The sequence below is a fragment of the Schistocerca piceifrons genome, chromosome 1 (assembly GCF_021461385.2).
Source record: "Schistocerca piceifrons isolate TAMUIC-IGC-003096 chromosome 1, iqSchPice1.1, whole genome shotgun sequence".
Classification (NCBI taxonomy): domain Eukaryota; kingdom Metazoa; phylum Arthropoda; class Insecta; order Orthoptera; family Acrididae; genus Schistocerca; species Schistocerca piceifrons.
In genome coordinates this window covers 1,099,621,409-1,099,693,497 of record NC_060138.1, presented here as the reverse complement: position 1 = coordinate 1,099,693,497, position 72,089 = coordinate 1,099,621,409, and the positions used below count along the sequence as shown (strand labels likewise).

Sequence of the window (72,089 nt, the reverse complement as noted above, 5' to 3'; positions counted from 1 at the left end):
ACAACATTTAAAACATCAGGGAATAGCCTCAATGGCACTAGAGGGTAACAATTGTAGAGGAAGACAGAGATTAGATACACCCAGTAAATAGCTGAGAACTTAGGTTGCAAAAGGTTGGCACAGGAGAGGAATTTGTGGTGGGTTGCATCAAACCAATAAAAGACCCAGAAAAAAGAAACCACCACACATTAAGAAATGTACTGAAACAGAGGCACATAGAGTGTTGGAATGTGACAAATTTCATTATTGTTAGAAGAGCTTGATAAATTTCTTGATATTCTCTGTTAGCAGTGCTGTGAATCCAAAGGATCTTCTTCGGTTATAGAAGTGGCGAACACAATTTTACAAGTCTGTGATGTCACATATTTGTTCAGAGGAATCATGAGGCTCCTCAGGTTTGATTTCATGTCATCACAGTTGAAGCAATTAAAAAATAACAAGTTTGCTCTCATGTCACGTGTACAGAAGAGATTCACAACTGTCAAAGCATGTACATTCCATGTCCATATATTTGTGTCCATGAACAACTGTTCCTGTCCAATTGTCCACACTGGTCCACTCTGCTCATGGCTTCAAAGTACGGGCAGGTATACTACAGGACATTCGACAGAGATTCAAAATATATGCTAATTGATTTTCCATATCTTGATAAAGATGGAACTCGTCCACATGGTAGACATCTTGGTGACTTCATAGTGAAAAAGCTTGTAGGTTCATATCTAATTAAAGGAAGAAATGTTGTGTGTGACAACTTCATCTCAATTTTACCAGCACAACATCTGAAAACAAAAAGACAAGCTTGCTTGGTACAGTATAGAAAATTAGAAGGGAAATGCCTCAGTGCATGAAGAAAGCTCGCAAGGGCTTATGCGAAAAAGTAGCTTCGAAAACCAATAATATGAACCTTACAATGTATCAAGGAAAGCCAGAAAAGAAACTGGAACTGACAAAGTCAAAGCCTGAAATAGTTACATGCTACAAGGAAGCTGAGTACGGAGCAGATGTGGTTAATCAGATGGTTTTCTTGAATGCACTGAAAGTTGGTGGAATAAGACAGCCTACTTATACTTTTTATAATAATCTAGATTTAGCTTCAACAGTGCTTGGATAATCATCAGATGTAGGTGGAAGTTGCCGCCGATGCCAGGTGCGAAAACTTTGCAAATCATGGAAAAGTGTGCCTTTTGCGACAAAACAATTTGCAAGAAAAGTGATGTTACAGTTTCCTACACCTACGATGGCTGCAGAACTAAAGACAATGATGATTTGTAGGTATCTAAATGGAACATATTTCATTACACAGACTATACTGTTCAAAGTGTTGAACTATAGTAAACTACGGTAAGACAAGATCATCTATTTTCTATTCTTGCTTATGTGTGGCAAAAATCATTTTGTACTGAAAACTTTTTCACTTGGTTGCATTTCTATAAAACTACAAGATTTCTTCTTCAAATTATGAATAATTTTCAAGAATTTGCATGTCTCAGTAGATCTGCACAAAAATTAAAAAAATACTCAGTTTTCATTTTGTTACAAGAGAATCTTTTAAAATAAATTGCATCTACCATGACAATTCAATGTTTAGAATAAAACAAAGTAACAGACCATCGAAGTGACTACTCATTACAGAAAAACTTAACCTCTAAAATAGAGAGATTACAGACAAGCTGTAAACACATCGATGATGGTTTTAGGGTTTATGAAAATTTCAGTAGTTCTAGTGGTAGCCTAATATCCTCTTTGTCTGATCTTCCAGTCTTCGATATTTTGTAAAGCATTTTTTAATTCCCTTTAGAGTCCTAGTTTTTTTGTGAAAGCTTCTCAACTCTTATCACTCTCTTCCTTCAGAATTCTCCAAATAATTCCATATCTCAATATTTTTCCTCAAGATCAGTAAGGTTTTAGTTTCAATTTTTCAACATTCTTATCTCTTTTTACTGTATTTCAATCTTTAACAGCTGCTTTTATTTTTTTTCATTTCACCAGCCAGTTTTCTTCTCATTTACTCTTCCTCTTGTTTTGCCTCACACTTCTGACACAGATCTGTGTTAGGTATTAAAGAATCTATCAAGATTTGAGTATGGGAATGATTAGCCGGCCATGATAGTGGCTACATCCTCGGTAATGACTGGGAACCTGTAATTACTCTGATTAAGAAGAGGAAGGAGGTATCCCACAATGGACTAACTTAGAGAGTAAGTGGGAGAACAGCTGTGTTGCCACCAGCACATATATCTGAGTGCAAACTGACGGCGGAGCAACATGTCTGTGAAGGGAGATGGTAGGTACAGACAGCACAGCGAAAGCATTCCCTCACATTTCTTTTGTTTATAGGCCCTACAGTATAGTTCTATGTATCTGCACAGGGATTACCATCAGATTTATTACATGATGTGGTTTTACTGTATTTAGCTTTTTCATTTTTGTACTGAAATGAGTGTTAAACTTTGAGTGAACACAGACATCATGGTGTGCCACAACCAATATTTTGCATTCACATTCATTAGATTCACTAACTAAAAACAATATTTTCACCTTCAGATATTTGCTGCAGTTTAGTCTGACACTACAATTTACCTTTGGGAGGGGGACACTATCCCATTCTAGCCAATTTCTGTTATAAAAATACTCTGCAAATAACTATTGTTCCAACATAAGTAATTCAACTAAAATCAATGAAATCACAGAGGCCAAAAATCAGCAGAACGTAATGGCATGGAAAGATATCACTGTAACCGGTTCAGCAATGATGTAATCTGGAATGTAGTTGATATGTTCCACTAATATCAACACTATCCTCATCATAGACGTTTTATGAAAATGTTGCCTGCCCATACAACAGATGATAATTCTGTGGAGGGACTTCTGTTTGTGGTGTGTCTATCATGACACAATATTATTTATTTATCAGATGAACCACCTTTGTTATGTGGTACCACTGCATGATATGCACATCATATGAAAAAACTGTACATATCATCTAAAAAAATACTTACTTGCATTCTGTTGACACATTACAACATGTCTGCTACAGCTGCCGTCAGACTGTTTTCAGACTACCTGTACAACAGGCAGCATGTAATTGCACCGCAATCATCAGAGATTTATTACACGACACGGTTTTACTGTATTCAGCATACACGATTCGCAGTGGGTAACAAAGTCTGGTCTTGAAACAAATGAAAGGTACGAACAACGCACCATGAAACTCAATACAGATTCCTACTCTTTCTGGTTTCAATGTATTTTATTTGATGTAGTCTTCTGCTGTATTACTTTTAGTAATAAATTACTACAATAAAGACATTTTTCTGATACTAACATAAATATGTTACAACACACATAAGTACATAACTGCAAAAATACTTTCGAATAGACTATGCATATAGTAATTGATACATCATACATAGAAAATAAACCAGGAGTCATCAGACAGAGTTCGCTACATTCATAATTACGGTGCAACACTTTGTTGGAAAAGCTTAACGAAGCTTTCGGTTTGATTTAGGCAGTTTCTTGGCAATATTTGGAAACAGGCTACATACCATCACGATATTGCCAGTAATATAACCTAGTAAGGCTCCAACACAACAAGGAATTGGCCATTCTTGCCAAGGCCGGTCCCAATCTAATGGAATAACAAATGCCCCAAGCCAAGCTCCAAGCAGTGTGAACTGTAAGTTTCTTAGCAAAAGCTGTCCAACAGCGTCACCTGCTGGATGAACACCAAACAATAAATTCACAGCTGCTTGTGACTCTAGGTGCAGACAAGATGGAAATATTGTCAACACCGTTAGCAATGAGCTAAACATAAAAGTCTCTTCATGTTTATTGAACAATTCAGCACCAAATAAGATTGCTATGGAAAAGTATACTGTAAGCATAACAGTAACAATTACAATACAGTTGAACACTTCTTTCAGACTTGTTTTTGTCACTGGCTTTTTACGCTGACCAGTAAAGTACTTGTCTTCGTATCTACCAGAAAAGACATCTTTTTTTGAAACATGGAAAATGCCAATGACGTATTTCGTGCATTCAAGGACCGCAATTAAACCTATTACAGGATAAAAAGTTAGTTTTCCTATGGAATAAACGTAGTTCGTTAAGAACAATGCACTTACTAAAATAACAAAATACACAGATGTGCAGCTCGCATAAAACGCCGCTAATCTGCATGTACTTGGGTCATCTAAAATAGAATTTGTCTTTATGTTCATTGGGTATTTCGATGGCATCCTCAACAAATATTGTGATTAAGATTCGTTGTCATTTACAATTACTATGTCAGTAGCAGTCATCACTGTTTCTGCCGTAAGACACCGCATAACCTCACTCCACTCATCACACTCCTTTCCTCCTAATACAAGTCACAACACACTTCTGTGATGTAAACACATAAAGCAAAGCTCTCTTTAGATAACCAAAGGTGTTTCATAACGCACGAAGAGAGCACAGCATGGAGGTAAGAATTCTTACGGGTCTAACGTAACTGTCGCGACACTTAAGTTTCCATTTTGTTCCTATTGCGCCAACAGCATGCCAAGCGCCCAGTAAGTTAAACTCTTGAAATCGGCGCGATCGTGAAAGGGAAAGCGAATAGTAGTTGTTTATTTTGGTTTGTACAATGGCTTTTACAAATGGGATCGTAGCGTAGCGCAGTAGATTGCAGTAACAACAAGAAGAAGATACCACGGCTGTCTTTTTTTAGGCTTCATAAGGACTTTGAGAGATGTACACCATCGTGTTACTAAACTGTATCGTCAGGATTCGCTTGCAAACTATATGTATATTGCTGATTAATTGTTTCGTTTTAGGAGCAGAAAATGGCTAGTGAATAGCAGACGAGAAGATCTTATGAAAAAAGACAATGTTTACCCTTATAATACCGGTAATGTTCTATTTTGTCCGCTACACGTCGAACAAAACCAGTTCATAAATGAAGACAATAGTGAACTAGTGCGGAATGCAGTTAACCACATCGATTGGTATTCCAAATAAGCCACCTCAACTGACGATGAAGAGGAAATTGACACAACGTTTCGACAATCCGTCTAAAGCTGTAAAACACTCCTATAGTACAGAAGCAGTCAGTTCAACTCTCCATAAATCAGTGCCCGATTCATCTGAATCGTCAACACCGACCTGCTTTGACGAGGTGGTAAAATTAAGCGCAGTTATTCGTGTCTAGAACAAAGCGTGTGGAGTATCAGAATGTGCAGATCGCTAGACTTTGTACAAAACTGTTACGGGACATGTAAAGTGCCTATCATTTTAAGTACAGACAGCAACAAAAACTGTACCAGAAGGATCGAGTGAAGAAGGAAAAACAATTTTTGAAGGTTCCACCTTTTGAAGCAGAAGATACAGCATTTCTCTGATACTGATAAAATAGTGCATATGTCATTGGATAAAAAGTCTCTTATGGCAAATTTACCATATCAGAGCAGTTCTGACAATGTTATTGGCTTTGAGGACTTGGGTTTGACACACAGTATATTTCTCCCACTATTTGGCAGTTGCTATCTCAATTAGAATAATACAAAGATGAAGGTCTTACTTGCGGTAACACGCGTCAATGACTAAAACACAGTAGGCCTATGGAATGACAAATAGGGCCCCGATCGCTTTTGCATGTAAAGGTACATGTCTGTGCTTCTTATGTGTGAATCCATGTGTTTATATTCCATTGATATCAAAGTGGTAAGCTGCAGTTCTCTCCAATGTCACAAGTGTTTCTCCAGGAATGTGTTGTAACTTGCCACTGGATTCATGATTTTTATCCCTACTTGCGCGTAATTAAGAATAATTTTTAGAAACATTTATGTCTTCTGACATCACAAAAACTCTTGGAGGGAAAACAATGAATGAAATATTTCGTAAATCACGTAGGAAACGGATAAAACAAACATCATGCTCACGACGCATCTGAAGTTCTCGTTTCTCACCGCTTGGAGCGCTAGTGTCGCTCCAGCTGTCAAACGGTAACAGCTTTTACAGCCATGGAGGTAACAATAATTATTCCACCTCCATGTTCACTGCAGTGAGTGTCGTGACTGTTATGTTAAGACCAATGATCTCTATCTTAAGTATGGAGATCACTGTGTTAAACTGTGAAATGGCCATGACGTCGCAAGCTATATCGGTATCACAGTCTAGAGTGATCGAAGCTGCAGGAGCTGTGTATCGACTTTGCTGATCGTTCAGTTTGGGATCTCTTCCTCTTGGATGTCACACTTCATGCCAGTGGGGATGTATTACGCGTTAAGAGGAGGTTACAAAATAACCTCTTGCCGCGCTCTCACGCGTTTGAGGTCGTCTGGCCTGGCGAGGAATGACGTTACTGGACAGCTACTGTTTTGTTCCTGCTGGGCACGTTGTTCTTTGAGGTGCCGTGTCCACGCTTACTTGAGATTAGTTCGTGGTCTGTGGTGTATTGCGGTACAAAGTCATATTTTTTGAAATCTCGTGAGTCGTTCACATTATTTTCCGAGTGGAATGAGCAGAAACACGTCGTATTGTGCTGTTGCTAAGTGCAGTAACTGGGCATAGAACCGAGTTCATTCTTTACCATGGATTTCCGAAAAACTTAACTCCTATATGAATGGATGTCTATCTGTATACGAGAGAAAAGGGTTAATATTAAAAATGCAAGAATATGTGTCCAAACATTTTCGTCCACAGGATTACAAATGCGACAGGCAAAATGAGTTATTGAGATTACCTACAGAAAAGTTGGAGAAATCAGATGCAGTTCCATCTCAAAAAGTACCCAGTGCGTATTAAAATTAACGCAGTGCTGTGACATCAGAGAAAGAATACGACACAGTAACATTACACAGTGCAGAAGAGGGCTCTCAATACATTGAAAATTTTGTCTCCCAAGAAAACAAAACTGGACAAGATACTTAACAAATAAATTCCCTCTTATCGTATCGTTATAAGCAAGAGAAAGAAATTAAGGATTTGAAGAAGGAACTGGTTATGTGAGAAGCAGGACCGCATTTCTGGTGGAACAAAATGCAGCTGTGGAGAAAGCTAAGAAATGTGGAGTATCTTCCAAAATATCTGTCCCTAACAGTAAGAGGTGGAAAGGACATTAAGACTATACCGTCTCAGTATCAAAGTGTAATGAGTGGTGTTTCATATGATGTATGCCAACATTACCTTACAAATATCTTGTGGCCGCCATTCTTCAAGGGATTTGTTGCAGTGGAGCTGCTATGCAGTGCCACTAGCCTGTGACGTGAGACTTCTTCGTCTTTTGCGATGGGAGGATACTGAAAGAGAACTCTGACCCATTCAAGTTACCAAAAGGGACATAGTCTTTATTGTGCTACCTCTTCTGTATTATAAGCGTAATGTTTCCACTGCACAACTTCATTTACTTTTGAGGGTGAAATAGATGTCTCTTACCTGGTGGCTCAACATAGATCGCAATATGTATTCATGCACTGACTTGACGTTACCGAATGACAGTTTTTACATAATTTGCAATTGTTCTGATGTTGACATCGTTGCCTGCGCCCTTTCTCCTATGACTTCCAAGGGTCGGCTGTACAATGTCCTGTTAGCAGCCGGTTAATCTCTGTTCCCGAAATAGCGCGAAAAACGTGTTTTACGAACCCGTAATAAACTGGGGATAACTTAAATGGCGATGTTTGGCCGATTAGAGAGCTTAACTGGGGAATAAGAGTTCAAGATGGGAGGAATCGTGACAGATACAGTTGCAGACAGCAATGATGAGATTTTGTTTGAATTTATGTCCAGCTTTTGCTTATCAAAGGGAGCCATACTTCGTCTTTTCCAATCTTGTACGTGAGAAGCTGTAGTATATGACAGACAGGTGAGACAGTTTCTCTGTTTTGTAAAATAATACTGTTCTGTCGTGTTATTTATGTAAATCAGCCACATTAAAATGGTCTTATTTATCTGGCGTGTGTTTCATTTGCTGCAGCAGTGAAAAGGACTGTTTCATTTTATTTAGCAGTGCCTTAATAGACTTTACCACATCCAAGAACTACACCAGTTATGGGTACTATTGTATTAACAGATGTCTCACGTTTAGACAAAAACATTGATTTTTCGTGTAGCAAAACGTTTTGATAAAACGGAGTGTTCTAATTTCATTCAGTCACATTACTTCAATAGCAGGCAGAAAATGTTGTTCCACTCTGTTTTCTGTTAAGAATGATCCTTTTTGTAAACATCACAGCAGTGTCAGGACAACTTTCGACATTTATTGAAAATATTAGGATTACAGGCCCATTAAAACAAACATTGACTTCCACCTACCACAATTCACTCAAGCCTGTGAACTATCTGTGCTTGTTGTTGTTGTGGTCTTCAGTCCTGAGACTGGTTTGATGCAGCTCTCCATGCTACTCTATCCTGTGCAAGCTTTTTCATCTCCCAGTACCTATTGCAACCTACATCCTTCTGAATCTGCTTAGTGTATTCATCTCTTGGTCTCCCTCTACGATTTTTACCCTCCACACTGCCCTCCAATACTAAATTGGTGATCCCTTGATGCCTCAGAACATGTCCAACCAACCGATCCCTTCTTCTGGTCAAGTTGTGCCACAAACTTCTCTTCTCCTCAATCCTATTCAATACTTCCTCATTAGTTATGTGGTCTACCCATCTAATCTTCAGCATTCTTCTGTAGCACCACATTTCGAAAGCTTCTATTCTCTTCTTGTCCAAACTATTTATCGTCCATGTTTCACTTCCATACATGGCTACACTCCATACAAATACTTTCAGAAATGACTTCCTGACACTTAAATCAATACTGGATGTTAACAAATTTCTCTTCTTCAGAAACGCTTTCCTTGCCATTGCCAGCCTACATTTTATATCCTCTCTACTTCGACCATCATCAGTTATTTTGCTCCCCAAATAGCAAAACTCCTTTACTACTTTAAGTGCCTCATTTCCTAATCTAATTCCCTCAGCATCACCCGACTTAATTAGACTACATTCCATTATCCTTGTTTTGCTTTTGTTGATGTTCATCTTATATCCTCCTTTCAAGACACTGTCCATTCCATTCAACTGCTCTTCCAAGTCCTTTGCTGTCTCTGACAGAATTACAATGTCATCGGCGAACCTCAAAGTTTTTATTTCTTCTCCATGAATTTTAATACCTACCCCGAATTTTTCTTTTGTTTCCTTTACTGCTTGCTCAATATACAGATTGAACAACATCGGGGAGAGGCTACAACCCTGTCTTACTCCCTTCCCAACCACTGCTTCCCTTTCATGTCCCTCGACTCTTATAACTGCCATCTGGTTTCTGTACAAATTGTAAATAGCCTTTCGCTCCCTGTATTTTACCCCTGCCACCTTCAGAATTTGAAAGAGAGTATTCCAGTCAACATTGTCAAAAGCTTTCTCTAAGTCTACAAATGCTAGAAACGTAGGTTTGCCTTTTCTTAATCTTTCTTCTAAGATAAGTCGTAAGGTCAGTATTGCCTCACGTGTTCCAGTGTTTCTACGGAATCCAAACTGATCTTCCCCGAGGTTGGCTTCTACTAGTTTTTCCATTCGTCTGTAAAGAATTCGTGTTAGTATTTTGCAGCTGTGGCTTATTAAACTGATTGTTCGGTAATTTTCACATCTGTCAACACCTGCTTTCTTTGGGATTGGAATTATTATATTCTTCTTGAAGTCTGAGGGTATTTCGCCTGTTTCATACATCTTGCTCACCAGATGGTAGAGTTTTGTCAGGACTGGCTCTCCCACGGCCGTCAGTAGTTCCAATGGAATATTGTCTACTCCGGGGGCCTTGTTTCGACTCAGGTCTTTCAGTGCTCTGTCAAACTCTTCACGCAGTATCGTATCTCCCATTTCATCTTCATCTACATCCTCTTCCATTTCCATAATATTGTCCTCAAGTACATCGCCCTTGTATAGACCCTCTATATACTCCTTCCACCTTTCTGCTTTCCCTTCTTTGCTTAGAACTGGGTTTCCATCTGAGCTCTTGATATTCATACAAGTCGTTCTCTTATCTCCAAAGGTCTCTTTAATTTTCCTGTAGGCGGTATCTATCTTACCCCTAGTGAGATAGGCCTCTACATCCTTACATTTGTCCTCTAGCCATCCCTGTTTAGCCATTTTGCACTTCCTGTCGATCTCGTTTTTGAGACGTTTGTATTCCTTTTTGCCTGTTTCACTTACCGCATTTTTATATTTTCTCCTTTCATCAATTAAATTCAATATTTCTTCTGTTACCCAAGGATTTCTACTAGCCCTCGTCTTTTTACCTACTTGATCCTCTGCTGCCTTCACTACTTCATCCCTCAAAGCTACCCATTCTTCTTCTACTGTATTTATTTCCCCTATTCCTGTCAATTGCTCCCTTATGCTCTCCCTGAATCTCTGTACAACCTCTGGTTCTTTCAGTTTATCCAGGTCCCATCTCCTTAAATTCCCACCTTTTTGCAGTTTCTTCAGTTTTAATCTACAGGTCATAACCAATAGATTGTGGTCAGAGTCCACATCTGCCCCTGGAAATGTCTTACAATTTAAAACCTGGTTCCTAAATCTCTGTCTTACCATTATATAATCTATCTGATACCTTTTAGTATCTCCAGGGTTCTTCCATGTATACAACCTTCTTTCATGATTCTTAAACCAAGTGTTAGTTATGATTATGTTGTGCTCTGTGCAAAATTCTACCAGGCGGCTTCCTCTTTCATTTCTGTCCCCCAATCCATATTCACCTACTATGTTTCCTTCTCTCCCTTTTCCTACACTCGAATTCCAGTCACCCATGACTATTAAATTTTCGTCTCCCTTCACAATCTGAATAATTTCTTTTATTTCATCATACATTTCTTCAATTTCTTCGTCATCTGCAGAGCTAGTTGGCATATAAACTTGTACTACTGTAGTAGGTGTGGGCTTCGTATCTATCTTGGCCACAATAATGCGTTCACTATGCTGTTTGTAGTAGCTTACCCGCATTCCTATTTTCCTATTCATTATTAAACCTACTCCTGCATTACCCCTATTTGATTTTGTGTTTATAACCCTGTAGTCACCTGACCAGAAGTCTTGTTCCTCCTGCCACCGAACTTCACTAATTCCCACTATATCTAACTTCAACCTATCCATTTCCCTTTTTAAATTTTCTAACCTACCTGCCCGATTAAGGGATCTGACATTCCACGCTCCGATCCGTAGAACGCCAGTTTTCTTTCTCCTGATAACGACATCCTCTTGAGTAGTCCCCGCCCGGAGATCCGAATGGGGGACTATTTTACCTCCGGAATATTTTACCCAAGAGGACGCCATCATCATGTAATCATACAGTAAAGCTGCATGCCCTCGGGAAAAATTACGGCTGTAGTTTCCCCTTGCTTTCAGCCGTTCGCAGTACCAGCACAGCAAGGCCGTTTTGGTTATTGTTACAAGGCCAGATCAGTCAATCATCCAGACTGTTGCCCTTGCAACTACTGAAAAGGCTGCTGCCCCTCCTCAGGAACCACACGTTTGTCTGGCCTCTCAACAGATACCCCTCCGTTGTGGTTGCACCTACGGTACGGCTATCTGTATCGCTGAGGCACGCAAGCCTCCCCACCATCGGCAAGGTCCATGGTTCATGGGGGGTATCTGTGCTTACTCAAGCTTAATTACACTCTTTGACTGCTACTGACGAGTTTACTCGTCATGCTGCCTGCCTCTCCCTGGGTGCTAATGAGGAGTTCAGTCGCAGCTGCTGGTATCCCCCTGAGCACTGTTGATGAGCTAAGTCGCATCCACTTGCCGTCCCCTGAGCGCTGATGACAAAAACTCACACACGCCACTACCTCAATGCTGATGACGAGATAAGTCACACAGCGCACTTCCTGCCCCACGTCTCGGTAACCTTTCGCAGTTCTGACCGCTGGCTTGTCGTCCGATTCCCTGCCCGTTGTGAGCCTAGGATTCGCACTACAGTTTCCTGTTCATCGGAATTTACTTCAGTGTTCTTCGTTTCTTGTATTTTACAAAGAAAATGGCAAGAAGTCGTTTGTGCACTGAGGAAGAAATCATAGAGATTTTTACGAGGAGCGACAGAGGGGACGAACTACTTGATTTTGATGAAAGTGATAGCTCTTCGACAGAAGGGGAAAGCTGCAGTTACAAACAGTTCATATCAGCAGTGGTGTCAATGCAGGCCCATGTTTCAACGAGAGATGTTACTTGTTCTGAATCTTAAGACGCATAAAGTGATAGTGAAACGCTTATGAAGATCTCAGGTCTTAGCGATAAATTTGACTGGAAAGAAAATAATTTTCTGCCAGTTTATCACGCATTTCATGATACGATATCAGTACAAGTGTATCAAATGCGGAATGAGCCAAGTATTCGATCAATTTTCACGTTATTTTTTACAGAGGAACTGATGAAATATGTATCTGTGAAAACGAATCGCTTTTATTTATTCACCAAGGAGAATATTCCAGAAAAGGTTTTATTTATTCACCAAGGAGAATACTCCAGAATCAGTGTATTCTAGAATATCAAAGTGTAAATATACTGGATATGAAGAAATACATTGTTTCATAGCTGTTTGTCTTCTCATGCATTTGCGAATACTGACCAGATATTTTCTTCTAAATACTCCAATTTTAGTGAACTGATTTGAAGAGACCGCTTTTTGTTACTTATGAGAATGTTACATTTCAGTGAAAACTCTGCCAATACTGCAGGAGACAGATTATTCAAAATTAGAAACATCGCTGATAAAGTTGGTACAGCTTTCCATTTTGCATTTAATCCACATCAGAAACTCTACATTGATGAAGGTTTGTTATTATTCAAAGGACACTAATCTTTCAGACAATTCATTCCATCAAAATGGAGTTGATTCGAAATAAAAACATTTTTGTTATGTGATTTTAAGACTATGTCTTATATTTCATTGTCTATACAGAGACATCAACAGAAACTTAGTTCCACAATTTGGGGAAAAGTGGTGACAGTCACTACACTACCAAAGCTCTATTTAAATCTTGAACATACCCTCTACCTCAATAATTGGTACTCAAGCCCAGACTTACTTTCCTGGCTTTATTGTCATGTGATGAATATGTGTTGTTCTTTCCATAAGCACAAACACAACATGCCGAAACTTCAGATGAGATTGAAATGAGGATATATTCAATTTATGTGTACTAATACAATGCTTAGGCAACGGCCTTGCCACAGTAGATACACCGATTCCCATCAGACCACCAAAATTAAGGGCTGTCAGGCGTGGCTGGCACTTGGATGGATGACCATCCAGGCTAACATGCACTGTTTCCAATTTTTGGGGTGCACTCAGCCTCCTGATGCCAACTGGGGAGCTACTCAACCGAATAGTAATGGCTACAATCAAAGAAAACCACCATAACGACCAAGAGAATGGTGTGCTGACCACACGCCCCTCCAATCTGCATCCTCAACAAAGGATGAGCCGGCGGTCGAATGGTCCCGATGGGTCACTTGTGGCCTGAAGATGGAGTGCTTGCTTTTCAATACAATGCTAGCTATAAAGTGGTGTGATAAAATAGAAGTGTGTATGTCGACCACATGTAACGCCACAGAAATGATTGACATGGGAAAGACTGACAGGAATACTGGAGAAAAAATTAAGAAACCACAAAGCATTGAAGAGTGTAAGTTGAAAATGGGAGCAGTTGACCATTCTGATATGCTGCTTAGCTCTGTTGGATGTGTATGGAAAACAATAAAGTGGTATGAGAAGTTCTTTTTCCAGGTTCTCGATTTGTGTGTTTCAAACGCTCATGTCCTACAAAGGTCACTACCGCATTGTAAAATGCCGATAGCAGAGCTTCATCTGTCGCTGGTAAGGGAACTTACGGAAACGTATGTATCAGAGCGCAGAAAAGCTGGCAGGGGAAGGTGTTCTGATGATAATCCTCTAAGGTCTGTGGGAAGGCATTTTCAAAACATTATAACAAGCGAGCATTCAAAGAAAACTATGCTAAGACGTAGTTTCATTGTTTGCTGGAAATAGAAAGTGCATTGAGAAAGCAGATATGAATGTAAACTTGGGCTAGGTTCCACTGTGTGTAGTACCCTATTTAGAAATTTACCACACAAAAACGAATTACTAATAGCAGCACAGAATTAATATGACAATGCTGTCGGAAAAAACCTCAAAAACGAAAAAAAATATAAAAAGTAAAACACTTTACACAGTGTATCCATTACAGGTAAAGACTCTGACTGCGGATGACTAAGCACTAATTTTGTTGTATTCTCAGAAACAAATAGTAGGCCATGTGAAATTTCCAAACCATCACGAAACGAATCAAAGTGAAGTAAAATTGTTCTTACTGTTGCTCACAGTAAATTCTGATGTTGTAGTGCGATATGAATGATGATGATCTGTATGTCGCTTTCTCCTATAAACGACCTAATACGACTTTCTGAACAACAAAAACAGCGTACAGTAATCTGTAATCTATGTATTCGTTCTTGAGATAGTACTATGAGGAAACAATAGAGAAATGTTTTTAAAGGGTGTGCAAGAAAGGAGAGTAAACTATTGAGGTGAATCTAACGAATCACGTCACTTTATGCATAATTTAAAAAAAGTGTGTAAAAAAATTACAAGCAAGATATAATTCTTAATGTTGGACAATAGTTTTAACAGTTCACTTTGATTCTGTATTAATTCATCTGCAGAGAAACTATGTGGTGAGAGCATTTATTCTGTATCAGCTGTGATAGGGTACAGTGCTTTGTACGGAGTTGTAGTCGCTCCAGGAATGTTGAGCACAGGGTGGATGGGGTAGCGAGGGCTGCTCTGGCCATAGCGGTGGCTCGAGGACCAGGAACTTAAAGCAGTTAGCCAGATTATGCCGTGGGCCGCAGTGCCTCAGAGCGCCAAGCAGATAGTGGACCTCTACCAGTCAAAGTGTTAACACAGTAGGATTAACAGGAAAGTCAGGATTTAAGGAAATGGTGATGCCTCCTCAGCAATGGAACATATCTGTTGTGTTTCTCACTTATCAATATTATCCATATAATCCCATCCATATTTATCACAAAGTAATAGCTGTATATGTGTTACAGGAGCAAATCAGAAATCTAGATTATAAATCTACATAGTTGTAGCACATCGAAGAAGTACCTGGGATGCTATGTTTTTATCTTTCCTTGAATATCAAATTATTTCCAGTGTCCTCATTTATTTCTAATTGAAGCTAGCTGAAGGAAGCTTAAACTGAAAAATACTATATTGCAGATCTGTGAAGTACCATTTTTCTGAAATCGATTGTTTATTATGACTGTTTAATGTAATGAAAAGTTTGATAGTATTCTAATGTCCAGATTTCACTCAGCCACATCTATAGCAGAAAATGTTGTTCACCCTTATATCCCATTGGGACAAAAACTTTACATCTTTCAGTAAATGGCCGGCCGAAGTGGCCGTGCAGTTCTAGGCGCTACAGTCTGGAGCCATGCGACCGCTACGGTCGCAGGTTCGAATCCTGCCTCGGGCATGGATGTGTGTGATGTCCTTAGGTTAGTTAGGTTTAATTAGTTCTAAGTTCAAGGCGACTGATGATCTCCGAAGTTAAGTCACATAGTGCTCAGAGCCATTTGAACCACTTTTTTTTAGTAAATGCTTCAGAGCAAAGTAATTATACACCACCTAGAATTATTCCTATAAACATATAAATTATTTGTGCTTACTCAAGCTAGGTTTAACATATAAGATTAAGAGGAAAATAAGTCTTTTTAAGGAAGCTATAGGCTATGGTTGTTGTGTTTATCAGTTATTAGTATTATGCACATAACTACATCCATATTTATCATAAAGAAATTATGCTCTGTGCGTCATAAGAGCATCTTTATTTCTCATTCAGCTAACAGGGAATCTTTAGTTATTGAATCTACATCATCACAACAGTGGAGAGAGTGGTTAGCAAGTTATGTTTTTATATTTCTCTTGAATAGTCCAACAAGTTGTCTCACATCATTCTCTTTCTTTATTTCGGAAATGACCCTGTTCCTCCAATGAGGCAGCTACTACTGACACTCAAATATTTTGCCTCTGATTATTTTTTTCTGTCCCTTGGAGAGTTCACTGGTACTGAAACGGGGGCAGCCAGCAGGATTATTAAAAGGACGTCTCTGACAGTGGACAACATATACAAGAGACAGTTTTGTTAATTATTTCAGTTCTCTAGTGTAATTTAGTAAAAATAAAAAACACAGGCGTATGTAATAATATACTTTTATTCTGTAATCATTTGCTTAATTTGTATTTTCTGATCCTAATTTTGAACTTTATGCTCTTTTTTTAAACTAATACATTTCTTATCCCCTTCTCTGGTTCTTGACATGCAACTATTGAAGCAGCACCATCTGCAACTCTGCTAATTATTCCACATTTGAGAACAGGTATTTTTATTTTGAAATCAAAACTGACGGTTTAAGCTGAAATGACTGTAGAAAACGAAGAACACAGTGAAGGTGTCATGCCTCCAGTTACTTCCCCTTTCCTCCCAGATTACATGAAGCTACTAAAGATAACTGCAAATGCCAAATTATGAATGAAATAGTTACTGTTCATAAAATATTTAGGATGTGAACCGATAGCAAATTTCAGTCTGTGTATGTACCATATGTACATTTCTACCTCAAGATTATAAAGAAGATTATCGTTGTTTATTGTAAATGTTGGGATCTTATTCTTCATATATATGCTTAATATAATTATTAATAATCACATCACATCATAGAATATATATATCCAATAACTGAAAAAGAGGATGCACAGTGTTCAGTAATTTAGCAAAGGTACTTCCTGTAGAGACCCCTAGATACTGTAATTAATTAACTACCCTTCTCAACATAAATACAACAGCAAGATAGCCAGTAACACCTCTCCGGATTGTTAGTCAAATCAATCTCAATGACGCCTGTGTCGTCACAGTTGGAGACTCTAGAGAGACCAACTACACTCCTGGAAATGGAAAAAAGAACACATTGACACCGGTGTGTCAGACCCACCATACTTGCTCCGGACACTGCGAGAGGGCTGTACAAGCAATGATCAGATGCACAGCACAGCGGACATACCAGGAACCGCGGTGTTGGCCGTCGAATGGCGCTAGCTGCGCAGCATTTGTGCACCGCCGCCGTCAGTGTCAGCCAGTTTGCCGTGGCATACGGAGCTCCATCGCAGTCTTTAACACTGGTAGCATTCCGCGACAGCATGGACGTGAACCGTATGTGCAGTTGACGGACTTTGAGCGAGGGCGTATAGTGGGCATGCGGGAGGCCGGGTGGACGTACCGCCGAATTGCTCAACACGTGGGGCGTGAGGTCTCCACAGTACATCGATGTTGTCGCCAGTGGTCGGCGGAAGGTGCACGTGCCCGTCGACCTGGGACCGGACCGCAGCGACGCACGGATGCACGCCAAGACCGTAGGATCCTACGCATTGCCGTAGGGGACCGCACCGCCACTTCCCAGCAAGTTAGGGACACTGTTGCTCCTGGGGTATCGGCGAGGACCATTCGCAACCGTCTCCATGAAGCTGGGCTACGGTCCCGCACACCGTTAGGCCGTCTTCCGCTCACGCCCCAACATCGTGCAGCCCGCCTCCAGTGGCGTCGCGACAGGCGTGAATGGAGGGACGAATGGAGACGTGTCGTCTTCAGCGATGAGAGTCGCTTCTGCCTTGGTGCCAATGATGGTCGTATGCGTGTTTGGCGCCGTGCAGGTGAGCGCCACAATCAGGACTGCATACGACCGAGGCACACAGGGCCAACACCCGGCATCATGGTGTGGGGAGCGATCTCCTACACTGGCCGTACACCACTGGTGATCGTCGAGGGGACACTGAATAGTGCACGGTACATCCAAACCGTCATCGAACCCATCGTTCTACCATTCCTAGACCGGCAAGGGAACTTGCTGTTCCAACAGGACAATGCACGTCCGCATGTATCCCGTGCCACCCAACGTGCTCTAGAAGGTGTAAGTCAACTACCCTGGCCAGCAAGATCTCCGGATCTGTCCCCCATTGAGCATGTTTGGGACTGGATGAAGCGTCGTCCCACGCGGTCTGCACGTCCAGCACGAACGCTGGTCCAACTGAGGCGCCAGGTGGAAATGGCATGGCAAGCCGTTCCACAGGACTACATCCAGCATCTCTACGATCGTCTCCATGGGAGAATAGCAGCCTGCATTGCTGCGAAAGGCGGATATACACTGTACTAGTGCCGACATTGTGCATGCTCTGTTGCCTGTGTCTATGTGCCTGTGGTTCTGTCAGTGTGATCATGTGATGTATCTGACCCCAGGATTGTGTCAATAAAGTTTCCCCTTCCTGGGACAATGAATTCACGGTGTTCTTATTTCAATTTCCAGGAGTGTATTTTACAAAGGAGACCGCATTTCACAGTTGCTTCTATATTATGTTCCTACTAGGACCTTGGCGTCCTTCCCTTGACAACTTTATAAAACAGTAAATTTAGTTGTACATGTAAGTATCTTACAAATTTAGTTAAATGTTTTGCGCTAATGTTTTCACTGAATGAGACCACGGAAGTTTCCGTTTTCTACTACACTCTTGACCTCGTTTACAGTATCAACCAGCCTCAAAATATTCTCAAACGAAAAATTTTGCGATTTGAAATGCTTTTTCTCTCACTTTAGATACGCTTTTTCTACATCTGACGACTAAAGTAAATATTAAATGACGTACTCGAACCCAATGTGCTCTTAAATTGTTGTCAACTTAGCTGGACAGGAACGCTATTCCGGGAATGACTAACCTGTGAATAAAATTGTGTCGTACAATGCGCACTCCAAGTTTGTCCGTATAGCGCCCTGTATGTTTCGAATGTCACTACATCCCTAGTATAGACGAATTCTTTTCGTACTTGTCGTGCATTATTTATATATGTTGTAGAGACATTTTAACAGTATCCATTTGATACTGGAAATAAACCAGCTACACAACTTTTAAGGGCAAGTGATATTGCATTCTTCTTATTATGATAGGTGTCACAGTTCAGATGCACTTGATTTTTGGTAGTTTTCGGTATTACAGAGCCTGACATTCATTTTCGCAGTGATAGTCTTGCAAATCTACTTGACAGTACGCTAGTACTTTTGCAAGTGTCCCAAAAACACCGAATTTGCCACACATTAGCGATTATATCCCTGCTAAATCGTCCTTTTTTCTGCTATTTCTGCTTATTTATTTTCTCGTTTTTGCGGCCTAAAGCACAATTTTTCTTACTGGTGGCACTTCGAAGTGTTTAATTAACGCATTTTACGTACTTGCTCCCAGTTTATTAAATAAATAGTAGACTGAGGAAGAAGGGGGGAAAAGGCCATCGGAGAATAAATGTTCTGTAAAGCAAATACAGTTGGTCATGTAACAGTCAACCCATATAACACCATTAAGGGAAATGGAAAGTGACACAAATGAAAGAGTTTGGGGACATGTTTACTAATATTTTACACTTCTTAATCAAATGGTGAAGAAAATAAATTTAAGGCCAAATACACCAAAGAAGATGAATGTGTACTTTGATTAGCTACACTATTGTGTTTTTTGATTTGTGCAGAAAATGTATTTAAGCTGAATGCAGAAATTGGTAGTAGGTGCTGTGGAAAATTAAAAATAGCTGGTATAGCATCTACCTTCAGACACACACATCCAAATTTTCCTCTGTCTAAACATTCCTCTTCAAAGTGTTTTGAACATACTTTGGAATATTTTGTGGGGACAAAATTACTCCTCCTTATTTTCTGGAGCCATATCTTTATTCGTTGTTCATCCTTCAGGAAACTAAAATATAAATCACACATAAACATCCTCCATGTCCTGGACACACTTAACATGGTCTCCTACTGCAACTTTATAGTAAACAAAAAGGTTTGGACACACACATTATACGAAGACACTTACAGACTCCCACTCTATTGAATTTATCAGTCTCCCGTCTTTCAAATCTATATACATAATCGACAAGTCACTGATAAATGCATGGAGGATAATATTTGCTGAAACAACTAACCATTCCCTTTCCTGTTCCACTAGCAAATTTACGAGAGGAAGCGATTGTTCGTAAGCTTTTGTACGAGCCGTAATATCTATTACATAGTCATAAAAACGTAGGAAAATAGGTCTACAGAATCAAGCCTTAATTACAATGCGTCTCAAAATTTTTAAACATAGTACCCATGAAAAGCTACTATCCCTCCTTTCACAAATTTTCCTTTGCATCCGTAGCAACAACAGTAATTCACCATCGCTATTACACTATCAACAAATGGCAGAAACACAAGAAAAACTCTTGGTATTATAAACTTCAAACTCTGCAGCAAGCACACACGGACAGCGAAGCCCCGAAAACACGTGACAATCCTGGTTCAATGTTGACAACATGCGCAGAACACAGTGCTCACTCCAGAGATATTTACTCCATCGATTTAACCATGGAGGTAAGAATAAGGGGAGATGGTGCTACGTATCCCAGCCGTACTACGTTTTGAAGCCGTGGGGGCGTGGCTCGCTGCCATGACACTCTGACCAAAACATTGTCAGTGTGCTATAGCGCTGCGTGTATTACAGTCACTAATTGCACCATATACGCATGTAACGCCATCAGATTGGTTGTTTCAAAGTTTTTGTTTAAAATAAAATCTTGTAAAGGCGAAATTCCGCATTTCTTCTGTTTAAAAATAGTTTTTAATGTAATATTACGAACAGCTAGCCTTCAATGTAAACGATACAATGTTGTTAATTCAGTAATAAACGTGTATCACAAACTAAATAATAGAAACTGAAAACTAAGTTAGCTATACCCTCCCTCCACAGCCCCATAAATACGTCTTGTTTGTAATACGTACTGGGACATTTCAGTTACGCTACACTACTGGGAAACACTCTTCATTACCACCAATATTTACTGAAATGTGGTACATAGAATGGAAAATCTACACAGTGTCCTGTTTAAGCCAGTTAATGTAGTGTTAGCTTTTAATTTGGTATATGATGAAGACAAAGTGAGTTACTCAACACTTCGATTATCGACGATACGTACGTATTATACTGAAACGTGAACTTGAAAACTAAGAATTTAATTCTTTGAATTAACATACCTTTTGCAAATGTTTTGGGTGTGTAGGGAAAACTGATGGTACAGCATTTTCTCGGAGCCTTACTGTTGAAACGGAATTTCGGTCTATGTCCTCTTCTCGGAAATGCTGAGAACATATAGTGCTCCATTTAGACGCACACCAATTCTTCCTCCTCACAGCATTCTCCCACAGAGCTTTCCGATTTTCATTTTTAGGAAATCTACAGGAGAAAAATACGCTATAGTACAAGTACCGATGTAGCACACGTTCATTCACAATGAAGTTGTAAAATCACACTTAACGAGACAACTTACACATGAAATGTTATTCCCTTCGATTTCGCATCACAATCAGAAAGATTCGTACATCCGAACACCACACAATCCTTCCAAAAGTGAGCGACAAGCCTATGCACACAAGCTTACAGCAGCAATGTTTTGGTGGGATTGAGATGGCTACCCTCGGCTTCACATAGCTTCACAGCTGTGACGTCACGGCGTCTCCCTCTATTCTTACCTCCATGGATTTAACCCAAGATTGTATAATAATTACCGCAAAAGTGTCGCCATGCTAACGTCACACACAATATCGATGACAGCGTGATCGACTGTCGACTTTCGTTAGCATTCGATCCATACCTCTCACAAGTTTTCGTGTGCCCTTACCGGAGATTTACAAAAACATGTCATTCTTGGGATGATATATTATAATTATTGTTATAATAAAAAGTCACATAATGTTTTATCGACGGTTAATGCCTTCATACAAGAGTGCTCTCTTAGGAATGAGTTATTATCGTCAGTAATTTACAAATTATGAATGAAACACACTTCTTTTATAATATGCAGTTTACTCTTTCAGTTAATGGACCAATCAAAATTTATCACAAACACATCAGCATTATCATCAAATGTTACTCAATAACGCATCGACGATAGAAGTCTTCAAGATAGAATATGGTAACCAAAACCAGAGTTAAACATCGCTTGGTTAAGTGCTAGTTTAACTAATAACATCGTAGTTTCTGTAGTCAAAAGTTGTTGGGTCGCTTCCCTTTGCATGTATTTTTTTTGTCAGCGTTGTCAACACGTTCTGTTACTTTCTTATGAATATAATACAAGTATGTTCTGCAACAGTGGATGTCATTTAAATTCAGTCAGATCTGTGGAAGAAGGATAAAAGAAATATTTAGCGATTTCCTAGTATGTAGTCAGGTAAGAACCTAAGCGAATACCTTAAATTGCTGCGACAGAAGTGAGCAATCGTGAAATTCATATTCTGCCTTCTCCCTAATATTTGGCTCTTTATATTTCTATATGTCCCGCCTTTCGAGTGCATGGTTAGTCAGAAACCTAAGAGGACAGTTTACATTGCTGCGAATGAAACAAGGAGCATTAACATTCATATTCTTTCTTGTCACAAACGTTTCACTATTTATTTATGAATGTTTGGCGTTATTCGAGCGCGTGATTAATAGCTGATTATGCGGTCGTCGATATTATGTGTTACATCAAAAAGCCTTCATGTTTTCGGGAAATGTGAAATGAGCATTACTCCCACAGAAAATAAATTGATTATATTCTGTGATGAAACATTATAATCGTAAACACAAATAAATAAAAGTGTTATTAAGAGGAAGATATTGTGAATGCTTTTTGTCATCTGTGGTAACTTTAAAATAATTTGTGTACACATTTTGAATTATATCTTTGTCTTATAGTGAGTTGTTGCAGTTTATTAAGTACTAATTTGTATTCTTAGATACTTCAGGTATTTTGGAAGTATTATTTTTCATTTTGAACAATTTTTACTTTTTGTTGTTCCTTTCTAGGTATGGATTTATCCGTTTCGATGAACAAGGGCGACTTCAGTGAGGCATTAAGTGTAGATATGTTTAAGACTCGTTTCTTGCAACTGTGTGGCTTAATAGTTGATTATGTTCGTTGTTGTGAGTGCAGTGGACAGTTGTGACTGATTAGTGTTTCAGCACATAATACGCAGCTTTAAACATGTGGAGGTGCAGCAAGTATAAATTATTTCGTTTGATTCAAAGAGGATCCTGGTTTGAGAAGTCACAGCTGAACATGAGAGATATCATAAAGATCACACACTATTGATACTTGAGATATCCTGTGTGGATGTGTGTTCATGAATGTTGTAGGAGTGATTTTACTGTCCTTGACTGGCACTCTTTCTGTTGGGACATCTAAGGGAAATATTTATATTGCAGGAGGTCTTTGTGGGAGGGGAGAGTGGGGTGGCAGGGTGCCATTTCCAAAATCAATGAGTCTGCTTTCAGAACAATGAAGTATAAAGGGTGAATTCTGCAGTGGGATTTGGGCTACGGGGGGGACCTATAGTTTGAGGTACAGAGTATTCTGATGTAGCTCCCCAGTTGGTTGATAATTGAACAAAGAAAGTTGTGGTTGAATTAATTGAGGAGCATGTGGTCGAAGTATCTATAGTGATTTCGGACAGGTTTTTGTGTTTGGGAAGAGGGACTTTCAACACATTTTTGTCAATCGCAACACTGAGCTCAGAAGTTCGACTACTGAGGCTTGAGTGAACAGTATAGAGAGTTATTGGGGGCTGCAGAATCTGTTGTAGGGTGTGGGAAATGTCGCATTTCAACTTTACAGATCCATTTTGATAAATATTCTTGGAGGTGGAGTGGGCAGATGTATCCACTAAAACGTGTTAGCTAAATTTGTGTCAGGGTGGGGGCTGTTAAATGATAATTACGGAAAATTATGGCTTTTGGTGAGAATGGTTAAGGTATTGGTGTTTTGGGTTTTTTCGTATTTTTCCTTTCATTTTGTTTTGAGTGCTTTGGGGTGTTTGTCTTTGTATGTATGTGTTAATTTTCATGTATTTGTATGTTGGGACGTTGTGTTTCTTGTGTGCATGTGGTTACATGATTTTTCTTGGTGTCTTGCAAGGCCAGCTTTTGTTTTTCTCTAGAGAAGTCTGTGTATGGAGTGTTGAGTATCTTATTTTTTTCTTTTTACATTTATTTTATTCTCATTTCATATTGTCATTCATTGTGTTTGGTTTTCGTTCTTGTTTACTGTTAATGTAATAAGTATTTCACGAATGCTACTGTCAGGGATGATGTGACACAGGGATGACGTGACAGATTCTAATGTCCTCATCAAGCGTATAATGGTATGTGTCTTGTAACACAAAACTTTCGAAAGTTAAATCATGATTGTTTTGCAGATAAATAATTCTATGGATATATTTTCAGAGTTCCTGCCAATACCTTATGAAAACTATGGAGACATCCATAAACTTTAAACAGTTTTGTGGTCAAAATGCAAGAAAATTCTATTCCAGTCTACTGCATAACGAACCAAAATTCAAGAAGAACAAACAGAAGCTTCCAGTGCTAAACAATACAAGTAAAGGACAAAAGCTCACCAAAAAGTGAGGGATTTAACAAGTTCTTTTGGTTGTAATGCTGTACCTGATTTGCATGGATTGTCTTTCTTATCAAATAATTCCAATTATAATTTATTTCTAATGTACATTGTTTACAGTTGCTAAATGTGGCATCATAATTATATTGATTACACTCGATTGGAGTGTTTTATATATCTTTTTCTATTCTTGAAAGTTTAAATCTCCTCTCTTGAGAAATGTACAAAATGTGATTTACCCCATTCAAAGAGCCAAATAACAAAACAGAATGGGAATAAGTCCTAGCTTGCTTTGCTACATACTGGAGAAGAGGATGCTAGTTTTAGCGAAAGCATGAAAAGCATCATACATAACATGGACGTTGAGTATTTTATTGAGGTATGTAGTTTGTGCAAGATGTATGTTAGTATTTTTGCCTTTTCTACTACAGCTCACATCATGTAAGTGGCGCTTCTGCGCATAGAGGCAGAGCAGCAAAGGGATGAGAACTGCGTATGCGCAACAGCAGAGAGTGAGCAATCGAAGTCCACGTAGCCGAACTGCATTGCTACAGACAGCAGTTAAGCTCATTTGCCAATGGTACATCATCTTATACCTTCACATCTATGAGGGGAATAGTAAATATTAAGACCACTTTCGTTAGTAGACTTGAGAGAAATATTAATTCATGTTTTGACGACATTGCACCCACTACACAACAGATTTACTCCACATGACATTGGGAGGCTTGAATATCTGACACAGCTTCGTGAAGACGTGAAGTACAATTTTTCTCAACATGACAATTGTCTAACGACAAGATCATTAAAACTGCTTGCAACAATTATCATTTATTGCGGTTTGAACTGCATTATAAGTAAAAATTTAATACACATCAAAATTAACATGAAGCACAAACCGAAATCATTATATTTGCTTGACAACTGCTTCTACTCAGTAGAATTTTTAAAAATGTGTATAAGGTGTGTGGTGTGTGTGTTGATGTGTTTGACTGTAGTTAAGTGTAATCACTTCACATAGAAAAGAATTAGTTGTAGAAAAGACTAATGAAAAGATTATTGTAAAAATGGTCAATAAGTTATCATATTTTTCACGGTTAACGGGCATTATGAGTGTAAACTAACTCTTTCGACATTACAGAGAGAGACCGAATTTGTAATCCACTGAACAAGCAAACAACCATAATTTGCGAATAACTCCAGGGAATAATGGCCGAGAGCATCGAAAACGATTGGTAACTCGACAGGTAACAGTTACTGTCATCTAATTTGTGCCTTGCAAATGGCAGAGGTTTATACGTGGAAGTATCAGACTTTTGGCGAATTTATCCAGCTGCATACACGCATGTTATTAGAGCATGAAATAGTGGGAGAAGCTTAACTTCTCCTTGGGCAATATGTTGAACATTATAGCCTGCATAATTCAAAGGATACAGAGCCGTAATCAAAAAGGCTAGGAAGTTCTCATTATGTTGACAAACACATTTTTAAAACCATGAGTCTTTAAAGCTAAGAAATATTATTATTTTGTTCCAGAGTTTACCTCGCAATACCACCGTGACTTCTATTTGAATCTGTTTCTAAACAACCTGATTGTAAATTTACGATGATAGGTTCAAGGCCTATATCCATCATCACTTCCCTGTCAATTATTCTTTCTAAAACTTCTCAGCATGCTGCACAGACTGTGCCTACACTACAGGTGGAATGTTGTCTATTGCCTCATGCACAAGCTTGAATGTGTTTTTTCCTCCTTCATAGCCTTATACTTTGCCCAAATTAATTCTATAGGGTTACATTGATAGTGAACATGGGTAAACGCAAAACTGTGATACTCCATTCATGTGCAAGTTTGTATGTTCTGTCATGTGACTTGTATAAATTAACGAGCAGCAGGAAGTCGGCACGAGTCTGGTTTATACTGTGCTTAATATTTTTATTTTTAAGCCAAGGAGAAATACTCACTTTTCTGGTGTTTATACTTGGCGTTTTCTCTGCTACACTTGAATTATAACTGGGAATGGCCGACTTCGTAGCAGGGTATTGTGGGGCGGCAGGTGGAATAATTGTTAATGTTCCTATTACTCATTTAATGCTGTTTTTGCCGTTCTCAACACTGGCTTTCCAACTACAATATTGGCAACCAGAAAGTGATTAGCAAAACATGAAGCCTGTAATTAGAATTCCTAGTGCCCACTTCATCTGAGAAATACATTTACAGCTACAACTTATAGCTCTGAGGAATTAGGAGATTGTCTGGGATTCATAATCAAAAACCATTCTCTCTAAAATGTTCACTATATTCTGAAGGTCACAGACCAAAAGAATCCACACAATCCAACTACCAGAGCAGTTCAGAGTCTAATGCGCTGATGCAACTATAACTGTTCAAAATAAATGTTTAAGTGTATGCTCGCCATAATTTGATGATAATGTTCATCAAACGCCACACTAATAATGGTAGAATGTCTGTCGTGCGGCGGCACGTAAAAATACGACATACGCAAACTAAAGATAGATCATTAACGTCATCCCAAATTAACACTTCACTCGAAAACGATTTCATGGTTACGTGTATCGTGAGTAACTTATTACTGCATTCGAGGCCGTTTATATCAACGATACCGACGCGACGCGACTCCCGGCACAGGTGGTGCGCTAATCTGCGTCTGGAGAGAACTGGGGCCTTCCCTTTTTTCGCGCAGCGTTCTTACATATAAAGCCGTGGTGCGGACGACTAAGGGAACTCCTGATGAAATCTGCTCTCCCGACTAGCCGCTGGGCTAGTAATGCACCACTTTAAGTTATCGAATAAATCATTGCTTCCTTTGCTGATGGCCGATGAAGCTTTCAATTTAATTGTGCAATCAGCACAGCGTGGCTAAGTCAAATATTTTGGGCGAGAGAATTAATTTAATTACCCTACACGCAGTAGACGAGCTCTGAACTTGCTCTTTGGAGATACGCTATAACTGTAGTTTTATAGTTATTCTGTTGAAACTTCTCACATTTTTATGATTATAGCGGATCTCCCTTCTACTTAATTTTAAACATCCTAGCTTTATTTATTCGCCTACTTAATCTATCTTGCTTCCTTAATTTCTAAGACAAAAACCAGAAAATCATGAATTTCAACTAAAATTTTAATTTTTGAGATCCAGAATACTGTTTCTACTAAATTATTATGCAAAAGGAATCTAAATATAAATTTTTAAGTTTCTAGCTCTTTTCTGTTGCGCCAACGATTTTTACAGAAAAACAATCAAATTTCGAAAATGATTAAAGTTATTGAACTGATATTCAACACATATTTAGTATTACTCCTGACATGCTAGAAACGTTTCAGGTTATTTACTTGATTTTTAAAGTATTGCGCAACATTTATGACGTCAGAGCTAGTTACAGCGGACTGGCTGGCACACAATGGAAAGAGTGATGTGAATTTTATAAGGCGTGAGTAGGCTGCTTCCCTACAGTATGACAAGAATTGTGAATCAAGTCACGAAACTGATAGCATTCGTTTTCTAATGGTAGTCACTGCTGTTTTTCTTACACGTAAATACAAGTTTACTCTCAGAAACAATACCAGACGAAGAGTCAGCATGCAGAATAATTATCCGAGAACCTATCAGTATGATAACTGTAAAATCGCCAGTACCATCACTCATTTTCCAGAAGATCTTCCTGGAATGATTCTAATCGACTCATATTTCATCGAGGCAATACACAGCTGAACTCAATCCTCCTCTTGTGTCGTGAATCCTTATCTGGGATGTAGTTTGTGCTGCGACTATGTGACTTCTTTGAACTAAAAACTTCTTCTTAACACATAAGGAACGAACATATTTTAGTACTTACCATTGAAACTAATTTTCTTCTGCATAACTGTAACACGTTTTTGTGATGTCAGGCATTCATCATTCACATGAAGCACTTTAAAACATTGTTGTTAAAACCATCTATTTGTGTTGCAGGTTCCTGCGATTTCGATGCTTTCCATACGACACGAAACTAACTTTCTTTATGGTTCCTACAGTTCTGACGCTTTCGTTTACAATTCTCTTTTGAGATCTCTTGCCAACACCACGCGGTTCTTGAGTATGTTCTTGTGTCTTCAAATGTCAACAATAGGCCACAAACTTTCAAATTCATGTTTGAAAAAGTTATAAATGCGGTAAATAATCCTCCTCGCCTGCTTGTGAAGCATTTCGTATTTATTGCCATCGCCTAGCTCCTTTTTTAACATTTACAGATACACATTCACGCCTATACTACCACAAGAAGAAAAAGAATAAAAAAAATTGACAGTTGAATGAATAATTGGGCTGTCGCGAAGTACGGCAACAGTGGAGCATGTAGGAGCGAGATTCCCGCTGTCTAGCTTATCTCGCTGCTGCCCGCTCGAAAAGAGAATGCATGTCATTGACTGCCAGTGGCTAGTGGAGGGGAATGCGCAGAATAACTGAAAATTGGGCTGCCTTCCAACATGACGCGGACTTTACTATCAGCTGAAGAATGGGTTACTAATACTAGAGAAGGCGAAAACAGCGACATACGTAAATTAGGTATCCTGCACTTCACTTGACTTAGAGTGAAGCGCCAAAGAAACTGGTATGGGAATGCGTATTCAAATACAAAGATATGTAAACCGGCAGAACACGGATAAGACTACAAGTGTCTGGCGTAGTTGTCAGATCGGTTACACAATACAATGGCAGGCTATTAAGATTTAAGTGAGTTTGAACGTGGTGTTGTCCGCAGCTCGTGGTCGTGCGGTAGCGTTCTCGCTTCCCACGCCTGGGTTCCCGGATTTGATTCCCGGCGGGGTCAGGGATTTTCTCTCCCTCGTGATGACTGGGTGTTGTGTGCTGTCCTTAAGTTAGTTAGGTTTAAGTAGTTCTAAGTTCTAGGGGACTGATGACCATAGATGCTAAGTTCCATAGTGCTCAGAGCGATTTTGAACGTGGTGTTACAATCGACGCACAAGCGATCGGACCCAGCATCTCCGAGGTAGCGATAAAGTGAGGATTTTCTTGTTCGACCATTTCACGAGTTTACCATGAATATCAAGAATCCGGTACAATATCAAATTTCTGACATCGCTGCAGCCAGGAAAAGATCCTGCAAGAACAGGACCAACAACGACTGAAGATGGTTCAAATGGCTCTGAGCACCATGGGACTTAACTTCTGAGGTCATCAGTCCCCTAGAACTTAGAACCACGTAAACCTAACTAACCTAAGTACATCACACACGTCCATGCCCGAGGCAGGATTCGAACCCGCGACCGTAGCGGCCACGCGGTTCCAGACTGTAGCGCCTAGAACCGCACGGCCACCCATGCCGGCATGACTGAAGAAATCGTTGAGTGTGACAGAATTGCATCCCTTCTGCAAATTGCTGTCGAATTAAATGCTGGGCCATCACAATTGTTGCTGTAAGAAAATGCTACACAATGATATATCGACGGTTAATACCTTCATACAAGAGTGTTCTCTCAGGAATGAGGTATCATCGTCAGTAATTTGCAAATTAAGCGTGAAACACACTTGTTCTATAATTTGCAGTATGCCGTTTCAAGGTAATGGAGCTCTGAGTATTTATCGCAAACACGTCACCATTATCATTAAGTGTCTTTTAAAAACGCATCAAACGAAATAAGCCTCCAAGAGAGAATATGATAATCAAGACAGGATGGAGTGCTAGCGTAGGTTCGTATCCCACCACATGCAATTTGTTTTTTCATGTTAACGTTGTTGACACATTCTGGGACTTTCTTTTGAATGTAATGCACGTTCTAGAATATTCAATGTTGTTTACATTACATCTGATTTGAGAACGAAAGATGAAATATTTAGCGATTTCCGAGGGTGTGGTGATACAGGTATCTATGAGGACAGGTGAAACTGCTGCGACTGAAGCAGCCAACAATAAAATTCATATTCTTCCTTGTCACAAATATTTCGCTGTTTATTTACGAATGTGTGGCGGTTTCCGAGTGTGTGGTTACGCAGGAACATAAGAGGTAGGCTTAAATTACTGTGACTGAAACATGCAACAATAAAATTCATATTCTGCCGTTCCACAAAAGCCATCCGTTGTGGAAGAGCGGTTCTAGGCGCTTCAGTGCGGAACCACGCGGCTTCTACGGTCGCAGGTTCGAATCCTGCCTCGGGCATGAAATGTGTTTGGTGTCCTTAGATTAGTTAGTTTTAGGTAGTTCTACGTCTAGGGGACTGATGATCTCAGATGTTAAGTCCCATAGTGCTTAGAGCCAATTGAACTTTCCATAAATATTTGGCTCTTTATTTCAGAATATGTGGCGATTTCCGCGAGTGTGGATAGCAAGAACCTAAGAGTAGAACTTTAAATGCTTGCGACTAAAACGAGCTGCAATAACATTCATATTCCGTCTTTACAAAATATTTGGCTCCTCATTCCCGAATATGATCGGCTATCGACGTTGTGACAAGGAAGAATATGAATATTACTGTTCCTCGATTCACTAGCAGCAACTTAAGCTGGTCTCTAAGGTTTCTGCCTAACCACACACTCGAAAGTCGCCTCATATTCGAAAATAAAGAGACAGATATTTGTGAGAAGAAGAAATACAAATTTGATTGCAGCTCGTTTTAGTCGCAGAATTTAAAGCTGTACTCTTCGATTCCAGTCGAACCAGTCACTCAGAAATCGCCACAAATTCGGAAATAAAGCGCCAAATACTAGTGAAGAAGACAGATTATGATTTTATTGCTGCTTGTTTCAGTCGCATCAATTAAAGCTGTACCCTTAGGTTCCTTCCTAAATATACCCTCGAAAACGCCACATATTCGTAAATAAACAGTGAAACACTTGTGACAGGGAAGAATATGAATGTTAACGCTCGTCGTTTCACTCGCAGCAATTTAAACTGTTCTGTTACGTTTCTGCCAAACCAAGCACTCGAAAGGCGCTACTTATTCGGAAATGAGGAGCCACCTATTTCTGAGAAGGAAGAACATGAATTTTATTGTTGCTCATTAAAATCACAGCAATATAAGCCTGCCGCTGAGGTTCTTGCCTAACCGTATACTCCGAAATCGCTAAATATTTATTCCATCCTTCAAAATGGTTCAAATGGCTCTGAGCACTATGGGACTTAACTTCTTTGGCCATCAGTCCCCTAGAACTTCAAGAACTACTTAAACCTAACTAACCTAAGGACATCATACAGATCCATGCCCGAGGCAGGATTCGAACCTGCGACCGTACCGGTCGAGCGGTTCCAGACTGTAGCGCCTAGAACCGCATGGCCACTGCGGCCGGCTAATTCCATCGTTCCTTCTCAGAAAAGACTGAACGTAAATAACATCCAATATTGCCGAACATACTTGTATTACATTCATAAGAAGGTAACAGGCGTGTTAACAACGCTAGCATGAAAAAAAAAGAAATATACGGAAGGGGATGCGACCCAAGAACTTCCGACTCCAGAAAGCACAACGTTATTCATTACACTGGCATTTAACAATGCGTTGTCGAACTCCAGACTCTGAGCAATTTGGGACTTAACTTCTGAGGTCATCAGTCCCCTAGAACTTAGAACTACTTAAACCTAATTAACCTAAGGACATCACACACATCCATGCCCGAGGAAGGATTCGATCCTGCGACCGTAACGGTCGCACGGTTCCAGACTGTAGCGCCTAGAACCGCTTGGCCACCCCAGCTGGCCTCTTATCGCAACATGTGTAACTTGCATTTAGTTTGTGGCCGACTAGCAGTGGTGCAAGATTTTCTTCATCTACATCTACATCTACATCCATATCCGCAAGCCACCTGACGGTGAGTGGCGGAGGGTACCTTGAGTACCTCTATCGGTTCTCCCTTCTATTCCAGTCTCGTATTGTTCGTGGAAAGAAAGATTGTCGGTAAGCCTCTGTGTGGGCTCTAATCTCTCTGATTTTATCCTCATGGTCTCTTCGCGAGATATACGTAGGTGGGAGCAATATACTGCTTGACTCCTCGGTGAAGGTATGTTCTAGAAATTTTAACAAAAGCCCGTACCGAGCTACTGAGTGTCTCTCCTGCAGAGTCTTCCACTGGAGTTTATCTATCATCTCCGTAACGCTTTCGCGATTACTAAATGATCCTGTAACGAAGCGCGCTGCTCTCCATTGGATCTTCCCTATCTCTTCTATCGACCCTATCTGGTGCGGATCCCACACTGGTGAGCAATATTCAAACAGTGGGCGAACAAGGGTACTGTAACCTATTTCCTTTGTTTTCGGATTGCATTTCCTTAGGATTCTTCCAATGAATCTCAGTCTGGCATCTGCTTTACTGATGATCAACTCTATATGATCATTCCATTTTAAATCATCCTAATGCCTACTCCCAGATAATTTATGGAATTAACTGCTTTCAGTTGCTGACCTGCTATATTGTAGCTCAATGGTGAGGGATCTTTCTTTCTATGTATTCGCAGCACATTACACTTGTCTACATTGTGATTCAATTGCCACTCCCTGCACCATGCGTCAATTCGCCGCATATCGTCCAGCACTTCAGTACAATTTTCCATCGTTACAACCTCTCGATATACCATAGCATCATCCGCAAAAAGCCTCAGTGAACCTCCGATGTTATCCACAAGGTCATTTATGTATATTGTGAATAGCAACGGTCCAACGACACTCCCCTGCGGCACACCTGAAATCACTCGTACTTCGGAAGACTTCTCTCCATTGAGAATGACATGCTGAACTTCAGAGGTGACCCCGACGTGTTCGGGTTCAAAGGATTACAATAACAAAGAAGGATATTTCCTGGCCATGCGCTAATGATGGATGATGAAGCCCGTAACATTTCGAGAGTCGCCATGCGACTTCCGCCCTTCTGGCAGACGAATGCCACCTTATGTTTCGCGTAAGTGGAGGTAAGCTTTCAATGCTAAGGAGTGAACGTGAATTCCTCGAAGTCTGCGCTCATAGTGAGCTAATTGGAATACCGATGCGTAGTGGAAGTCCAATATGTTGTTACATCCTCGTCGGAGTTCGGCGCCTATGTAAAATTGAAAACTAAGCTAACACGCTGCGTGTCTGCTTCACAGTAGGGAAGAGTGCGCCAAGTACTCACACACGAAGACAGCGGCGTTAAAAAGCCTTCTTAGTACTTACGCCGCCTGCGAAGTTAAGTTGTTGCTATATTGTCGAACAGCAGACTGCCGACACAAGTCAAAGCCATAATAGTGATGCAGATGGACATGTCCCTGCATGATGTACCTGCCCTAGGTGACCGTATCCTAGATGCTACTGTGCCTTCCTTCGTCTCCACTCGTTGGTAATGTGTGGCAGTATCTCAGTAGATGTGCAACCCGACTACGGTAGACTATCCCGAAGGTAACAATACTGCAGCGGCAACCGAATGAATACTTATGTAACAAAGTTCAACCCCCGAACAAACAACTGAGCGAGCTGTTCGCCGATCACGGTGCTAAGGACACTTACCGATGGCGATGGCGGACCCACTCTGTGCACAACACTCGCCGTCAAGATGACGCGCCAAAAATAACATATGTTGGCCTCACAGGCGTTTTGGAGACCAAGTCCACAAATTAATTTACGCTACGAATATTTTTTGTAGACACCAGCTCTCATCTAGGTATTCTGCTGAAGGATAGGACGCACAAATATCTCCCCGCCACCACCTTCAACCTGTCAGCAGCCAATAATTCAGACATTCTGACTTATAGTACACAGTAGATGGAATTAGATCTGGGGCGACACCACACAGTAGTTTGGAAATTCATTGTAGTAGACGCTGTGCAACCAATTATCGGTGCAGACCTGCTCACCTGCTGCCTGATGTCGCTGACGCCGGTCTGCAAGATGCAGTCACCAAGTTGTCAGTGACCGTTTACCAACACCATGCGGCCAGCACTGATGTCAAACTCGTCCAGACGGCGACAGACTAGTATTTATGCCAGACTGCTCGACTAGTTTCCTGCACTCACAAGTCTCCGGGGGCCCTGATGAGGTAGGTCACGACACCATTCATTGTAACAGTACGACAGCAAGGCTCCTAGGTTTGTGTAGACCTAGATGCTTAGTCCCAGACAGAAACGCTATCGCCATAGCTGAGTTTGATGCTATGCTCGCAGAAGATATTATACATCCATCTAGTGGTTCCTGTGTAATCCATGCTGCAGCTCGTTGCTAAGGAGAACAGCACATGGAGACCGTGTGGCGATTACCGCTTCCTGAATGCTCGCACTATTCCCAACCTATACCCGGTTCCACATCTCAAAGATTCAAGGAAAAGGAGTGCCAAGCGTCCTTGACCGCGCCAAAGAATACACACAGATCCCAATAGCGAGGAAGATGTGCCAAAGACAGCGATAATCACGTCTTTAGTTCTGTTTGAGAGCTTATTTCTGACCTGTGGCCTCTGTAATGCAGCCCAAATGTGGCAATGGTTTATTGACTCCGTTCTACATGGCATACCACACTATCTTGCATACCTTGACGATATTCTCATCTACTCCAGCACTCTGGAAATGCTCCAGCAATGTTTGACCGGGGTCTTTGAGCGCCTCAGTATGTATGGAATCGTCCTGGACGTGTCAAAATGTGCGTTCAGATGACCAGAAGTGACATCTTTGGGCCATTTCATTTCAGAAGGATTGCTTCCGTTACTAGATAAAGCGTTTGGCGACAGCAAAAGAGCTGTGCAGGTTCCTTGGCAAGCTGAATATTTACAGATGCCACTTACCACACACCGCCACTTTGCGGTAACCACTGCAGCTGTGTTGACCAGTCCTAATGTGAAAGGTAAAGCATTGTTACAGTGGACTCCTACAATGACAGACGAATGGGCAAAATGAGCCACGCTGAAGCTGAGCTACTCACGCACTCAAAATCAGACCCCACCCTCACCCCCCGTTGTACTTGTATTCGACACCAGTCAGAAAGTGATTGGAGCAGCACTGTAACAATGTTTCAATGGGAATTGGCAACTTCTCGCTTTCCTTTTCCATAAGTGAACACCGGCGCAACAGGGAAGGAGTGCATATGACGGATGACAAACTGTTGGCCATTTATGCACCCAACTAGAGGCAGGAATGTTCACTATATTCACCGACCATAACCCATTCACATTCGCATACTGTCAAAACAACGATAACTGTTCTCCCAGAGAATTGAATCAGCTGGAGTCCATTTCACAATTTATTACCGATTTACGATACGTCTCCAGTGTCAATAGTATAGTAGTCGACAGCTTGTCTCGCATTGACACGGTCACTGAGGCAGTCGATTTCACTCACTTACACAAATCACAGCCATGCAACATGCTGCAAAAATTTTAATATCCATGAACATGATACAAGACAAAAGGAAAAGTTTCATGTCCAGTCAATGTCATTAGCCTATAAAACCTCCACAGTAAACAGCACTATACAGATTTACGATAGTCTTCGTAAAAAGTAAAGGACATATCATCATTCTTACTTTTTTGTAAAACCCTGCTGGCCGGAGTGGCCGTGCGGTTCTAGGTGCTACAGTCTGGAGCCGAGCGACCGCTACGGTCACAGGTTCGAATCCTGCCTCGGGCATGGATGTGTGTGATGTCCTTAGGTTAGTTAGGCTTAATTAGTTCTAAGTTCTAGGCGGCTGATGACCTCAGAAGTTAAGTCTCATAGTGCTCAGAGCCATTTGTAAAACCCTAAGGGCATTCTTATTGGATCAATGCTTCTATTCAGCAGCAGAATTCCTAGAACACTTAAGATACAAAAGATTTGAAACAAGACAGCGCAGCTACTGCAAGAACCTTTGTGAATGAAGCTGAAATTCATGTATATGTAAATACTGTAAAATATATATATATATATATATATATATATATATATATATATATATATATATATATATATGTGTGTGTGTGTGTGTGTGTGTGTGTGTGTGTGTGTGTGTGTGTGTGTGCGTGTGTGTATGTGTGTGTCTGTGTAAGTGTGTCTGTTCTGTATCCCACAATCTGAAAAGATTTATAGGATGAATCAATAAAACAATACCCCGACTAGTCTGCAACCTGAACTTGTTAACGTACCAAGCGCCAGTTTTCAGCTATACTGCGACACTTCCATGGGCAAAAACGGTCCATACGTACCAGTGAGCTTGCTCAAATGCATCTTTCACACTCTACACGACCTCTGCCACCCCAGTGTGAGAGCATCTGTGAAACTTACCTCACACTACGATTGACCAGGACTTCAAAAGGATTGCGAGGCATGGGCGTGTACGTGCATAGTTTGGCAACTCATAAAGTCAACTGGCATGTTCACACACCCATTGGTCATTTTCCAGAGCCTACTGAAATGTTTGTCCATGTCCATGTGGACGTTGTAGGACCTTTGCCTCCATCAATCGGACGACGTTACTTGCTGACAATCGTGGGCCGATTCACACGTTGGCCAGAGGCAGTTTTCATAGAAGATACTTCCACCAAGACTGGTCTAAGTCCGCCGCGTAATTTGGGTGCCCACCCCATATCACAAAAGACATGCAGTGCCAATTTGAGTCTGAGCTCTTTGCACAGTTTAGCAAATTCTGCAGTGCCTACCACCATCCAACCACTAGCTATCATCCTGTGAGCAATGATATGGTGGGGCGTTGGCACCATTCACTCAAAGCAGTGCTAATGTGTTACATTGTTAAGTGGACCGTGGCTTCACCATTCATGTTGCTTGGCTTACATCCTAAACAGACCAGATCTCGATGCATAACCTGTGGAGCTTGTTTATGGAGAGACATTCTGACTGCCAGGAGAATTTCTCGAGCCAAGCACTCTGTCGGGGGACATTTTCAGCAATCAAATGTTATAACAGCTCAGGGACCACTTCGCACAATTGTAACCATAACCAGCATCACACCACAGCACGTGTTCATCCTTTGTGCATAAGGAACTGACAGACTGCTCCTCCCTCATGCTGCCTTACACCAGACCTCACTGTGCTCTCTCATGTGCTCACAGGACCTTAGACATCCTGCTCAATAATAAACATAGTGCAATATCTATAGACCGTGTCAGACCTGCTTTCCTGTTTGAGGACGCCTCTGAAACACCTCTACGCAGCCATCCGCTAACCCCGTTCAGTATGACAACCCAGCAGCCTTCCGATTCACCCCATCCGCAGCCATCACAGCAGACACAGTCAGGCCAGTGCATCCACTTCCCCTTGCAACTATTGGACAGTGTTGTGGCTCTAGAGCTCCGACGATGATGCTCCACTTCTCCGTGGGGGCCTGGTGCGGCGACCAGTACAGATCTCATGTGCAATGGTCACCATCAGCTGATCACCAGTGTCAGTCAGAGAGATTCATGCGTTTGCCATACAGCGCACTTCTTGCGCGCTTAATCTGTCCTGCAAAGAGCATCAGGTAAAACTGTGATATATATTGTAGTCAGTTCCTCTCTTGTAATCAGGATTGGCGATAAGTAATTAATGTATTAGTTCTCCACAATAAATGCTTTTGTTCCCTTTACTCCAAAGTTTCTTGTGTAGATGGGAGTTACAAGAATTGCTACGATCAAATAAGTTGCCAGCACTCTTTTCTGTTATCACACATACGCACATTTAATTTGTGGCTGACTTGCAGCGGTGCAAGACTTGCCTCAGCTCCATTGCACTTGTGGCTTCGATAGGTCACATCGACCATGGGGGTGAAAGCTATATGGGTGAAGAGGCAACAAGCCACACAGTTCCATTCCAGACCACTAGAGGCGCTAGGGGTCAAAAGAAGCTGGAATTGACCAATGAGAGCTGTCTCAACTCCAATGGTGGTTGTTTTGAAATATTCTATCGTCTTGCTCTGCACTGATGTCTGTGGTCCTCGGTTACAGTCGTCTTTGTATTTGTTTCATATTTACATACTACTCATCTTCATTATAAACAGATTTTTTACTTTAAATTCATAAAGCTAACCGTGGAATTGAAGAAATTTCCTGCCGAAAAATGTCCACAATTAATAGTAAGGTAAGACATTTAATTTTTCATTAAATAATCTTGTAGCTTATAAATGAAATGTATTCTCTTCTATTGTGAAATAAGCAGTGCGGTTTCCATTTGTTTATTTAAATAACTTTGATATGTCTCTGGTAGTTTTATTTAATGAAGACGTTTATGTTGTTTTTTAGAATATTCAACACAACAGATTGACGTTGAAATACTCCTGCAAGTTCCCCGGCTGTTCATCTGGCTATTACGTGGGTTCAACGAAGAAAATTTGCAACAAGCATTTCTACAGGTTTCCAAAACAAACTCAAGATTGCTTCTAAAGTGGAAAAGTGTTCGTAAGCTGTCAGCAGATGTGAACTGTGCTTCTTACTTTTGTTTGTGAAGATCATTTTTTCGAAGAAGATTTTGTGAGTAAAAGTAGGCATAGTCTAAACAGGGGTGTGTTTCCAAAACATGTGACAGGTGTTCCATGTGAAATTGCCAAAATCGGTAGTGAATCAGGTGACACTGTTGTTAATAGTGAATTGGGCCTACCAAGCACTAGTGGTGCTATGGCTACTGTTCATTTTACAGCTGTTAATACCAGAAGTGAAACTGGTGTTAATGAACTACAAAGCCTTAGTTGTGGTGTGGAAAGTATTTCTCATGTAGGTTTTTGTACCAGAAGTGGATCAGGTGAAACTGGTGTTAATAGTAAATTAGACTTACCAAGCACTAGTGGTACCATGGAAAATCTTTATTATACAGGTGCTAATACCAGAGATGAAACTGGTGTTAGAGAATTACTTAGCACTAGTTGTGCTGAGCAGAGTCATTGAGTGATGCTCCGCTTAAACTTTTTATCTCCCCTCAAAATGAATATGCAGATAGTGAGTACACATTCTTATCTGAAACATTTTGTAATGAGGAACTTGGGGTTTTAGGTACAGAGGTTTCAAAAGCAGACTTAACTCCAACAAAATCAAAAATGTACAAGATCAATAGGAATACTCTAACAAGGCTATCAAAACTGAAAGCAAAGCTAGATCATGAAAAATCAGAACTGAAAGCACTTAAAGATGTATATGACAGCAATAATTTCTCTGTCATAGAATCTAATTTAAACTTTGTTGCTAAAGATTTCATAAACAGCCAATTACGAAATGCTCATCAATCAGCAAATGCAAGGCGATGGACACCCGAGGACAAAGTATTTGCTTTATCCTTATACAAACGAAGTCCCCACCTATACAAATATTTTTCAGTTCATTTTTATCTTCCTTCTGTGAGGTATCTGAAATGTCTGTTGTCTTCTATACCTTTTGAACCAGGATTCAATACTTCGGTCATGAATGTAATGAAAGTAGAAGTTGAAGTAATGAACAACAGTGACAAATATTGTACTTTGTTGTTTGATGAAATGTCTTTAGAAAGACGGTTGTATTATAATGCAAGCAAACAAGAAATTGCAGTCTTTCAAGATTTAGGGCATTTAGGGAGTTCAAATGTTCATACAAATCATGCATTAGTTTTCATGGTTAGAGGCATACATAAAAGCTGGAAGCAGGTTGTTGCTTATTATGTCACTCACAACTCAGTTTCAAGTATCACTTTAAAAAGTCTTAATACCTATGTCATAAGGCAATTACGAGAAATAGGGCTAAAGGTAGCCCGTACAGTTTTTGACCAGGGTGCAACCAACCAGAGAGCACTGAAGGAACTCTGCTGTGACAAATCTACTGAGTCCAGCCCATTTCATTTTGTAGTCAGAGATGAACCTATTGCAATCATTTATGATGTCCCACATCTATTAAAAATACTAGAAATGCTCCACTAGGAAATAAAATACAGTTTAGGTTTAAAAAAGAGGCCAGTTTTGAATATATCCACAGGGCTTTTCTTCTGGATCAGCAGAAGATGTTTAAGACATAGCCAAAACTACATAGGAATCATTTTGAATTAAAGGATTCTTTTACTAAAATGAAAGTCAAGGTAGCTGCAGCCCAGCTTAGTCATACAGTTGCTGCAGTTATTGAAACCTATATGGCATTTAATATGTTACTTGCCGAGGCAATATACGCTGCAGAATTTGTTGAAAAATAGATTGTTTATTTGATTCACTGAACAGTTCCTATTGTTATCCGTAAGTCTTATAAGTGTGCCCTCTCAGCAGAGTCCCCACATATTGAAATGTGGTACAGTCTGTTGAAGGAAATGGAAAATTGGAAAGTGTTGGAGCAAGGCACAGGGAGAGATAAGACAAATATGTTCAGTTTCATGAGGGGTGACAAACTACAATGAGATCACTGATGTTCATTTGGAACAGATTTAAAAAATGGCTTTAATTTTTTAAGCATGAGGGCTTTCAATCAAGACCCAGTGGAGAATGTATTTTATTGTGTGAGGCAGCATGGTGTTGCAAACACCAATCCAACTTGCTTTCAGTTCAAAGCAGCATTGAAAACAGTTATAGTCCTTACCTACAAAGTCACTAGGTAATTGTGAGGATGATAGATACATGCCATTAAGCAATTTTTGGGAGCTAGTGACGACAACTTTCTTGACTCCACAACAGACCATTCCATTATATATCAAAGTGCTTTATATTGTGCCCTTGCTGATAATGAAGCTGCTTCTGGTAATGGTGGGGCTGATGTAAGAAATGACAGACAAACACTAGCATATGCAGCTGGTTACATTCTACAAAAGATGGGTGTAACACCTGAAACCAACTGTAGTGACTGTAAAACAGCTCTGTTCTCACCAAGACCCACAGAGCATCATTTATTTACAAGTTTCAAAGAATATGATGCTTTAAACCCAAAATTATTATATGCTAGCGACAGCTTAATGTCCTTTGTAGCAAATGTTCATACTCACTCGTATGCATTCTTAGATAAATGTGGAAACCAGGAACAATTGGAGAATACATTCTATTCACTGTTTAAATTTCCAGAGGAAATAACATTTTGCAAGGCCCATTTTTCTGAACAATATATTTTAAGACAATGTGTACCTCTATTGATTTACAAGTATGTGAAATATTGGAAACACACCATCAGTAATAAAAGACTTGATATTGTTAAAGACAAATTCAGTAAACGGTTTAAAGCTTTATAACAGTTAAAAGAAAATTTTTCTTGTTTGCTTGAGAAATAAAAAGTAAGTTTTGTTTTCATTTCACTGTTTTTATCCACCTTTCCAGCTTTTGGTACTTGGTATTGATGTTTTCTTCTTTGTGTTGAAGCATTTACAGTAGTAAGATGTTGGAACCCTTTTAAGAAATTAATGGTCAGTAGTGCAAGTTTGCTGGGCAGTCACTCACAAGGGAACCTCCCCATCCCACCGCCCCCCCCCCCCCCACTCACATTTAGTTATAAGTTGGCACATTGGATAGGCCTTGAAAAACTGAACACAGATCAATCGAGAAAACAGGAAGAAATTGTGTGGAACTATGAAAAAAATAAGCAAAATATACAAACTGAGGAGTCCATACGCAACATAGGCAACATCAAGGAGAGTGTGAGCTCAGGAGTGCTGTGGTCCAGTGGTTAGTGTGAGCACCTGCAGAACGAAAGGTCCTTGGTTCAATTCTTCCCTTGAGTGAAAAGTTTAATGAGCAGCTGCAGAACGAAAGGTGCTTGGTTCAATTCTTCCCTTGAGTGAAAAGTTTAATTATTTATTTTCAGACGATTATTATCTGTCCGTGCATCCATCTGATGCGGGGTAACTGCGCCATAGTATGGGGACACTACACCTAAACAGAAAAATTTGAAAATGTTAAAAACTTATGTTTTGACAGAGCACAGGGAAAACTGTGCGACTGTGAAACTGTTGCATTCATTTGTTGCAGTTTATGTCAAAAACTCTTATGTTTTCATCATTTTTTTGGGAGTAATTATCACATCTACAAGAAAACCTAAATCGGTCAAGGTAGATGAATCTTTTTACCCACTCGCCAAGTGTACAAGTTAGGTGGGTCGATAACATATTCCTGTCATGTGACGCACATGCCATTACCAGTGTCGTATAGAATATATCAGACGTGTTTTCCTGTGGAGGAATCGGTTGACCTATGACCTTGCGATCAAATGTTTTCGGTTCCCATTGGAGAGGCACATCCTTTCATCTACTAGTCGCACGGTTTTGCGGTGCGGTCGCAAAATACGAACACTAAACTTATTACAGTGAACAGAGACGTCAATGAACGAATAGACAGATCATAACTTGACAAAAATACAAAAAGTAAACTTTTCACCCGAGGGAAGACTTGATTGTTGTTGCCTATCTTGCACATCGACTCCTCAGCTTGTATATTTTGCTTATTTTTTTCATTGTTCCACACAACTTCTTCCTGTTTTCTCGATTGATCTGTGTTCAGTTTTTCAAGGCCTATCCACTGTATTATAACTAAATCTGAGGGGGGTGCGATGGGGAGGTTCCCTTGTCAGAGCTTATAGTCATGAAACATAAGTATAACAAATTTTAGAATTCTTCATTAATTAATACTGTGATAAATATTTATTAATTGAACCTCTTTAACTGCTGCTTATTCTCTGAATAATAGGCTTTTTTTTCTCCATTGAGCCAGTAGTTTGTATGATGTAAAAATTATGACATTACTCAGGAAAATTCGTAGTCCAGTTTAGCTGCTACAATGTTATTTTTCTTTTGCTTCAATTATTTACACCACAGGCTTGTTTCGACTTACTCTCAGTTTCAAATGTTGCATTTGGTTCTTATGAACCATAAAACATGCTGGAGCTTTTACATGTTGATAGATAACAATATAAGCATGTCAATTTAAAAGTCTATTTTTGACGTTTGCGCCTGACAGTCGCTGCTCCTATCATGTTTTCTTGTCTGTCAGAGGCAAACGTCAAAAATAGACTGAAAATATTACTGAATAAGTTTCTCTCTGCTGTAGTCCAGTGTGCTATAGCTGTGTTTCAATTATTTTATTATGATGCCAGCCAAAATAATTACATAGCACGCCAAGAAAAATAAGGTAATAGAATGAAAATAAAAACCTACAACGTAAGTAAACTGGGGGGGGGGGGGGGGTGCAACCCGCAATGTTTCCTATGTTAGTTCATCTCCATATCACTTGAGGCGCTGCTGTCGGTCTGTGTTTCCCACTTTTAACACGGGAGTTGCGTTTTTCTTTTTTCTTGTTCTGTGACATCGACCACGCAAATTACACTCTTTGGAACATTATCTGCTCTCACGAGCGGCCATATTTAATTCAGTCTGCCTTTGTACTTCATGCAGTGTTGTATGTATCCGTCTTTATGGTAAAATATATGTGTATATAGAAAACTTGGGAAGTGTTTATTACGTATATTGCGATCCGTATCCAGAATCCCATACACTGAAACAGCATACCGCATACTGTGGAACAAGTATGTTTCATTCTTAATTTGTATATTATTGATGATAATAGCTCATTCCTAAGAGAACTTTCTTATATGAAGGCATTAACCGTCGATAAATATTTGTGTGACTTTTATTACAGCAATAATTGTAATAAGTCATTCCAAGAATAACGGTTTTTTGTAAGTCTTTGGTATGCGAGCATGAAATCTTGTGAGAGACCCTTATCGAATGCTAATGAAAGGCGATAGGCAATCATGCGGTCGTCGATGTTATGTGTGACTTCAAAATGGCGTCACACTTAAGGAAATGGTTGCGAAACGAGCATTATTCCATTTATAGTTTAAAAGTAAACAAATTAATATCTGTTACTAAAATATTTTATTTTAGTTAAATTTTGACTACAAGTGTGATTTACATGCTAACTGCAATAAAGTTGATTGGCTGTGCTCTCTGGTTGTAAGGGCATTCATGTATTAAATAGAGAAACTCTCTGCCTTGTCAGACATAAAACATTTAGGTTGCATCTCAGAAACCAAGCACGAAATTATTGCCTTATAATACAGTTCCAAAGAAAATCTCTGGCGGCTGTCGTCTAGAACAAATGATGTGACAAGCTCAAAGTTGTGATCATTCAGCCCATAGATCCTATCAGTACAAAAGCAAAGTTGTGTATTGTTTGCAATTACAAGGCTATAGTCTTCTGATTTAAATTATGGTTAGTCAGCTATAGACAGGTCTTGAGGCCTGTACAGACGATCTGTGTTCGAAGTATGTTTCATATGATTTACCCACACACTAACACCGATATAATCATTAATATGAAAGACAGCATCATTATTTAAATTGTACGGATGATTGATGTTATGCAAATCCTTTCTGTTTGTTAAGATGAAAGCGACTTACTTCATCACCAACCACAGAATCACGAATACTATCAAATATATCATACACAGACACTTTCATTTCCATTTGCGATGCAACTTTGCGTTTATCGTCGGCTGCAAGACTTATTCCTGCAACACTCGACTTGGACTGCAGTAAATTCAACTGATATATTTCCTGCTTGCTTTATCTTAATGAATGAGAGTTAGAGGTCATCTGTGTTATTGTATCATAATACTTCCATTTCTCTTATGTTTCCACCTTTCAAATTAAAATGCCCATCATGATGACAATACAGATGAGTGACAGTTGCCCCATCTACAGTGAAGTGTCAAAGAAACTGGTATAGGAATGCGTATTGAAATACAGAGATATGTAAACAGGAAGAACACGACACTGCGATCGGCAACATCTGTATAGGACAACAACTATCTGGTCCACTTGTTAGATTGGTCACTGCAGCGACAATGGCAGGTTATTAAGATTTAAGTGGGTTTGACCGTGGTGCTATAGTCGGTGCAGGAGTGACGGGACAAAGCTTCTCCGAGGTAGCAATGATGTGGGAATTTTCCCGTACAACCATTTCATAAGTGTACTGTGAATATCAGGAATTCGGTATAACAACATATCTGCGACATTCGTGTGGTCGAAAAACGATCCTGCAAGAACAGGACCAACTACGACTGAAGATAAGCGTTCAATGTGACAAAGTGCAACACTTCCAGAAATTGCTGCATATTTCAATGCCAGGTCATCAACAAGTGTCAGCGTGCGGACCATTCAACGAAACATCATCTGTATGGGCTTTTGGAGTCGAAGACCCACTCGTACACTCTTGATGACTGCACAACATGCAGCTTCATGCTTCACCTGGGCCTGTCACCACCGACAATGGACTGTTGATGACTGGAAATATTTTCCTGGTCAGACGAGTCTGGTTTCATATTGTATCGAGCGGATGGACATATACGAGTATGGAGATAACCTCCTGAATCCATGCCCCCTGCATGTCAGCAGGGGACTGTTCAAGCTGGTGGAGTCTCTGTAATATTGTGGGGTGTGTGCAGTTGGAGTGTTATGGAACCCCTGGTACATCTAGATATGATTGTGACATGTGGCACGCACGTAAGTATCCTGTCTGTTCATTCATATCCATTGTGAATTCCGGCGGACTTGGGCAATTCCAATGTGACATCCCACACGTTCAGAATTGACACAGAGTGGCTCCAGGAACACTCTTCTGAGCTTAAATAGTTCCGATGGCCACCAAACTCGCCAGACATGAACATTCTTGAGCATATCTTGGATACCTTGCAATGAAGTTCAGAAGAGATCTCCACACCCTCGTACTCTTACGGGTTTATGGACAGCCCTACAGGATTCATGGCACTCATTCCCTTCACTACTTCAGACATTATTCGAGTCCATGCCACGTCGTGTTGCTGCACTTCTGCGTGCTCGCGGGGGCCCTACACGATTTTAGGCAGATGTACCAGTTTCGTTGCCTCTTCAGTGTATATTTTTGCTGGATAAGTACCATTTCATATTAATCGATTTGGCTTCATGTTTCGCTTTTTGCTTAAGTTTTGAATTAGACTCGAATGCTCTGTGATTTACGAAATTCATCCCACATACTTCACACAATTCATCTTGCATAAACGGAAATTTACTTGGAAAATAATGCTACTCACACCACCATTCACAAATATTTTCCCGCAACTTATGAAAAGCCTTGAAGATACGCTCATCCAAAGAGTTCAATGTTATGGAGTATCACATACTGCATAGTCTTCGTCTGAAAGCCTCTGACATATTTTGTTGTTGACAGACGCCGGCCTGTGTAATGTTTTGGTGACAGCAGTAGTTTCTGCTGTATGTACGTTGTTGTGTGCTATGCTTTGGTGGAGTTCGGTGGTTTCGTTTCGCTTTGCTTTGTTTTTATTGCAACATGTGTCCATTTAAGACTATAATGAAAGAGTGTATGAAGGAATTCAGCATCGAAAACAAAGGCCAGTTTTGTGGCATTTGTTCATCCGAAGAAGAAATCGATTACCTTTTTACCAGGCTCAAATGTGTTGGGTATTCTTATTCGGTGAGGAGCAGCGCTTATAACAGATTATCCTCCGACGCTACAACCAGTAAGTAAAAAAGTATCTTATTTAATTTATTAATATACTCATACTGAAAACAATGTTGCTAGTTGAGAAAGAAAAATTCATAGAATCATACGATGTATGGTTAATCAGTGAGGATAGTTCAGGTGCTCTGAAAAATAATAATGAGATTCTTTACTTGTAATAAATCAAGTAATCATTATAAGGTTTATAATGTAAAAGGTAACAGGGCACAAGTATGGTTTACAAAAGTTTATTTAAAACGATATGGTTTGTTTAAACTTTTGTGATCATACTAGTGGCTCGTTGCTGATTAAAATGCAAACCATATTGTACTTCAGTAACGGTTCTCAGTATGACTACATTTGACAATATAACATGAAGAAACTGTCATTTTTTTGTATTTTCTCTTCCTACGTATAAAAAATATTCCAATTGTTCCAGGTAAACCACGATTCTTCTTCAGTCAGTCTCAAGGGGCTGTTCAAATCCCATTTTTTGGGTCACCATTTTCGGTTGAATATGTAAGCTACAGGCAATGTACACTTGGTCCAATGTACTATGATAAAAACGAGATTCCTGTTCCTAATCACTTGGTGTGTAACGTTAAACTCTTATTTTTATTGATACATAAATTGTCAAATCATAGGAAGTATAACTTTCTTTCAAATTGAGAAAGAGAACTGTGTATGTATTTAAAATACAAACATATAGGGGCTTTCAAAAAATTTGTTTCTGTACTTTATTTATTTAAAATATAGTTGCACCATTCAGTTGCTTTGTCATAGTTTAGTTGTGCATGCAATGGTAACATATTCATCTACTATAAAATGAATAACTATTGAGTCTCTCATAGTGTAGTACATAAATTCGGGATTTAGCTTTGTTTTTCTTCTTAATGCCGAAACTTTGGTTGTATCTTGTCTCATGTTCACATACAAATATTGTAAATGCCTGATGCAGTTGTTTGTACATCATTCTGTTATTGAAGACCATCTTATCCCAATGCACATTTTACAGTTCCTTCCAATCCATCACCCTCAGATTTACCATGGCTAGTAGCATAAAAGGAATATTTGGCATCAGTAGCAAAATCATTTTTGTGTTCACACAAAATTTAAAGCTATTTCTATTTTTATGTTCAGCACATGCATCACTGAAATAACAATTTTTTTTTGCGAGAGGAGTTTACAAATCCTACATCATGCTCCATATCATTACTTATAAAGCAATGGTTTACTATTTCTATTTTATTTTCCTTATTTATCACATAATCACAAACAGCGTAGTCTGTTCATATGATTCTTGTCCAGTGGTAACCATGGATTTAATTGTGAATAACAAAGCTGTAATTTTCAGCAATGTCTATTAATGGAACTGCTTTTTTGTTTTTTTGGTTTTGCTTCACATTTTTCAGATATCTTGCCTAACTCTTAGATATAAATGAGTGTGTCCAGTGGTCTGTGTTAATTCAATAGTTGTACTGAATTGCATCATCAGTATGTTTGTAAGTTAATTTTGAGTTCTGTCAGTTTATCATCACTGGGACAATATTACAGTGATAAAGGACACATTCGTTGTTTTCCAAGTCACATACAAAAAATTTTTGTAAGTTCATTGTGCGTTTCTTCAATGCACATCCAAAAGTAGTTTTACATTTTGGCGGAAGCTGCAGGATGAGTGCCACCGAGTGAGATAGTGCAGTGGTTAGCACACTGGACTTGCATTCGGGAGGATGACGGTTTAAACCTGTATCAGGCCATCCGGATTTAGGTTTTCTGTGATTTCCCTAAATCACTTCAGGGTTTTCTGTGATTTCCCTTCAGGGCAAATGCCGGTACGATTCCTTTGAAAAAGCATGGCCCATTTCCGTCCCCATACTTCCTTAATCCAAACTTGTGCATCATCTCTAATGAACACTGATCTCCTCCTCCCCCTCCTCCTCCTCTGAATTAGTGCCTGCAGCACCAGCTAAAATGCATCACTTTGGTCTTAGTGGATAAAATATTGGTGTTTGGGTTCTCATTTAAGCAAGAATGTACTTACCTTAGGTTGCAGAGGGTAAATCTTTCTTCCATACACATTCTCTCTATGGTTTCTTTTGCTCCTGGTAACATTAGAGTATATTTGTCATTTTTAATTTCGGAATTAATGAAGATAAACTTTTCAGTTTCCTTTCATTTATTGAATTCTGAGACTATTATTATTTTGTTCTTTTGATCAAGAGGGAGGAGGTAAATTTAAAATTTGATTCCTCCTCCCCCACTTCAAATCTCGTCATATTGGCCACTTTTTTCTCTCATTAACAATATCATGGCATCAAAATCTTTGGTGTTCTTAAAAATTTCAGCATCCATTTTATCTTCCCTACTGTTTCAAACTTCCACACTGATGCCAAGTACACTCTTTTTCCAAGACATGCTTCACTCTTTCCAGCATCAGTTTGTTACACGAGGCCTTGCTGTGATTTGGAATTGAATGAAGTTTTAAGGTAGAGCACCCCAAATCACCCAAAGTTTTATTGGCACACTTGATTCTTTTTTTTTCCTATTATTATTTCTGTCATTGAGTTCAGTTTTCTGTTCACAAATCTGAATATATGTTGTACGTTGTTTTTTGTGTGGTGTTAGATAAAATCTCCTAGTACTTAATGACATAGGTAAAGCAGTCCTATTGGACTGTGCATCTGTGATTTTAACAATATATTTTTAAAGGTTTACATTCTCTTTGATGGCTTTCAGTAACTTTTAAGTAATAGTATATGTGGTGTCTATATGTAGGGGTTCTTTCATGATGTTCTGGAACATTTGTGTTGCACCCTAGCAATATCAGATATTGCTGGCCTTCATTCAGCTCTGAAAATTGCAGAGGAGTTTTCACTGAGCTGTAGTTTATCAACTGACATGCTGTTTTAAGCAACTGTATGACACTAAATAAATTCATACTTTCCCCTTGTAATTAACTGGCTGCTACTTCATTTAAAAATTTAGCTACTTCTTTAGGAGTAGAATTGAATTGAGTTGGATTTATTTGTCTGTAGACAACTGTTGTGTTTTACAAGGCATCGTCATTTGTTACATAATTATACAGTTGGTTACACAAATTATACAAAGGGTAGATACACAATTCTACAGATGATGATACAAATGATTATACAAAAGGTTAACATATAGCCTACAGATACTATTACGTAAATATTGCATGTCTTTTACTCATCCATAATTAGTTACACCGGTTGCACAGACAAATTTAGTTGTATGTCATAAGTTACAATTTTGTTAGTTCACAATCACATTCATTTTTGTTATACAGGTTGAGGCAGTGAAACGGCACAATTTCGATAGTGGTTGTCGGGCGCGGAGGGGGGTTGCGAGAGTGGGGGAAGTGACCTTGGGCGTCCAGAGTGGTGGAAGTTTCAGTAGCCATGGAGCGTTGGTCGAGTGCGCAACGTGCATATGCCGTAAAGGCATATTACAAAAACGCGGATAGTGTGGTTGGTGCTCAACGCGCCTTTCGTCGTGAATTCAACCTGCCACCACGGGCTCCCGTGCCATCAAGGAAAGCCATTCTCCTTTGGGTTAAAACCTTTGAAGCTACTGCTAGCACAACAAAGAAAAGAGGCGGCAGCACAAAAACAATCCGGACACCCGAGAACATTAATCGTGTGCGCGAAGCGTTGGGACGAAGTCCGCGAAAATCCGCGAGACGGCACAGCGCAGAACTTGGTCTCAGCAATCGATCAGTAAGACGGATTTTGAAGAGTGACCTTCACTATCATCCATACAAAATTCAGGTAGTGCAAGCCCTTAAACCTAATGACTACAATAACCATATACGCTTTTGCCAGTCAATGCTTAACGTTATTGAACGAAATGAAGAAAGAGTGCATAACTTATGGATGAGTGATGAAGCCCACTTTCATCTTAGTGGGTACGTAAAGAAGCAAAACTTCAGATATTGGTCGTCAGATAACCCGCACGAACTTCATGAAAAACCTCTCCATTCTGAAAAAGTAACAGTCTGGTGCGCAATGCCATCTCGTGGAATCGTGGGGCCCTATTTTTTTGAAGATGAAGATGGCAACACAGTGACGGTAAACTCTGGACGTTATGCTGACATGTTGACCATTTTTGGTCTGCCTGGAATTGATCGACATGATCCAGATGCTGAAACATTCTTCCAGCAAGATGGTGCAACAAGCCATACTGCTAATGTCTCAATGGAATTGCTCAGACTTGCATTTCCACGACGTCTAATCAGCAGGAATGGCGATTTCCCCTGGCCTGCCCGTTCACCAGATCTGACGGCACCAGACTTTTTTCTTTGGGGCTACCTCAAGTGCAAAGTCTTCCAGGAAAATCCACCAAGAACAAAAGAAGACCTGAAGGAGCGAATTCGACAGGAAATTAACAACATTCCAGTACAGATGCTACGAAACGTCATGCGACAATTTCATCTCAGGCTTAGACAATGTGTGCAAAACCAAGGACGACACCTCACTGACACCATATTTAAAAAATGATTGTTTTTAAGTTAAATCTCTAATTTCCACTCTTGTACTTGAGATCCATGTTCAACTATTATGATTTTACTTGTAAATAAATCTTTGGTGGTTTTACAAAATCGTGCCGTTTCACTGCCTCACCCTGTATAAAAGAGCATAATATCCTTCATTATATAAAAGAGTATCATATTTTTCATTGTATAAAAGAGCATCAAATTTTGTTATTATATATGAATTCACTTGTACTATAGAATGCTTCCTGTTTGAGCCATGTCTCTACCACCATTTTAAATTTATTTTCATGCATCTCCCTTGTGCCATGTGAAATTGTGTTAAAAATGTTTTGCCAGCATGTACCAAATTATTTTGGACTTTACTCAAACATGTCCAAGGAATGTCTAATACGTTCGTGTTTTTATTTTCATATGAGTGCACATCTGACCTGCTTTCATGCATGTGGGCATTCTGTTTGGCTTGCATAAATGCTTTGTGTATGTATAGACTCAGGACTGTAAGTATTCTGTGCTCAGTAAAGTACTGTCTGTAAGAAGTTAATTTGCCCAAACCAAAAATACAACTGATGGCTTTCTTCTGCCCCAGCAGAGTTTCCCCAAAGAAGTATTCCATAATGCAAATGTGTATGGAAAAAGGCATAGTATGTCATAAGCATGCACTCCCTAGTGACACAATCCTTAAGTTTCCTAAGGAGATATAAAACTCTTGCCAACTTACTGCAGAGCTCTTCTGTGTGGGTATTCCAGCATAATTTAGTATCTAATATATGCCTAACAATTTTACTGAATGTGTGGGTTCATTTGATCCATTATTAATATCTCTAAGGGAAAAGAAGATGTGTTCAGTTTTGTTTTTATTTAGTGACAGTCTATTTTCTTGGAACCACTGAGCTGCCTTTTCCCATCATTGAGTTGTTCATTTGTTTGACTACATTTCACGTGATGGCTATGAAGTTTTTCATGACTGAATCCTTGAATAAAAAGTTCTTGGTTGACTTGCAGCATCAGATTCAGTAAAAATTCTAAGCTTTCAGTGATAGCCTACATCATAATTGTCAGGGACTGAAAATGGCGGTTGTTAACTGTTTTATACTTGCAGAATGGCAACCGATTGGCTGGATTAAGTCATACTGATGCGTTCAGAGGTGGCGCCCTCTATGTCCATAGATTTTGCTTGCCCTCTTCATCTAGTGTTGTGTGCAGTTCCATCTGTTGCATCAGGCAGCAAACTATGAGAAGTGAACCTCTGTGGTGTTTTTCAGGTGCATGCTATCGCGCATTGCTAAGTGCATAGCCAGTGTCTCTAATGAAGTTGTTTTCACAAAGTCTAATTTTAGAAAGCCTACAATCTTTTGAGTTAAAGATCAACAGAGTGAAGAAATTTGAAAGAAATTTTTTTCACTGCCCCTGTAATTTTTTCAGAAATTGTAAAGCAACTTACATTAATGTTTTTTTATAATTTTCTTCATAAATTTACTGCTTAAATAATTGTTTGTTTACTGTATGCCTCTCTTAACTTGTGGTTAAAAAAAATTGAAATCAAAAGCTTCATAAAGACCCGAGGTGTGAATATTTCTGTTGATAAGTAGCACTTTGCATGGACATACTCAAAGAGCCAAATTATCAGAACATCCCTACAATGAAAATTCATTACAAAAGAGTTTTGGTCTAAGACAAAAACAAAGCAGAAGTTCTTATGTTTTGAGTCTAAGCAAAAGTGTAAAGTTTTGTGGAAATCTGAGGAGGAGGATATAATACTAGCAGCTACTACCAAATTAGCAGTACACATATAATGTTACTACTGTGAAAGGATACTTATTTGACCATGATCATGCATAATGGAAAGGTGTCAGACTGTTCTTGTTTCTCTAAAGATTTCTATTGAAGGGAAGTAGTAGCAGATCAAATTGGAATTGAACCAAGGTTGTATTAGTAATAAAGTAAACTGCAATTATTCAGAAGGAAATGCTCATCAGTGTAATTAGGCAAAGTTGTACCAAGTACTAGCACGGATCATAAGAAAATTTACTATTGTGATTGACTTTCAATTTTAATCTTGTCACAATTTTTTATTTTATATTACCTTGGCAGCTATGGTTTCCTGTGGTAACTTACGTTAAAGCATGTATGATGTGTGATACATCTCTGAGAATTTTCATGCTGTTGATGATGGTTCAGAACTGAAGCTGGTAGCAAAATAAAATAACGTTAATACAGACAGAATAGTGTTGTGCTTTTTTTAAGACAATGTAACAGTAGTTTGGAATGAACAACATAGAAGGAATATTAACCATTTTTGCAACAAATAGCTCTCAATAACATACGCTATCTCTATATCAAATCAGAAACCTAATAATATCAAATCTGAAACCTAATAAAGCTATGGAATGTAATAGTATGACGAAGAGGATAGTTGCTAGTCACCATACAGCTAAGATGCTGAGTTGCAGATATGTGCAACAAAAAGACTGTCACAAAATGAGCTTTCAGCCAAAAAGGCTTTTGTCAAAAAAAACAAACACACACACACAAATGCAGAACAGGTGCCTGGGCTGGGGAGGGGGAGGGATAGCTGGGTAGGGGTGGGGAATGGTAAAGTGCTGCTAGTGGGAGCGTGCAAGGGCAAGGTGGAGAGAGGGTAGGGCAGCTAGGAGCAGTTGGGGGGTTAGATGGAGCACTGGGGAGAGGGGGAGTTGTGGAAAAGAAGTAAAAAGTCTGGGTGCATTGGCGGAATAGAGGGCTGTGTAGTGCTGGAATGGGAACAGGGGGAAGGGGCTAGACGGGTAACGACAATAACTAATGAAGGTTGAGGCCAGGAGGGTTACAGTAAACGTAGGATATATTGCAGGGAGATTTTCCACTTGTGCAATTCAGAAAAGTTGGTGTTGGTTGGAAGGATCCAGATGGCACAGACAGTGAGGCAGTAATTGAAATGAAGGATATCATGTTGGGCAGCATGCTCAGCTACAGAGTGGTCCAATTGTTTTTTGGCCGCAGTTTGGCCATGGCCATTCATGTGGACAGACAGCTTGTTGGTTGTCACGTCCACCTAGAATGCAAAGCTGTTGCAGCTTAGTTTATAGATCACATGACTGGTTTCACAGGAAGCCCTGCCTTTGATGGAATAAGTGATGTTAGTGGCCAGACTGGAGTAGGTGCTGTTGGAAGGATGTATGGGACTGGTCTTGCATCTAGGTCTATTACAGAGATATGAGCCATGAGGCGAGGGATAGGGAGCAGGGGTTGTGTAGGTATGGATGAGGATATTGTGTAGGTTCGTTGGGCTGTGGGAGGGGTGGGAAGGGCATGACGAGAGGTACTCGAATTGCTGAGGAATAATGTAATTCAGTTGCTCCATTCTTGCATTCCACTGAGTCACGAGGGGAATGCTCTCTGTGGCCAGACAGTGGGACTTCGGGAGGTGACGGGTAACTGGAAAGATGAGGTGTTGGAGATCTGGTTTTATACTAGGTTGAAATGGTAATTATGGCCTGTAAAGGCCTCAGTGAGACCCTTGGTATATTTAGAAAGAGACCCCTCATCACTACAGGTGCAACGGCCATGGGTAGCTAGACTCTATGCAGTGAGTGGTGGCTGTCGAAGTGGAGGTATTCCTGGTGGTTGGTAGGTTTAATATGGACAGAGGTACTGATGTAGCCATCTTGAGATGGCCCTCCTGGCCTCAACCTTCGTTAGTCATTGTCCTTACCCATCTAGCCCCTTCCCTGCTCCCATCCCAGCCGTCTATTCCACCAACACACCCACTCTTTTTACTTCTCTCCTTTTCTGCTACCCTCCCCCCCCCCCCCCAACCATCTCTCCCCCGCCCTCCATCTAACCTCCCGTCTGCATCTAGCTGCCATACCCTCTCTCCACCTTGTCCCTGCGTGCTCCCACTAGCAGCATTTTACTGTCCCCCAACCCCATACCCTGCTATCCCTCCCCTTCCCCACCCCAGGCTCCTGTCCCATCATGTTCTGCTCCTTGTATTCTGGCTTTAGCTGCCAGAGACTATGGTCGTGCATGTGTGAGTTGCATTTGTGTGAATGTGTGTATGTGTATGTCCTTTTTCCGACGAAAGCCTTTTCGCCGAAAGCTTGTTTAGTGACAGTCTTTTTGTTGTGCTTATCTGTGGCTCCCCATCTCCACTACATAATGAGTAGCAGCTGTCCTTCTCATAATACTGTTGCAGAAAGCTAATGATTATTATAGGTAAATAATTACTAATAGTAGAGCACAGGAGGATCTTTTATCAGCTTAATTATTGGAAAATATTGTTCTGGAAATGGTTGTCAGGTAACTAACTAGTCTATTCCTATATTATATGTATTCTCAAGGAGCATTCACTTCCTTATATAGGACAATCCACGAACAATTACAGTTAGTGCATGTCGATTCACAGACAGGGTAAGCATTGTTGAGACACCAAACAACAGTTGCTGTTCACGCATGCACCTGCTTTCTGCTTCGAGAAAGCATATATACTGAAGGTTAAGCCTGTTGCTTGCTTATGCAGAATTTATCACTTACCACCACCATCAGTGATGAGATCTCACAGCAAATGAAACAGAAATTCACTAAACAACTTGCTATGAGCGCATTTAATGCTCGCATTAGCTATGGCATTCACAGCAGATCACTCAGAACACTGCTGGACGCTCATTGGCTGTTGGAGAAGGCATGACTTAGGTGCACATGACAAGCCATCATTTGCAAAACGTGTTTAAATGAAACATGTGGTACCTGGATCTAGTATAGTCTGAATTATTGTAGCGAACTGCTTATTATAGCATGCAAATGTTAGAGATGTGGCAAGTTCCTTTGATTAATGCTGTAGTTGTGATATGAAACTTAAATCTTGCTCAACAGTTAGTGTGGGCTCTCAGAATCCAATCTATCAGTTGACTCAGATCAAGACTGAATGTTTCAGTTACAACACAGCAAGGGAAACACTTTTAACTATATACAGTACACATGGAATTATAAACACTGTTACTTCCAGACCTGCACAATAATCCTTATACTGACGCTGCTCAGTCTACTAGCTAGTAACTGTTATGAATCATTGCAGTTTTTTCAAGTAACTGTAATATTGTACTGAGATTTCAATAAGAACGATCTTTAAGCTGAATACTTAAAATATTTTCTTGTCAATTGTACTTTTTTTAAAAAGCTTTATCCTTGTAGGCCTATAAAAAATATGAAGGGTAGTTGTAAACATGGTACGCTGAATGAGTATGAAATTTACTACTGCACAAAGTTTATTAACTGTAGCGAAAGTTTATTAACTGTAGCGAAAGTTTATTAAAATGACTTTTCAGCTCAATATAATAGGATACTTAGAAAAATCGTAGCACTTGGAATAGCATGCTGTCTAGGTAAACAACCAAGCATAAAATAGTGGCTAAACAAAAAGTTTACAGAACAAAACTTTATTACTGAAAAAGAAACAGCATAACTGGTCCATGCGTTTATACAGTACTGTGCTGATAAATTGAGATGAAGGTGGTGGCAGTTTTGATCTCCTGTGGTATTCAAAAAAAGGCCTCATTAGTTCACAAGATGTGAACCCTTTGGTTGCTAGCCACCGACTAACTCAAGCCACCGAGGAGCTTTGCAGTTCGATCACCAGATCCACATTTTCTATTTCTACCAAGCCAGTTTTGTTGCAGAGGGGCTTCTATGATTACAAACCTACATGCCCTATGCAAGAGCCAGTATTACAAGTAAAGTTCTGATATACAGGGTGGTCCATCTGAAGTTTCGAATGAGATTATCTCGAAAACTATACATCGGGTAAAAACAGTGGGTAAGACAAGTTCGTAAGCTCAAAGGGGGACATAAATGATACTACATGTGACCCCCAGCTCCCGCCCCATTGGGTGGGGCGGGGGCAACTTTTAAATCTTAAATGGAAACACCCATTTTTTATTGCAGATTTGGATTCTCCATAAAAAAGTAATCAAGTTTTGTGTGAAACATTTTTTTAAACCATTGACAGATGGCACTGAATCGAGAAAAAAGCAAAATTTGGGAAGAACTCTGATTTATTTAGTATTATCAGAGAAAGACGCATCATATCGATAAAACATGTGCGCCAATTCTTTCGCTACGCCAAATTAAGCTAGTTTTGTACAGAATGTACTGTATCCTACTTTTAGCATTACCGAGGAACGATGACGTGGACCTAGTAGAATGATGTTCCTATGGGGTTCTTCATTAGTGTGAGTCCCCTTGCCTCTCACCCTTCATTAGTGTGAGTCCATTGCCTCTCACATGTTGGGGTGCTTCATTAGTGTGAGTCCCCTTGCCTCTCACAATTTGGAGTGCTTAATTAATGAAATTAGCCCGATGAAATTGTTCAAAATTATCCCCATATGCTTCAATGCATGAAGTCAATCGTCTGCGAAAGTTGTCAACAGTGTTGAGCAGCACATCCCTTGGTATGGCTGCACACGCTCTTCAAATGTGTTGCACCATATCATTTTGTGTTGTGGGCTGTCTTTCATAAACAATATTTTTTAAATAACCCCACAAGAAAAAATCAGGAGATGTTAGGTCTGGTGAGTATGGAGGCCACTGAATTGGTCTGCTGCATCCTATCCACCGACCAGAGTACCGTAAATTTAAAACATTCCACACATTTTTAGCATAATGGGGAGCTGCTCCATTCTGTTGAACCACATTCATTGCCTAGTTTCTAAATCGACATCTGCCATTAGCTCCAACAAATCATCACGGAGAAGTTGTAAATAAGATTCCCCAGTAACATTTCGGTCAAGAAAATACGGTCCTATCAAGCAACTGTTTAAAATTCCACACCAGACCATTAACGACTATTGGTGTTGATTGTTGACGTGGGTGTGCCAGTGAAGGTTGACAGGAGACCAATAATGACAATCATTAACGATTTAATTCACCATTGTTTTTTAATCAAGCTGCATCGGTGAACACAACGTATCCAAAAAAATCATTGTCACCTCTTATCATTTCCAAAGCCCATTGGCAGAAATGCATGTGTATTTGCATATCTTTCGGCATTAATGCCTGTGTCAGTGTGATATGATACGCATGATAATTGTGTGCCTTCAAAATCCTCAAAACAGTTGATTTCGGTATTCCAGTTTGTCTCTGAATTGTACGACTACTAATTTCAGGATCCAGTTGAACACAGGCGAGAACGGTAGGGGTACGAACGTCATTTCCATTGTATTCGCGATGATGTGGTGGATGGTGCATGTATCCATTTCGAGCTCGTTGAGTGCAATTTTGAATAATGTTTTCACTTGGATGTCGTCTGTTTGGGAAACGATCCACGTACAATTGCGCAGCTGCAGTATAATTGTTATGGCATTCACCTAAAATTAACATCATATCAACAATCTCTGTAGGAGGATAGTGAGCCATGTTTCACTAACGAGTAATTTACTTTCTTCAGTTGATATTTACGGTTCACAGTCTGAAAGTGAAGTGACATCTGATCGCATTGCACCGACCTTTATACTGAGCCATAGTTCAAAGTTTGGCCACAGTAGCACGACAGTCGGGTGAGTAATGCAATGGTGAAGAGTTCCCTAATGAGATTTTACTACCATTCCGCTTCCCTCCATCAAAAACTGTGGTGGGTGGGATACATTTTGTGTAATGAAAGAATTGGTGCATGTTTTGTATTGATTTGATGCGTCCTTCTCGGATCATTCTGAATAAATCTGAGTTCTTCCCCAGTTTTTCTTTTTTCTCGATTCAGTGCCATCTGTCAATGGTTTAAAAAAATGTTTCACACAAAACTTGATTACTTTTTTTATGGAGAATCTGAATCTGCAATAAAAAATGGGTGTTTCCATTTAAGATTTAAAAGTTGCCCCCACCCCATCCAAGGGGGTGGGAGCTGGGGGTCACATGTAGTATCATTTATGTCCCCATTTGAGCTTACAAACTTGTCTTACCCACTGTTTTTACCCGATGTATAGTTTTTGAGATAATCTCATCCGAAACTTCAGATGGACCACCCTGTATAACTTTTGAAATTACATCCATAGATTAAGTACAATTACATAGAAGTCACATCAAAGAGCATGGTTATACAGAAGTCACATTAAGTAAAAATAAACAAATAAGATAAGTCCATTGCAGGTAATATTGATAATAGTGTTACAAGGGTTAGAAATCCTAAAATTATTGGGTGATTTAATGTGGAATGACCCATAGGCCTCTCTGTGGCTTTTGTTTTGAACAATTTGAGCTTGTTCCAAAGAACTTGCAGCCTTCACTCAGCTAATCCTAGTGGGAAATCGGGTATGAAATTAGATCACACCCCTTGGGCATTTGTGCAGAAGAGTGTGCAGCATTTTTCTGTATGCCTTTTAAGTAAGAAATCAAAAGATCCAAAAGACTGTAGAAGTTTTGTTCACACTTTTAAGCCTAAATGGAGACTTTTCCTCTAAGTACACTTCTATTTTCAGGGTTTTCTAGAAACATTTAAGCTATTTTTCATTACAGTGTTATTTATGCTACCATGTAATCACCAACTTTTATGAAAATGAATGGTGTAATTTTTTTGTTATTTTTTATTACTAACCTTTGTTGCTCATTCATGTTCGGACTGTTCTTTTCTACAGAACTAAAAGTATAAATAAATAAAATACAAGTTAGTTGGTAAAGAACAAGCTATTACCACATAGTGACTTTCACACACTGTTATATCATTACTGTGCAGCCGGAAACAGAACACAATTGATGTGAATTCTGTAGATGTATACCAATCCAAACAATGGTTTTGGGTTTTACAAATAATACTTCATTAGAACCAGTCAGCAGTTCTTGCTAGTTTCTATTATATTTCAAGAGGCTGAGAATAATGAGGTGGGTTTTTGTGAAAGATTGTTGTATGTTTTGCACTAATGGGTGTTTTCTGCTGTAATCAGTCCTTTGGTCAGTAGACTGGCATTTCATCTGAATCTGCTATGGTTTTGTTGTATTAGATTATGCTCTATGTTTAGTTCATCCACAGTGGTGGGTAGCAAAAACATTATTTGCTAAGCTGTAAGTTTTGTCTGACTTCTGTTACAGTTTAGTGGCTTTAATTCTGAGGTGTTTACTCAAAAAATTGGCTTTTCTTCACCATTTATTGAGACAGTTATTTTTCTTGGGTGTTTTAATTAATTCAAATTTTTGGAAACACTACTTCAAATTGGAATGTAAATATTAACAGGAACTTTGAATTTTCATTCAGTATTGCTTCTGTGTACATTTTATTTTAACCCATGTTTCATTTATAAGGTGCTTGGAAAAAATCGTTTTAGCCTAGAAAAAATCCTGCTATGTGCTATAATTTCAATTGTAACATGTAAAGCTATATTTAATATCTGTTGAGAGATTTGAAGAGAAGCCAAGATCTTCAATAGTGCCCCAAGTTCCTTTCTGTGCTAAGTACAGTATAGTCAGTAAGGCAGAATGTTTATCCTATTGTGGCCATGTTAATTAATTATGGTATTCTGGAACTATTTTTGTTTTATTGAAATGATTGCAGCTTTGGGATTTACATCATTTTCACATCTTATTTCAATTATCAGTCATCCTTTGTTAAATGCTGTCATAGCTGCAAGATTTCATACATTGGAGGACCTGGGTATCTCAGAGTGTTGGAATCACAGATTTAATCTCCACAGAAAGTACATCTGTCGAAAGCTTATTTATTAAATTTTACTGTATGTTTTACGCATCCAGGTTGACCATATCATCCCAAATAAAAAGCAAAAGTTGTTTATGGATACCAAGAAAAGTGACTGTCCTGCCACATTTTTAGTAAAATGTGTCAGAGTTTATCCTGGCTATTTAGTCCTGTCAGAGAATGATCGCAAGACAAAAAAAATGGTGAGTGTAGTTAAAAATGTTCATCATTTGTTGTGTACACATTGCTTCGCAAACTCAATGTACTTAATGTTCCTAATTAAGTGATAATTATTGTTTTAAAGGTTATTGATAGCTTGAAGAAGCATTTGGAGTTACCCAATAAACCAGAAAGCTTTCTTCGCTTGTATGTGGTTGCTTCACCACCAGAGCACCACACACACAGTGCAGCACATATGAAAACAAGCGGAGATCTGCATCCTCGGCTAGCTTTGGAAATACGGAACCATGTCAAAAATGGAACAACATCAGTAAGAGAAATAAAATTGCTTCTTGAAAAGTTTGTTGAGACAAACTTCAGTGGGCCAGCTAGACCAGACCGTATAAACACTGCGTTTTACCCCACAGACAAAACTATTTATAACCATGTGTATAGGACAAGAAAGAGAATTTTTGGTGAAGATTCATTAGAGATCCAGACTGATAAGGCATATGGATGTGACTCAAGCAGCAGGTGTGCTGCACCAATTAATTCTGTAAGAAATGGTGTACAGAATACCAGCAGCAGTGATGAAAGGAACAAAAAGCACACCAGTTCTGAAAAATCAAGCCCTTGTTCATCCCTGTCTCAAGAGGCAAGAGACATATGTAAAAATATTATAGATCTCACATACAATTGCAGTGATGAAACAATAAAAAAACTTGTAGATGACCTTAGAAATGTGCAGCGTAGTGTAGAATTGTCAGACCATGCAGGCAGTGACCTTCCTTTAACAGTGGCAACAAATTTTAAAATAGAGAAACATATTTGAACAGTGGTGAGTTGTACAGTGTTTACTTGTCCACATTTGCATTTCTGGATATTTACATATAGCTTAATATATAAGTTGTGGTAAAAGTTTATCGGGTCTATTTTTCAAGAAGTAGTTAAAATATTATTGTAGCCATTCATTTTTAATATTGGTCATTGCTAGAAACTGGCACGAGGAATCAAATTTCACTGAATATGCTGCACTCTATTGTCTGGAGCAACTCAAGAACTGGAAAAAACATAAAACTGTTGTGTGTCTGAAGCATCTATGGTAACTCTGCTTCAGAGCAAAACCAGATGTAGCTGTACAATAAGGTAAGTAAAAATGAATCACACTGCATGTTTTTTCCAAAAGATAGTTCACCTAAACTATAACATGAGGAGTCTAGGGAAGTATTGGCTATGAATGGAGATATTCAGTTTGAAAAGTTAAAATCAATATTTCATACAAAAGATATCGACATTTTATTATTAACCATTTGATTGTGGCTGACTGCTACAGCAGTCCAAGAGTGCCATGCCCTGGATGCTGCTGACTGCCACAGCATTTCACTGCTGCCATGCCCAGGGTGCTGCCAACTGCTGTAGAAGTTCTGAGACATTGAGTCGCCTGTTGTTTAGATGCGCTTGAATAAGGCGTCTGTTTGTTTGCAGTGCTACTGGCAGACTCTCACCACACCTTATCGTTTACTGTAACTGCAACACGATTGGTCTAAGGTGCTGCAGTCAAGGACTCTGTCTCTGTGTGTGTGTGTGTGTGTGTGTGTGTGTGTGTGTGTGTCTCCTTAGGATCATTTAGGTTTCACACACATTTAAACATTTTTTTTTTTTACTGCAACAGGTGGGATTTCAATATGCAGGTGAAACATGACATTTGAAGCGGATGTCCACACTTTTGTCGAACCCTCACAGCATTTGTATGAGTAATTTGCTTTAGACACAACAGATGACACTAGTATGATTTCTGTTGAACTGTAGTTTCGCGCCTTTCTGCGAGACTCTACCCTTGGTTCAGACATCAGTTGCCTATTATTCACTTATGGTTGCATAGTGAATTTATGTATTGTGATGGCATGTAAAAAGCTCCTCACCTTCAAAGAGATAATACAGATGTTGATGGAGAGTGACTCTGAGGAATCACTGTGCTCACCAATAGACAATGATTCAGATGAAGAAGATTCTCATATGAGTAGTTTACAATCTACAGATATTGATTCTCATTCACCTCCATCTGTAATTACTAGTGCAAAGGCTACAACATCGAGAGGAAGTCCATAGCTGGGTACTTCTATTCGATGCTCATCATCTTCAAATGAAGATGCACTGTGACCCACAAGAGTGACAGAAAACAAATGGAGATGTGAAAACATATATCCGAAAAGCATCAGTTCGACGAATCCTCATCAGGAATGAAAGCTCACGTAAGTGAAAATGAGAGCTGCCTCTGTTCCTTTAGACTTTTTGTAAAGACTGACATTGTTGAAATGACTAGCCAGAAAACAAATAAATATTATACGTATCGATCGGCCTATTGCGAACCAAAGACAAATATTAGAATACATAAGTGGAGTGACAAAAATGTGCCAGAAATGCATGTTTTTATAGCATTTTCCTTTCTGATGGCTAGAGTGAAAAGTTACAAGTGAGTGACTATTGGTTGACAGATCCTTTGCTGGAAACACAATTTTTTTTCCAAAATAATCTCCAGCGACCAATGTTTTTTGCTGTTGAATTTACTGTATTTCCATGACATCACTTTGCCCCTAAATGGGGATTACTTATCAAAAATTCAGCCTGTTGTAGAACATTTTCAGAAAATGTTCAAGGAAACTTTCTATCCTTATGAGAAACTCTGTATAGATGAATCTCTGGATGCCGTTCAGAGGCTGTCTGAAAGTAAAGCAATATATTCCAGCAAAGAGAAGTAGGTTTGGAATTAAAATTTTTGTAATTTGCAATTGCAAGACAAATTATATACTGGATTTTACCGTTTATGTTTGCTCACACTGACAGACATTGATAATCATGGTATGGGAGTGTCTGGAAAACTGTAGCCACATTACTCCAACCTTACTTAGAGAATGGACATTTGCTGTTTGTCGACAGTTGGTATACCAGCCCAGATCTGGTTGTATGATAGAGTGGCAAATGCATATGGTACAGTTAGGCAAATGGGGAAGGAAGTGCCAGTAATGGAGGAAAAACTGAACAAAGGAGAAATAACTTTCTGATCCTCAGAATCAGGAAAGCTAATCACTCTGAAGTGGCAGGACAAGAAGGAAGTCTGGATGCTATTAACGTACCATAAAGCTGAAATGCATCTGACTTCAAAAAGAGATTGGAAGAGTGGTGATCTGAAATTGAAACCAAGTGTGGTAAAAGATTACAATAAATCAATGAGACTAGTCGACCGAAGCAACATGCTAATAAAAACAGTGGAAAGTACACGGAAATTATCTGAGTGGTACAGGAAATTGTTTCTCCATATTTTGAACATGGCAAGGTTCAATGCCTTTTGCTTGTACAGTAGAGTCTCGATTATCTGATCTTCGGTTATCCGACCTTCTGTATTATCTGACCCTTTCACCGCACCGGCCGTGAGCCAGCCGAAAGGTCAGTGACTAACATGTTGTTTGTTGATACTCAGTTCATTGTAGCCGTCTGCTACTCCTCACTCCTCAGTGCTAACTTAGATATGTAGTGGAGTGGCCGTGTTGCACTTTGTTTATTGTAAAAATTAGTGGTGATGGCTTCAAAACGGAAAAAGGTGGTCGTTTCAATAGAAGAAAAAAGAATAGACAATGGTGAAACTTTATTAAAAGTGGTGCAAGATTTTTACTGTCGTGAAAACAACAGTTGGAGACTGGTAAAGGAGCCGCAATGAAATTGAGAAGTGGTGTTCTCAGCGAACAGCCTCGGCTGTTTTGGAAGATCCGAAAACCATGAAAAAATGTGATTATGAACAAGTATGTGAAGCTTTGTTCCTATGGTTTACTCAACATAGAGATAAAGGTGTACCCATGTCGGGACCCATTTTGCAGGAAAAAGCCTTAAAGTTTCGTAATGAACTAAACGAAGGTGAACCAGATTTCACAGCTAGATGGAAGAAAAGATACAGAATTTGGCAAGTTAATGTCTGTGGTGAAAAGCTTTCAGCAAATTTTGAAGCTGTTCAATTGTTTAGGAATAAACTTCACAAGATATTGGACAAGGCAAACTTACAGGTGATCAAATTTTTAACTGCGACGAGACTGGTCGCAATTTCAAAATGTTACCGGAAAAAAACATTAGCGTCAAAGGCCGAAAAGGCAGTGCCAGGCTACAAATGTAACAAAGAAAGAGTGACAATTCTTGCATGCGGTAACGCCACAGCAAATTTGAAAATGAAACTGTCTATGATAGGTAAGCCAAAAAAAAAAAAAAAAAAAAAAAAAACCTGAGAGCATTTAAAAATGTGTCTAAAAATGCTTTACCAGTGAAATATTACAATCAAAAAAATGCTTGGATGAGCTCAGACATTTTTAAAGAATGGTTTTTTAATGAGTTCGTGCCACAAACTGAAAAGTTTTTGAAAGCCAACAACTTGCCCCGCAAAGCACTGTTGCTTCTAGACAATTCCACTTGTCATCCTAATGAAGATGAACTTCAAGATCAAGATATAAAGACCATATTTTTGCCTCCAAATGTTACATCCTTATGTGAGCCTATGGACCAAGGGACCTTAGAGACACTGAAGAGAAACTACCGTAGAAGGCTCTTTCTGAGCAAGTGTAGCAGTCCGTAAAATCATTTATTTTGCATCAACACTTTTCTTACAAATAATAGCTGTACTGCCCATTTGTATAGAGTTACTTCATCTGCAAATTTCTGAAGTCCATAGTAATCGGTAATGTTTCAAAATCATGATGTTTATTAAAAAGTAATAGTAGCACATGTTATTGCTAGTAAGACTTTGTTAGTAGGTTCACATGTCCTTTCTGCATTTGTTCATTGTACTGCATAGTAGTTTCTGCCAATAGCAAGTCTTATTGCGAGACGGTATGTATTGCTGCATTTGTTGGCCATTCTGCAGTCTGCATAAGGGTTAGCTGTTGTATTGTTTGCTAGGGCAAGTTACTGTATAACATGGAGAATAACTGTATTAGAAGCGATCAGTTACAGAATCAGGTGTGGTTAGTTCCCTTAAGTGAAGCCATGCGGGGTAGGGGGTAGCCACGCAGTCTCAGGCCCCTTGCCACAGTTCGCATGGCTTCCCCCGTTGGAGGTTCGAGTCCTCCCTCTGGCATGGGTGTGCATGTGTTGACTTTAGCAAAAGGTAGTTTAAATTAGATTAAGTAGTGTGTAAGCTTAGGGATTGATGACATGAGCAGTTTGGTGCCATAGGAACTTACCACCTCCCTTAGGTGAAGTTTATTTCTGGTTTACCATAAAACTTGACACTGCATTGCCTAATTAGGCTGGCGATCACATGTGTGTATAATTACAGTATACTTTTGTAATAGTAGAATGGTAGTTGAAAACTTGTTTACTTTGCTGCTTGTTTCAGTAACTTTGTGATTATGAAATTATAGTCTGATTTCTTGTCATTGGGTACAATCACTGTCAGGCTAAAGCCCTTCATGGAAGGTTAACATTATCGACGATTGCCAATTTGGCAATGGCCATTAGTGTTACACTTGACACCATGTGACCGCACATTTTATTGGTTTTCGTTCAGCAAATACAGTAAACAACTTAACTAAGAAGCAAGAAACTACAGGGTGTCACAGTGAGACTCCAACATTTTAATATCCTATATCTTTCTCTTTACAGATGGTGGACCTGTGAATCCTGAAGGGGCAGACAGAGCAACTCAACAAGTTTGTGGTGTGCAAATTTGATACGCCAAGTGGCCATAGTGGAGCTGCAATCAGTTGTTTTAGCAAAATGGAGGATATGAAGGGGCGTACACAAGTGGTAGGTGGTATGCAGAGACAAAATCGGTGACCCAAGTGCAAAAAAACTTTCGTCGAGTTTACAACAAAGTGCCCCCGTCGTTCAAGACTATAAAGAAGTGGTGTGATCAGTTTTTGGCTACTGGGAGTGTTGCGAAAGGGCATGGTGGTGGTAAGCCTGGGATCAGCGGACATCATGTGGAACATGTGCGACAGTCATTCGAACAAAGTCCACAGAAGTCAGTGCGACAGGCAGCACGAGAACTTCATATGAAACGTTCAACAGTGCACGAAGTGCTTCATCAGTGATTACGTTTGTACGCATATAAAGTGCAGGTTGTGCAAGAAATCAAGCCTGATGATCGACCAAAGCGAGAAGAATTTGCATGTGTCATGTTAGATCGCATTGTCGCGGACGAGACATTTTTATCATAATGTTTACTGACGAGGCAACCTTTCACTTGTCATGGGCTGTCAGTCGTCACAATGTGCACATCTGGGGATCTGAAAATCCACATGCACCTAGGGAACACATGCGTGACAGTCCGAAAGTTAATGTGTGGTGTGATTTGATGGTAAATCACATTGTTGTGCAGTTTTTCTTTCAGTAGCCGACTGTGGATGGAGCCATCTACCTGGACATGTTGGAACAATTTGCCGTGCCACAGATAACAGACCTGCAGCCAAAAGTGATGTTTTAACAGGATGGTGTACCACCCTATTGGAGTCTTGATGTCCGAAAATTTTTAAATGACACGTTCCCGCAATGATGGATTGGCCATGGAAGTCCAATTCCGTGGCCGCCACGTTCGCCCTACATAACTCCCCTCGATTTTTTTCTTGTGGGGTTATGTGAAAGACCGGGTATACGCTACACCAGTAAAGGACCTGCAAGACTTGAAACAGCGCATAAGAATTGTCATAAACTCTGTCACAGAACAGATGCTCCGCAGCACATGGCACGAAATCGATTGTAGACTTGATATTCTTCGCGCTACCCGTGGCACCCATGTTCAAGTGTACTGGACCGTCCACCTGTGTATGAAAACTTGATGAGCTACTGTATGATTTCCCTGTATTTGTTCATTAATAAATTGTGTTTCCTCTCGGATTTTATGAGTTCAAATGTTGGAGTCTCATTGTGGACACCCTGTACTATGATACAGCCATTGAGTGTCCAGCAGAGTGTGCTTGCAATAAACTTCAGTAAGACAGACAACAGTAAACATTACGTAAGAAAGTAAACTGTAAACTATAAATAAAATGGAGAAAGATTCAAAGACAGTGACAAACCCAAGCCAACAGAAAGCAGCAGTGCCTGGCACAGTGAAGAAGGCTGGAGGCATACGTAGTAGTTGAGGCGATAACAGATGGCGCCAGCAGAAGACTGTACATGCAATATCATGAATATGTTAATGAACAAATCCAAACATTGAGGCTGCCCCTGATTAAACTGAAGATTAAACTGTGTCGTCTTCTCCAGTGATGAGGATTCCGTTGATGATAACGGTTATGCGAATGAATCAGTTGACATGTTCAGTTTGCCACAAATAAAGAAAATACCAAATGAAACATTTAAAAAGGCTGTTTACACTGCGTTCACAACATTGATCGTGGCTAATAATGGACTACCAATGTTCGCAACACAAAATCAGTGTTCCATGACTGCGTCGGTAGCACTATGGAGCACTAGCGTTTGTTTGCTCGGAGAGAGTGTTTTGGTGTTTGTTGTGTGAGTGGTGGGGTGTTTATTTTATTTTCCTTCATTTTTGTTTAAAATGGAGTGGTCACGAGACAAAATTTTCCAGTTGCTATTATTCTTTGAGGCAAAGGAGTGCCTGTGGAATGTACATGGCGGAGGTTACAGAATTACTAAAATCAAACATGATTCATTACAAAAAGTTCCTGTGGTGCGTGGCAGTGATATGGACAAAAAAATTAAATCTCTCTTGTCTCAGTATCGACGAGAGAAAAGAAAAATAGAGGACAGTAAAAAATCTGGAAGTGGTACTGACATACTACAAAATGAGTGGGACACAACTCTGGGGTAAACAAGGTTATGCTTGCAAATGATTATTTTTATTCTGGTGTAAAACAATTTGAGCTGTAATTATATTGCCATGGAACAGCTCCTTGTGGGCTCATGAAGTAGTTAGCAAATTCGTTGTGAATTTCCTTGAGTGTTTGAGAAGTTCTCCATGGTATATTTGGCAATGCAGTAATAGAGGATGCATTAGCATCTCATCTCCATTGCACTGGGAGGACTTCACCTGTTTGTGGACAAAAAGAATTGGAGCTTCTTGGTGGGCTGTAATAATTTCTTGAGTCCGAATTTCTTCTTAAAAAATTGTGCAGACATACTGCTGTCATTGGCAGGATATAAAAAGTTGTAGTTGGCGTCAACTACAGTAAGCAACACAATGCGAAATGATCCTTTATAGTTATAAAACTTGTTCTCACTAGCAACAGGGCACTGTAGAAAAATATGCTTCCCATCAATTGCTCCCACACAATGAGGGAAGTGGAGTGCCTGGCGGAACATACTCTCTTTTGAACGACATTCGTCTTCAGTACCTGGCATCTGAAACAAGGAAATTTGACTTCAGGTTTCGCAAGAGGTACCTCAACATGCAGCAGCTGAAACAGAGGAACTTGCAGCGAAAGAAGAAGACAGCACACCACCTCCACAAAAACGTGTCAGGAGGGGGGTTGGAAGAAGCAACCCCATATTTAATGCAGCAGAAATGTTGCATAGCAGCAGCAACAACTACAGGACTCGGCAACAGATATGGGAAAATTTCGTAACTAAGTTGAAAGAGCTTCCATCCTATGAAAGGGCGGTGGCTACCAGACGAATAAGTGATGTGCTGTACGAGGAGGGACTGAATGCTCTGAGGAAGCAGCAGAGTAATAAACATAGATGAAGCAGGGTCATCAGCTTCAACTTCAACTGCAGATTCCCGTCACATTCAGTGGCAGCAAATCTGATTTGGATTCTGAAGAAATTATCTTCATGGAATGATGCTAATATGTAAATAATAATATGAAAATAAATATCTAATCAGTTAAATACATCACAACCTGGCATGAACAGTGACACAACTCAAAAATGCAATATTTGAGAAAATACTGGTAAAGAATTATATGAAACATAGTGAAGTAGTATAAGCTTCTTATAAATTTCAAGTAAGTATTTAATGGCAGTATATTCTGTTACATTATATACAAAAGTAAAACTGTAATTGTTTCCATATTTTTCAGTGACATATAAACTCAAAACTGCCATTTTCGACTTGTGTCACTTTTCTTGCTGGGGTATGTGTTTCAGTGCTGTTAACATAACTTACCTTTATATAATACTTCAACCAAAGCTTCACAAACTTCCAGAACTATTTGAGATAAGACTGGCTTTGAAATGTGGAACAAATATGCAAGGCTTTGATGGGAGTCTCCTGATGTCAGAAAATAAAGAGTAACAGCAAGTCTTTGCTTCAAGGGATTGCTTTTTTGAAATTTGTGTCTTTTTTTGAAATAACTGATCCTATAATATTCAACAACATTTCAAAATCTGACGGCGACATCCTAATAAAGTTAAGAAAATCAGAACCGTCGTCCAGATTCAGCTCACAAAGCATATCATTCCCACCATGTCTTGGTACACCGACGACTACATCCTTTTTATTGTCTGTTCATTTTGCTAAGTATTATTAATGCAGCAGCAAGTGTCATTAATTCTTCCTCTTCACTTGATGTAGTGTATCTCTTGATGTGAATACACACAGTAAAATGTTCACTATCAGTTCACCACAGCAGATTGTGCGAATATATATGTAGAAATGTTGTAAACAGGAGTGCGAACAATGAACAATGTTGCCAGCATATGAACAATGTTGCCAGCATATTGAGGGAACAAGTTGAATACTATGCTGCGAACAAAAACATGTTCTGAGCACATTGTAAATGTCCCTAAATAGGTTCGGAACACAATGGTTTGTTAGGACAGGACAGTGAAAAGACTAAGTATGAATGACCTGTTTAAAGTTTTATCCAAACAAATTGCAGGGCAAGTTGGCACTCAAATTAGTGGCCTTGACAATCAACTCAAAACTTGAGTTAGTGGGCTCGAGAGCCAACTCAAAACACAGACAAGTGGTATCAGTGTCATTAGTGATCCACTTAGGACACAAGGAATTAAAATTAGTATGCAGTTTGAGAAAGTAGACAAAAAATGGGCACTTTGAGTACTGCAGTAAATGACGTGAAAAATGAAATTAACACTATAAATGCAAATATGGGCACTATGCAGGTGAAAATTAATGATAATAATTAAAGGTTGAAGTTGAAATTATAAATATCCAGGAGAAAATAAAACCTTTAGTAGTCACAAAAGAGGATGAAAAAATTTTTGGTTTGAAAACAGAAATTGTTGACATATGCAAAAATGAAGTATCGCACGTGAGAAAAACAGTTTCTGATGCTGCAAAAGTTTTAGGCAATCAAATTACTGATTGCGAACAGAAGTGTGACAAAAACGCTTCGCAAATTCAAGGTAAAATTTCTGACCTTGTAAAGAAAGAAAAGAAAAAAAAAAGTCAAACTAGGTGTTGTCAGTAATGGGACACCAATTAATAAATTATTGGAAGGCGAAGAAAGTTTTGATCCTGCCAAGAAACATAACAGTTGGCATCTGTTAGCTTTTATAAATAACTATGAAAGAATTTTTCCAGACTACTTGTCCGATCAAGAAAAAATAAATGTACTGATCAGTGCCGTAGGCTGTGTCCTATGTGAGCAATAGACAGTGAGCCACATCCGGATATGTGACACTTCAGTGACAAGCAGTAGCATAGGGCGAAAATCTCGGGTGTCGTTCGTGTGAGCAACCATCCTACAAGATGGCTGCTTAGAGCCAATCAGCTGTTTCTATAAAACGGTGCACTTAAACTGTAGAATACTGTAACTGGAGAGTAAGCGTACAAAATTAGGTTTACTTAAGAAAATAAAGTGAAAAGGAATGCTGTGCATGAAATTTGCAAAGGGAGGAATCTCCATGGAGAATTTCATAATTCATATCAACTATGAAGATCACCA

General features: G+C 39.5%; 2 protein-coding genes across 2 annotated transcripts; one reads left to right on the top strand and one right to left on the bottom strand.

Annotated features, from left to right (window-relative positions):
• Window positions 1–3,245: 3,245 nt before the first annotated feature.
• On the bottom strand, window positions 3,246–4,547 carry LOC124798481 (phosphatidylinositol-glycan biosynthesis class F protein). The gene has a single exon (XM_047261921.1). The coding sequence runs from the start codon at window positions 4,239–4,241 to the stop codon at window positions 3,486–3,488; it is 756 nt and encodes a 251-aa protein (XP_047117877.1). The 5' UTR covers window positions 4,242–4,547; the 3' UTR covers window positions 3,246–3,485.
• Window positions 4,548–46,603: 42,056 nt separating this feature from the next.
• On the top strand, window positions 46,604–62,088 carry LOC124798472. The gene is made up of 4 exons (XM_047261908.1): window positions 46,604–46,910; window positions 47,331–47,482; window positions 61,131–61,277; window positions 61,379–62,088. The coding sequence occupies exons 1-4, from the start codon at window positions 46,721–46,723 to the stop codon at window positions 62,063–62,065; spliced, it is 1,176 nt and encodes a 391-aa protein (XP_047117864.1). The 5' UTR covers window positions 46,604–46,720; the 3' UTR covers window positions 62,066–62,088.
• Window positions 62,089–72,089: the final 10,001 nt, after the last annotated feature.

Bases quoted from the DNA above. Each gene is read 5' to 3' on its own strand.
- LOC124798472 (XM_047261908.1), top strand. From the start codon at position 46,721: ATGTGTCCATTTAAGACTATAATGAAAGAGTGTATGAAGGAATTCAGC. The intron at 46,911-47,330 runs GTAAGTAAAAAA...CAATTGTTCCAG, and splicing joins ATCCTCCGACGCTACAACCA to GTAAACCACGATTCTTCTTC. The intron at 47,483-61,130 runs GTGTGTAACGTT...TTACGCATCCAG, and splicing joins TTCCTGTTCCTAATCACTTG to GTTGACCATATCATCCCAAA.
- LOC124798481 (XM_047261921.1), bottom strand. From the start codon at position 4,241: ATGCCATCGAAATACCCAATGAACATAAAGACAAATTCTATTTTAGAT.